Source organism: Thunnus thynnus, chromosome 22, assembly GCF_963924715.1.
Source record: "Thunnus thynnus chromosome 22, fThuThy2.1, whole genome shotgun sequence".
NCBI classification, from domain to species: Eukaryota; Metazoa; Chordata; class Actinopteri; order Scombriformes; family Scombridae; genus Thunnus; species Thunnus thynnus.
In genome coordinates this window covers 6,247,558-6,303,459 of record NC_089538.1, presented here as the reverse complement: position 1 = coordinate 6,303,459, position 55,902 = coordinate 6,247,558, and the positions used below count along the sequence as shown (strand labels likewise).

Sequence of the window (55,902 nt, the reverse complement as noted above, 5' to 3'; positions counted from 1 at the left end):
TTCCTAATTGAAATCTAAATTGATACAAACATAAAACTAGAGAGTTCTGTGTCCTGATGTGTGTCTCTCTGCAGATGAGGTGGGCTCTCTTGATTCTCTTGTGTATTTCTTGAGTGGAGCTTCGGCGTTCACTACCATCCTGGTTGTTTTACTGGCTTTCTCAGTGTGAATGATGAAGAAGAAAAACAGCTGCCAATGTGGAGGTAACTGGGACAGTTTCTATCTGGCAACTTGTTATCACTGATTATGGCTTTAAATAAAAAGCTTTTTCTTTGTTTCACAACAGAATCTGAAAGAATTTCAGCTTCCGCCCCAACAAATGGAGAGGTGAATACAACCTATTTAAATGAACTGTTGAATAGTATTAACATGCAATATTGTTAATGAAAAAAGACAAGACTAAAATGTAGTTTAAAAATAAAAACTTTACAAAATCTTTCTTCATTTTTGTTGACAAAAAAAGGAAACAAAATATTATAGACTTTTTTTTCTAAATTACAATCGAAATATCCAAATATGTGTGTGTGAGAGAGAGAGAGCATATGTGTGTCGGTAAATGCAAGTGTCGCAAGTGTTGGTTATATGCTGTGTGTGTGTGTATGCAGGGGGATGCTGATGTGAAACTGCAGCGGGTCAAATTAAATGATACAATCTTATGTGAAATAAGTTTGACTAAAATGATATTTTTTGGCTCAACTAGATTGACTGAAATGTTCAATAAAATCTGATGACTACAAAAGACTAAAACGTCAACAGCTTTCATTGCCTAAAACTACACTAAAATAGTTACGGCTATCTTTTACTAAGAAAAACAGGGTGAGGTTGAATAAATATGTTGAAAACTAACAAGGACTTTTGACACAGGACTAAGACTAAGACTAGATAAAAAAGTATTTAACAAAATTAACACTACGGTTGAATTACCACCTAGACTTATTTTATAGCACAGCAAAAGTTGATTTTGGACTTCTCATTTGTTTCATGTACTGTTTTGTCATTTGCTAATATTTTTGCTACCAAGCTTATCAAGATGCAGACAACCTCCATTATGCTGCTTTACGGGATCACAAGGTCAACCGACTGAGAAGGCAGAGGGACGACACCTCAAGTCAATGTGTGTACTCCAGTGTGAGGCAGTAGAACTGGACAGGTTTCAATACTCTGTTTTTCTGTAAGATGTCATTTTGTTAACATCTGCTTTAAGAAGTAATGTAGATTTTCTTAAAATAGGAAAAGTTTTGTCCACATAATTTCAAATGCTTGTAATTAGTGTGAAGATTTGGGTTACAGTAAACTACTTCCTGTCCTGTTTTTTAAGTGTTGTCAGAGGTTTAAGGCCATATTTCTACTATCACTTTGTATCTGAAAACATGATGCACCACTTAATTTTACCAAGCAAAACCTTCACCATGGACAATGTAAACAGGCCACATAATATTCTATTAAATTGACTGCACATAACATAGAATATTACATCTAGGAAATATCTGTTAGTCTTTACATGTTTTTTGTACATGTTGCTACAAACCCAGTGATTTAACAATCTTTTTATAGCTTCCCTTGTGGTCTGCAGTCAGAAGATGAGATCTATGTATGCTTTGCTAAGAGTCAGTCATGTGTATAATGAAGACTCTGCTCTGTATGGTTTCAAGCAGGATGTCTCCACAATCTTACTTTGTTTTCTTCCAAAGCAACTACCATGTGCATTTATAATCTTTAGATTGTTTAAAACATTATAAATTATTTTTCACAATGAAACCAGTATATTTAAGATGCGAGGTTCACGGATGTTGTACAAATGGAGGAACATAATGTAAATAAACTGTTACACTATTTTGTAATAAATGCAGTACTGTGTTTGTTTTTGTGTCATTAATGAGCTAATAATTTAATATAATAATGTTACACTTTGACATTGAGAAACTGTGTGTACAGTATATAGACTATAAATATCATTAATAAATATTGCACTGTCATGTCAGAAAGCTAAAATGGCAGGAAGATTACAACATTACCGATGTGGTAATATGATGCTCATGGTGTGGTTACCAAGACCCCACTAATTCCCATCAGATCAGATCACAATCAGGCAACCACCGTAGAGACATCTGGATTCAAAACTGGTAGCAGTGCCACCAGATTAGTTACTTCTTAGGTATTCCAGTGAAAACACAGAGTGGGTGGGCACAGAGAAAAATGGGTGGGCCTAGCCCTTCCAAGACCAATCATACTTCTGAAATGCATATATTAACCAAAATAGACCATTACAACTATACTTGCCTGAATGCATCTCAGTTTATTCATACCTTATACATCATCAGAGGTAATGTTACAGGCACCAAGACAAACTTTAACAGCATCATATATAACATATTCACACACACACACACACACACACACACACACACACACACACACACACACACACACACACAGCTGACAGATGCAAAAGCATCATTAATCATATGTATAGATAGAGGTATACCAGCACCACCATGAGCAGTGACGTTAAATATGACACTTGAACATGGACTGGCACGGCGCCAGGATGAAGTGACTTTGAATTTTTTGTTGTTCTTCATAAAATAAATTAATTGATTTAACCATACAGCAACTTTTTTATCATGTTGCATGCCTGACACAAAACAGCGCTGTCCATGGTTCTGAAACAACAGCTTAGCAAAGTCACATGTTTTTTGGCCAATAAATTTGCTGTTTTAGCTATTTTTCTATAGATACATAAAGCTTAAACAGAGGGGGCAAAAAACATAACTGAGGAGGCTAAGCCCCCTTAAGAGAGTGATGACACACAGACACACACACAGATGGTAGACGCAGCAACATCAGCATAAAATCCAGTTGTAAACGCAACAAAAACTATGCCCAATAAGCAATAATATTGAAACAGGCAACAGGCTACTACAGTCTGAAATTGTAAATTAGCTTACTTTGATGATTACAGCAGGAGATGACGGGGCTTGGTGCTGAACACTTAAATTATTTCATTATAGTCCAACGCTTAAGTCAGTTCTCTTTCAAAGGAGAGCAGGGGCAAAGAGTTCAGTCTGTATGTCATTACTGATGCCCTGATGCCAGTTTTCATCCGACTGACAGTTGAAAAGAGTCTTTCAACAGTAACGTTACAGCTTGTAGCTGCTGAATTAGCAGCCACATACGTGTCATTACTACTTTTAGTTGTGTAGTGGTTGTGTAGTCAAATTTGAAATAGTACTCATTGACTGCTATTCACTGGATGATGCAGCAAAAAAGGAAGCCTTCTGATTGGCCCACCCAGAGCTACACACTAGTCTGAGGGCCGAACACCCATTGGGATAGGTCGGGATGCCCAACATGGCATAATAACGCCTGTCACGTTTGTGACAGGCTAAAAACTGTTGTAACTTTTAGTGTAGGACTGTTAATATGTCATTTTATTAATTGTTAATATTTTTTCAGGCAATAAAGTAACCATTTAGATTCCCAATATAACAATGTTTATTATTGACATGGTTTAATATAAATCTAGTTATGACAAGAACAAAAACAAGGAATATGATACACTGATTGCATTAGACATTTTGACATGTCAGAATGCAAAGTGTTGTGACAATCAAATAACAGTAGACATTTAAAAAATTATAATTAAGCAAGATATGAGAGTTACTATAAACCCAGCTGACAGTTTTTACTGTTTTCCACCAAAGGAAGAAAAAATGAAAACTGAATCCCAGTGAAAACTGCTGCCATGTGAGTAAGAGAGTAAGAGTATGAGTAAGCAGCACATTGTGACTGTAAAAGACACTACAGTTAAGATTTCAAATGTAGTTTTTAAATGGCTTCATCATCATAAACTGAATGTTTCACCACCTCCAATGTATTAAGGTGGTGTCAGAAATATAAACAGTATTCACAGTATATAAAAATGTTTTTAATAAAACCAAAAATATGTATTTATAAACTATATCGATACCATTAAGGGTAAGTTTGAACACATTTTTCAATCCAATAGTGTTAACTGATCAATACAATAATAAGAATATGAAGCTTGTTCATTGAAGAACAGGAAAGCTGGTCTTTGCCAGAACTTGAAGCCAGACAGAAAAAAACATCCAGAGGAAGCAGATTTAAAAAAAAAAAAAAGTTTGTATCTTGGGAAGAGTCATAAAAGTCTCTCAAAAAAAGTCTGCTCAAAATCATAGGAATTAGTAGTATTTATGTTCTTTATAAAATGTTAACTATAAAACTAGCATAGTTATATACCCCAGATAATACAGTGACATGATCACTCCATTGCCAAAAGCAGAGGTAAAAACACTGTGAGGAGTGTCTTTGCTTCAGTTACTTCTCACCATGTGATTCTTCTTAAGGAACAAAAAAACACTGACACTATACATGGCAGTGAACATGTGATCAATATTGCCTGGTTGGCCAATCAAACACAATCTTGTCTCTGAGGAGTGGAAAATGTATCAAGGTGCTTTTCATTCAACACAGCAATTTCAACATGGTGACATCTCCAGCATTTGCTTTCTGCCTAACATGTTTGTTCTTGGGAAAAATGGGTGAGTTGTGTTTTTATAAAAACAGTTTTGTTTTAATGTGTTTTGTTCTGTTTGATGTCTGATTGTGTTTCAGTCCTAATGTAAGTACTTAGATTTTTTCTGACTATGATATAATTTCTGTGACATAAAATTAATTGTGTATTCACTTTTTCTCCAGTTTCACTTCAGCTCAGACGACTAATTTGATGCAGTCCACAACTGTGCATCAGGCAGTTGGTTTTGTATCAGCTACTGTTGGTGACAACCTGACTTTGCAATGTTTCTATGAAAGTGATGCTGCAAAGTATTATTGGTATAAGCAAACAAAGCTCGTCTCTATGACCTATAAGTTTGATAAACATGACACTTTTCATGAAAAAATAAACAAGTTGCACAGGGCATTTTGATTACAAAGTTATCTAACCCTAGACTGTAAAAAATAATGGACGTAGCCACCATGACGTCACCCATTGGTCTGTGGATTCCCGTTTTGAAGCCTTGAGTTTGCATTTTGACCACCGCCATCTTAGATTTTTGAAGCCAGAAGTGACCATATTTGGATGAGAGGGTGGAGCTGACCCTAATGCTAGCTGCCAGCTGCTAACTGCTAGGTGCCAGCTGCCAGCTTGGTTAGCATGGTGTATTTGCAGGTCTGTGGTTAACTGTGATAATGCTAATGCAAATTTTTGCTGGTGAAAAACCATTAAAACAAAATGTACTGACCAGAAAAAAAATTGAACATTCGACTCTTTAGAGGGTCTTTTAGTAAAAACAAACACTGAATAAGACTTTTTTAGGTAACAAAAATAGTGACGGTTATGGCTACGCCTATGCCTACACTCTGTGAATCTGGGGTTATGCCGTGGTTACGTTACGTAACCAAGGTTGTCGACATGGTAGCGACTTGCCTGTGAAGGCACCCACCAGTCACTAAATGCAGTCATGCCCTTAATTATGCATAACTTTAAGCCTAAGAAAAATTTAAATGAGTGAGCTCTATAAAAATGTAAATTTAAACAGGTGAGTTATAAAAAAATCACCCCCTGTGCAGTTGTCATGAACAAGGAAATTAGTTAAAAGCAAAACCGTGTTTTGTACCAGGCTGTAAACATGTTTATTTCTGCTGTGAAGTTGGGTATTTTAACATGGGGGTCCATTGGGATTGACTCGCTTTTGGAGCCAGCTTCAAGTGGCCAATCGAGGTACTGCAGTTTTTGGCACTTCCACCTTGGCTTCATTTTTCAACCTTTGGAGGTTACTGCTTGCAGAATACTTTTTATTTGGAATATAACTTAGAATAGTATTGACAACAGAAGTGATTGAATTTTGCTGGCCATTTTGTAACATCAGATTAAACTGCTGTAGCAGACAAATAGTAGTATAAGTACACATAAAATATAATACAAAAAATAATTTAAAAATATTTAATTGAAGTGTAGAATACAACAATGCCTTGACACACATACAGAAAGCTGGAAAAAATGATTCAACAATAAAAATTGTAATTAGTAAGTTTCTGCCTCGAGTAATGTTAAGTGACAGCAGGTAGCACAGCACGAAGGACAGTAGCATAAAGGCATTGAGAAGTAATTTTTTAGAAAATACTTTATTCATTTTTTGCCGCGTTGACCAGAATCATATCTTTAGCTCACATTAAGTAATAAGTCATAGCCTCTTTAGCCTTTTTAAGACCCCTGCTATGGCTGAGTGCTTGCTTAAAAAGAATTTTCAGCTAAATTTTGACCATGATGATCAAAGTATCATACCTTGTATGTATATTGTAGGTGCTTTTTACCGTCATCATCGTCTGTGAATCCAGTTCCACATAACAGACTGTAAAACTTTTTACACTACAAGCAAAGCATTTTTGTCACAACTATGGGGAACACATCTATTTGTCCTCCCTCATTATTTCTGGGTTTCATTGACTCTAACACATTTTTGTTGCTCTCTGCCTCTCTCATGATGCACTGGATCTCCCCACTAATGCAGACAGAGCCGAATCGTTGTCATAAAAATGAGATTGCATAGAGCCTGAATCAACAGCGTGATCTTATTTTGATTAATCGTGCAGTCCATCATATCTTGTATGTATATTGTAGAAAAATGTAACTTCAATACAGCACAGAGTGCAGTGTTGTTTCTCCAGATTACAGCTTTAAAAAAGTATCAAGTATGGATGACTTGCTCAAAATTATTCTTGTTTATTACCAATTATTGAGCATAAATGGACTCCACTGTGTCTTGTTACTGCTGTGTTTATATTGGATATAGTGGTTTATTTTTTAGTGATTTCAAATCAAATCAAAGATGAGGAGCCTTTATCTTCCTCGTATATCTCTCACCATTACAATCATAGGTGGCAGTGAACATGTGATCCTGTTTCCTATACAGTGTCACTTCAGGTTGGCCAATCAAACGCAGTCTTGTCTATGAGGAGTGGAGAAAAGTAAATGATCTTTTCATTTCACATGGCAAGTTGAACATGATGACATCTCCAGTGTTTGCTTTCTATCTCACATGTCTGTTCTTGGGGAAAATGGGTGAGTTACGTGTTTGTGATTCCAACTTTTATCTGTTAGAGTGGTTGGTTTTCAAATATTAACTGATTATGTTGAATTCTATAATTTTCAATACTTTTTGTCTCTTATTTCACCTCAGCTCAGATGACTGATCTGAAATTCTCCTCATCTGTTCGTCAAGACAGTGGTTTTATATCAGCTAATGTTGGTGATGAAACGACTTTGCCATGTCTGTATGAAGGTAATGTTCCTGCAAAGCTTTACTGGTATAAGCAGACTCTGGGACAGAAAATTAAGCTCATTTCTACCTTCCATAAATATGAAGTAATCAGCACATTTCATGATGAATTCAACAGCAATCCTCGCTTCACACTGGATACTGAAAATGGTAAAAATAACTTGAGGATCATAGATTTGCACATTTCAGACTCAGCTACTTACTACTGTGTTAGTTGCTATTTAAACATGTTAGAATTTTTGGAGGGCACTACTCTCAATGTAAAGAGTTCAGGTTTGAACATCCAAGCTTTAATCCATCAGTCGGCATCTGAGAGCATCCAGCCAGGAGGCTCTGTGACTCTGAACTGTACAGTACACACTGGGACCTGTGATGATGGAGAACACAGTGTTTACTGGTTCAAAAACTCTGAAGAATCTCATCCAGGAATCATTTACACACATGGAGGCAGGAATGATCAGTGTGAGAGGAACAGCAACACACAAACACACACCTGTGTCTACAACTTGCCAATGAAGAGTCTGAATGTTTCTCATGCTGGGACCTACTACTGTGCTGTCGCCTCATGTGGACAGATACTGTTTGGAGACAGGACCACATTGGACATTGAGCGTAAGTACCTTTTTAGGAGATGTTGTTCCATCTGATACAGTCTTACTCCCTCATCAAGCTTAGGATGAAAGCTGAAAACATGCTGAAAGCTCTGTTTCTGGTGTCTGACTCTCTGTAGATGAGGGGGACTCTCTTGTCTTGGTGTATTTCTTGAGTGGAGCTTTGGCGTTCACCACCATCCTCAGTGTTTTATTGGCTTTCTCAGTGTACAAGATGAAGAAGCGAAGCGGCTGCCAGTCAGGTACAGGCAAATGATACCACTTGTTTATGACAGTTTGTATTCACTGAATTTGGCTTTTGAATAAAAGAGCATTTTCTGTTTCACAATCAGAGCCTCAGCATGGATTTGCAGCTCCGTCCACAGCAGATGCAGAGGTGAATGCAGTTTCGATTAACTGTTGAATTGCCATTTAACCACCTTTTTATAGCACAACAATTAATTGTGTTGTGGACATTGTTTTAATTGCAGTGTGATTTATTTTCATATATTTTGTTAGCAGGGTTACCAAGACGCAGACAACCTCCATTATGCTGCTTTAAATGCAAATGTTGGAAACAGATCAAGAAGAGCGAGGAACAACTCCAAGAATGAATGTGTGTACTCCAGTGTAAAGCTGGAGAACTTATGAGGAAAGTTTCTTAGAATCTTATTTATTGTGTATTGTAGTCTTAGATAAAAGTCTAGATAGAGGAATGTGCCTTGTGATCTGCAGTCAAAAGATGAGATTCTCTGTGTTCTGGTAGGGTTTAGTAATTGAGAAATTCAGGACTCTCTACTCTCTTTGTTGCTTGTCAGTGTGCTTTAAAGTTTATCTACAGGATGTCTCTGCTGTTTTCTTAAAAAAACATGTATCTTAAATCATATTCATATGTTATATATATTATGAAAAATCATATTCTTTTTGCTATTACAGAAGTACATTTAGAAGGCCAGATTCATTTATGCTGTACAACAAGCTACTGTTTGGTTATGAGGAACATGACAGGAAAAAGTGGTATTCTTTGTCTTTTATCTTCAATGAGTTTTAACCTGATTAACTGCATTGTGCTGTTCCATGAACGTTTTGTGTCAGTAACGATGAAATAAATCTAACCATGGAACACTTGAGACAATGTCTGCATTATGTTTAAGCTCTGATAGTGCTACCTCTGGCTCATGATGCTCTGTGTACTGGGTAAAACATGTGGCTGGTCTCACTCGTCCCAGGCCAACAGTGTAAATAAATAATAATTTAATAATTGTTTGGACACACATTTTGTGCAGATACCGACACACATTCTCCCCACTGTGCTGGCCCGACAAAAAGAAAAAAAACAAAGTAGTCTTAATAATTGATGACAGCTCTCTTCTAATACAACTGCTGTTGTGTTTGCTGAAAATTATTTAGGATAAACTGAATGAATGTTTGTTAAACATAAAAGCTCAGTGGCTCAATGAAGGAAGAATCTAGTAAAAAAAAAAAAAATATGTATAGTATATAGTATACATTAAGGATATAGTATTTACTTAATGTCAGAACCCAAGTACAACTGAAACCATACATGAAACATTTACTGAGACGTGTAACACACAATAAAAGTTTGACTAAAGTGGATAAAGCATTCAAATTAAAGCATTAAAAGATTTTATTACTTGTGATTCCCTAAGAAGTAGAAAAAGGCTCTTACCACGCAATGACAAAGGTCAAAATCTCAACAAATTGGGAAAGATCTCACTTATTCTCATTTATTCTCATTCTCATGCTATTGTTTTTAATAGTAACATGAATTGGCCCCATTGACTGCAGTACAGTATATTACAGTCATCTGGCAGACACTTTTTTCAAGCACACCTTAGATTTTCCCATACATGTACATTGCAAGCAACTTGGATTTCAGTGTCTTAAGGAGCACCTGTCACCAGCTTCTACCAATTGAGATACAGGCGACACTAATATAATGTCACATCTTGCCTGGACTTAAGGTGTTTTTTTGGTCTTATGTTGTGTTCTGTGGGGTCTCCTGGTTTTGCACGTTTGTTTAGTCCCTCGGTTCATATTGCATCATTGGTTTGTTGGGTTGTGTGCTTGGGTTTGGGTTTGTGTTTGTGGTTGGTTTTGGATGGGTTAGTGTAGATGGCGTTGGGTTTGTTTTCTGGGTTTTTGTTCTGTTTCCCTTGTGTGTTCATGTACTCCTCCACACCTGCCCTGCATTTGGACTCGTTAGCCCTGCCCTGCTGTCTTCCCCACACCTGCCCTGTGTTAGCCTCGTCAGCCCTGCCCCGCTCCCTGTGTGTCCTCAGCCAATCAGCTACCTGGATGTTTATTCCCCTCTCGAGTTCTCCACCCATCTCCCCACCTGCACCTCATCTCCTTGTTAGTTCAGTTTCTTTAAGTTCTGGTTTTCTGTTCAGTCCTTGTTGGATCGTTTTGTGTTGTTCCTTCTGCTAGTTCTGTTCAGCCCTGTTTACCTGTCCGCAACCATCCACAATTAAAGAGTTTTTCATCATATCTGCATTCCAGCCTCTGCGTTTGGGTCCTCTCCTGAGCCCTGACATATAATGTTTTTGTCAAATACAACTTTAGTTGGTCACTTTGTCTTTCTGTTTTTGATCATATTTATTGCCAGCTGTTTGCACTCAACATTTTGGTTTCAAAGTAAAACGGTACAGGAAGATTTTCAACTGACTTTATGTCCAAGTTTTTTGATCTGACTGATGAGCTGAGACAGCACCTGGGAAAGGCCAAGATATCCCAACAATTGGTGTCCTTTCTGAAAACTTGAGGCCCTACAACTTCATTCTACTAATAATGTGGTTACAGTAAAGTCTGTCTGAATTCCAGTCACTCTGACACCTGTTGACCCTTAACTAATCTTTTTTGCTTTGTATCTCTTTTAGTGCAACATGCTTTGTGGTTTTCAGCAGGACGTAGAAGTCTTTGAACTCTCACATACATGCTCCTTAAGATAAAGACCACTTCAACATCCCATAATTGTGCAGTCCTTTTCGGGTAACATGTATGGAAACTGCGATACTGCTGTCCACTTGAAATACTACTTAAATATGATTGATAGCAAAAGACAGAATAACAGAGTAATGGCAAATAAAAGCAGACATTTAAAAGTATATTTCAACCAGAAAAAAAAAAAGAGATCCAATTTAAATTCAACTTAACACGAGTCAATGAAAATAAGATCTACAACAGATTCTACTCACAAGATTAAACTGTCCTGATGAGGGTGATTTATAAGACAAACGTCTGTTCAACCTCACCATCGTGGTATCTATTCATACAGATTGCTTTGGTTTCAGGTTGAACACATGCAACATGTGACAGTTTAACTGTGAGTGGTGTATGGTTTTGAGTCTCAATCAGTGGAGGTAGGAGATACTGGGCGCTGTGGTGTTGTGGAGTCTGATGGCTGATGGCACAAAGAGCCCTCTAAGCACTTAGAGGCACGTGGCTGGATGAGTCTGTGGCTGAACGTGCTCCTGAGCTGCCTCAGCTCAACATAGAGAGGATGAGAGTGGTGGTCCATGGTAGTTTTCAGCTTCCTTCTCATACTCTTCTCTGTTACTGCCTCCACACTGTCCAGTTCCATCCTCACCAGCTTGCCCAGTTTGTTGGCACCACAAGTCCCTTTGCCACCACCCCAGCACACCACAGCAAAGAAGATAACACTGGCCACTACAGACCAGTAGAACATCCGTAGCAGCCTAGTGCACACATTGAAGGACCTGAGCCTCCTCAGAAAGAACAGCCTGCTCTGTCAACACTGAGCCCTCTACAGGCCCTCTAGTTTGTTGGTGAGTTGCACCCCTAGGAACTTGTAGGTGTCCACCATCTCCATCCCCTACTTATGATGACAGGGGTGGGGGGCTTCTCTCTGTGCTGGAAGTCCACCACCAGCTCCTTGGTTTTCCCAGTGTTGAGCTGAGGGTGTCTGCTGTCACATCATCCTATGAAGTTCTCGACTAAGTCTCTGTACTCCTCCTCCTTGTCATGTGTGATACAGTCGACATTGGAGGAATCATCCGAGAACATCTGAGTCAAAGCATAAGTCAGAGGTGTAGAGGGTGAACAAAAATGGTGACAGTACAGTTCCTTGGGGTGCGCCAGTGTTGCTCGTCACCACGTCTGACAAGCAGCCTTGCAGCCTTTCATACTGCGGTCTGTTGGTGAGGTAGTCTGTAATCCAGGCCACAAGGTCCTGGTCTACCTGAACCACAGAGAGCTTCTCAGCCAGCTGGAGAGGTTGGATGGTGTTGAAAGCAGTGGAGAAGAACATGATCGTCACAGTGCTTTGTAGTTCTTCCACAGCGGGTCTGGGCAGTCGCATAGCAAGGGCCTGAGGTGCTGGAGAAACAGCCTCTCAAAGGTCTTCATGAGTAAAAGGTGTAGTAAAGTAGGTGTATTAATCATTGCCATGTAAGAAAATTTAACAGAATCTATAACACATGAGGCTGTAGTAAATAAATTACAGATAGAATTTTTTCACATGTTCACTGTTCCAAGAGCTGAGGATACTCAGAGAGATCACTCCAAAGGGAACAACTACAGCACATCAAACCCTCCATTTCCTCAAGCATCAGATAAACATTTCCAACAGTGAGATTGCATTCAGAATTCTTCTGACAATCCCGGCGAAGGTGGCATTGAGAGAATGCCACCTTCAAGAATAACAAGTTTTATATATAGAAACAACGTCTGACTTACTCAAGAGACAACGCACAGTGAGATCAATTTCTATTGAAGTTGCTAAAGTCTTCCTTTTTTGCAGTCAAAAAAATCATGTCCAAGAATAATTAGGGGGCAAATGTATTCAGTAATTTTCTGTGTATGTTTGACCTTTAATTTACTGTCCAAATCTGTCTTTTTGCAGCAGTACAGGTGACAGTCATGTGTTCCCTGGTCTACAGCGCGGCAAGAATATTGTCAAGTGTGAAGAAACTGCTCAAAATAATAGTGATAGGGTTTATTAATTACTTGTTTATTGATATGTACATCTGGCATCTTAAGGTAGTTATTAATTATCATGTCTGCCTAATAAAGATCAGTTCACTGCCAGAGGCTGAGCGTGGCTGAACTCCACTATATGTTTTTATTAGTATTACATTATCTTGAAACCTTACAATGGTTAATTAATCAATTATCTCCTTATGACTGAAACCAAGCACACCATGGATAATAAACTAATTTTACCAAACCAAATATTAAACAAACCTATAAAGTGAGTATGTCCTGTCAGTTAGATCAGTATGAACACGTGTACTATGTGGTCATAAATTTCAGTGATTTTAAAGCTAATGTAGAGATGAGGAATCTGTACTAATCTGTATGTAGATCATTTAACTCTCACCGTGTCTCAAGAAACAAACTTGAAACTAAAGGTGACAGTGAACATGTGATCATGTTTCCTAAATAGGACATACAGTCACTTCTGGTTGGCCAATCAAACGCAGTCTTGATTCTTAAGAGTGAAGAAAAGATCAAGATTCTTTTCATTTAGCCCGACAGTTTGAACACGATGAGATCTGCAGAGTTTGTTTTCTTTCTGACATGTCTGTTATTGGGACAGAAAATGGGTGAGTTGTGTTTTTATGAATCCAGTTTGTGTCTTTTAAAATGTACAGTCATTCCTCCTTTAATTATGTGTTTATAATGTGAATTTTCTTTGTCTTTCATTTTACTTCAGCTCAGATGACTGATGTGAAATTCTCCTCATCTGTTCGTCAAGACAGAGGTTTTGTATCTGTTAATACTGGGGACAACTTGACTTTGCAATGTTTCTATGAAGGTGATGCTGCAACAAAGTTTTACTGGTATAAGCAAACTCTGGGACAGAAACCAAGAATTATCTCTACCTACTACAAGTATGAAAGGAATGGCACTTTTCATGATGAATTGAAGAACAATCCACGTTTCGCACTGGATACTGAAACTGGTAAAAATCACTTGAAGATCACAAATTTGCGCATCTCAGACTCAGCTACTTACTACTGCGCAAGCAGCTACTCATCCAAGTTTGAATTTGCAGAAGGAACTATTGTCAATGTAAAGGGTTCATGTTTGAACATCCAAGCTTTGGTCCATCAGTCGGCATCTGAGAGCTCTGTGACTCTGAACTGTACAGTACACACTGGGACCTGTGATGATGGAGAACACAGTGTTTACTGGTTCAAAAACTCTGAAGAATCTCATCCAGGAATCATTTACACACATGGAGGCAGGAATGATCAGTGTGAGAGGAACAACAACACACAAACACACACCTGTGTCTACAACTTGCCAATGAAGAGTCTGAATCTTTCTCATGCTGGGACCTACTACTGTGCTGTCGCCTCATGTGGACAGATAGTGTTTGGAAACGGGACCAAGCTGGACGTTGGCAGTAAGTAACTTTTTCTAACACTGGTTGTCCTTTTTTATAAGTGTATAACTCGTATTTAAACTAAAAATAACACAGCTAAAAGCTTTCTACTGTCTTCTGGTGTCTGGCTCTCTGCAGATGAGGTGGATTCTCTTGTGTATTTGTTAAGTGGAGCTTTGACATTCACCACCATCCTGGTTGTTTTACTGGCTTTGTATGTGATCAACAAAAGAAACAGCTGCCAGTGTAAAGGTATGATAACTGCTATTCTTTGTAGTTGACAGTGTGTATTCATTGAACATGGCATTATAGTAAGCTCACTGTTTGATCTTTCTCAGAGTCTCAGGTGAGATTTTCAGCTCCCTCCACATCAAATGCAGAGGTATGTTCTTTTTCCTTTTTTAGATAAACTATTGTAATACCATTCAAACATTTTAAGCACAATTATTTTCTGGGATCTGTTTCTATTTTTATCAAATATTGTGATTTACAGTTTTATATTTTATGATCAGGGTCACCAAAATGAAGAAAACATCCATTACGCAGCTTTAAAGGAGCACAACATCAACAGATCTAGAAGACAGAGGAACAACACCGAGACTGAATGCGTGTACTCAAGTGTAAAGCAGTAGAACTGTTCATGTTTTATATTTGTTGCAGTGTAATAAGATATGCCTTTATTAGTGTTTCTAGCAAACTCATAAGAGATTGAGATCATGTTATCAGTATATTTTTCTTGTGACTATAGAATGGAGCAGCCATAATTCCCAGAGATGAGTTGATTCAACTAGTTATTTGAGAATGTATGTTGGTGTTGGATTGAAGTAATAATATATTTATGTCAAATTAAAAAGTTTTTAATGTTCCATCCACAACCCAAGTCAAATTTTAGTAAATCAGCAAGCTAAGGACATTTTTACAAGATGGGATTCGGAACAAGTGTATGTGAGACAGAAACAAATCAACACAGAATGGAAAAGACAGTAAAAGGGAAACATATGAGGCACAGAGAGCGGGTACAGTACTACAGAGCAGATATCTCATATGTAACTTTAAGGCAAACAAAGCTTTAACATCGTCTCACTCGTTCAACAAAGTTGGAAGGTTTTCGAATCATCTACTGGATTTTAGAAAAAAAAAATTCTCAAGGGATTATACATACAATAGCTTCAGCACTTCAAGGCCCTGAAAACATATTTTGTCAATCAGCTTCCCACTTTGAGCAATGGGACCCTTTATGAACATTCAAGAATGTTTTCTGCCAAAAGTTTTGCTTATTTCACTTGAGAGATATCTGTTTGAGCTGTTTTGTCTGCGCTCCGCTCAATAGTTTACTGTGGGCAGGGCTTGGTGGGAGTAAGGTGATGTCACTTATTTCTGCCCCAATCAGACTTTTGCTAAATTTGAATCAGAATCTGACGTCAGTTGTTGGGTTGTTGGGTTATTTTGCCAAGCCACTGTCAATCACATCTGTGCAAACCACACCCACACAGTCCTGATGAAGCAGATTAGCTGAGTTTTGAATGTTAAACTCTTAATAAAGAAAAACTAAGAATATTGTCTTTTTAACTTGAATGATTTTTTAAAGAAGTGTAATAACTTGCATGAATTCTGTGAAGTAGTAATAAATGTGGATGATATATAAGCAAAACATTCTGCCTTTGAGCCATGTACCATACTCACTATGTTTAATAGAGATATTCCTCTGGTGTTTCATGAGGTGGTGTCATGAGCTGAGAAGAGATGAGGCTCACCTCCCAGTTTCTGTACCTTATCAGAAAGACAAAATGAACCAAAAGAATGAGATGAGAATAGTGTTACACTAATGAGGAAGTGTGTGGTCATATACAGTATCAGTCAAAAATTTGGACACACCCTCCCATTTTAAAGCTAATGCCATTGCTGACAAAGTTGAAGAGTCATTAAGTTGCTCATATACTCCTGACCTTGTAAATCCTCTCTTAATACTATTACTGGCTCTGAACATGTGATCATGTTTCCAAAGTAAGACATTAGGCGTCACTTCTGATTGGCCAATCAAACACAGTGCTGTCTGTGAAGAAGAAGAAATTCAGTGATGCTATATGACAAGTTTCTGTGACACTTTGCACATCAGCATGTGCACGTACACGTACATGTGTATGAACCCACAAACCACAAATGTTATCTGCCAGTGTGATGACAAAATGTAAAGTGACAGAAAAGGATGAGTCATTCTTGTATGTTATGATAAAAAAAAACATAAACCAATCACAGGGGGTTAGTTTCAAACAATGGGCCTCATTCATAAGGAGTGCATATACACAAACTGTGCGTACAAATGTTTTAAACACAAATCCAGATTCATAAATATGTTCTTACCTGAATTTATTCTCACTCTGCAAACAAATTTAGAACTGCCTTAGACCATGCATACACACGGATCATAAACATCCCACAGTGTTAATAAATTATACGGTCAATATTTATTCAAAATAAACAATATATTAGAACCACAATTATTTAAAAAATGATTGGATCTCAATATACAACATTTAAAAGTGTGAAATTGCTAATATTACACAACTTGTTTACTGATTGTAAAATTAATAGCCAAGACATTGTAATCCATAAATCATCATCACAAATGTAATGAAATTATTAATAGATTAAAACTGTCCTGTTAGATGACAATATCTTATATATTGAATGTGACAGCGATTAATTTCCTCCATCAGATTTGGCCGTGATATATGCAGCTTGTTAACCAGCAGCCTGTTCAGTGTCCTCACAGCCTGACAGTTCAGTAGTGGCACAGGGAGGGATGCTCTGCATCTTCACTGCATCATGGCCTGTTGTGGTGAGAGACGAAATACAGTGCACACCTGGTGCAGCAGTAGAGATTTATTTAGATTAATTCCACAGATCTACACATTTACCAACTTTTTATTTTATTATTATTTGCATTTCACTAGCAGCAAAGTTTTTCTACATTTTTACTATCACGGCCCTCTTTGCAATGAGTGACAGCTCTCTGCACTGCTGCACCACTCCAACAGGGCTTTCCTTATATAAAGACATGGGGGCATGATAGTATGCAAATAATGGATAGCAGGCACGTGCCTGTCAATTTAGAATGATTCTGATTCACTAACATAAGCACAATAGTAAGAACAAAATAGGCTGGTGCAAATGTGTCATGAATCCTACAGTAATTTTGCATGCAAACTTGTTTTGTGCACAAGGAACATTTCTATGCACATATTAGTGAATGAGGCCAAATGTGTTGTATGAAAGAAGTAAAATTACAACAACAGTTTTAAGTTGATCTGTGGTTTCCAAGTAAGGGAGCCTCAGATCATTTTCAGAGAGGTCTAGCAGGACGACTTGACATTTGCTCCAGATAAGAGAAAACAAAGGTGCTAAGAAAGACATTGCAGAGGCCAGGAGGTCTGCTACAACATATTTGCCTTGAGATTGATACATTTTTTAAGTGAGTCAGGTTTTGATTACTCAGAACTTTAAAGTTATAATCCTTAAGATTTTAATTCTGGTTGATTTAGGAAAACCTATGCTTACTGGTAGAAAGAGCAAGTTCAGTTTAATACTACAGGTCCCAGAATTGTGAGCCAGAAAACATTCCTTCAGCTTCACCTTTGGGGGGGGGGGGGTTCACTTCAAAAAAGGAAATAGAATAGAGAAACACAAAGAAATAAAAAATAAAGTAGATGAGCAGAGCAGAAAATACAACTATATGACCTGGAATTGAGTGGCATTAAACTAATGGAACAATATTGAACACAAGGAATGTCAGTAGCAATGAAACTACTATATAATGAGGTAATTATGAAGAATGCAAATACATGACTATTGCAGCAAGAATGTTGACCATAATCAAAATGGGGGTTGTTTCATGAAAACATTAAGAATTATAACTTTAAGTGATTAAAGAGGAGGTTAATAAGTAGCCACTAGTAGCCCACTGCATCACTGAGCCACCTATTGGATGACGAGCATTTCCAAGCACCAAAAGCCTTTTATTCTTACCTTCATGCTTTTGTAAGCCTTTTCTGTATTTTTAAAGAAACATGAACAAAATATGTTGAGTAAATATGGTCCATTAGTGAGATCAGTATTATATGAGTGAGGATGTCTGTGGTAATTTATATTTTAGTGATTTTATATCTAATGGTAAGTTAAGGAGCCATTATGTTCTTCATATACCTCTTACCAAGTGACTCTTCTCAAGAACCAAATGTGACAGTACAGTTGACAGTGAACATGTGATCATGTTTCCTAAATAGGACATACAGTCACTTCTGGTTGGCCAATCAAACGCAGTCTTGTCTCTTAAGAGTGAAGAAAAGATCAAGATTCTTTTCATTTAGCCCGACTATATGAACACGATGAGATCTCCAGTGTTTGTTTTCTTTCTGACATGTCTGTTATTGGGACAGAAAATGGGTGAGTTGTGTTTTTATGAATCCAGTTTGTGTTTTTTAAAATGTATGGTCACTCCTCCTTTAATTATGTGTTTATAATGTGAATTTTCTTTGTCTTTCATTTTACTTCAGCTCAGATGACTGATGTGAAATTCTCCTCATCTGTTCGTCAAGACAGAGGTTTTGTATCTGTTAATACTGGGGACAACTTGACTTTGCAATGTTTCTATGAAGGTGATGTTGCAGCAAGGTTTTACTGGTATAAGCAAACTCTGGGACAGAAACCAAGAATTATCTCTACCTACTACAAGTATGAAAGGAATGGCACTTTTCATGATGAATTAAAGAACAATCCACGTTTCACACTGGATATTGAAACTGGTAAAAATCACTTGAAGATCACAGATTTGCGCATCTCGGACTCAGCGACTTACTACTGCATAAGTGGCTATTCACATGTGTATGAATTTTTAGAGAGCATTATTGTCAATGTAAAGGGTTCAGGTTTGAACATTCAAGCTTCGGTCCATCAGTCGGCATCTGAGAGCATCCAGCCAGGAGGCTCTGTGACTCTGAACTGTACAGTACACACTGGGACCTGTGATGATGAAGAACTCAGTGTTTACTGGTTCAAAAACTCTGAAGAATCTCAACCAGGAATCATTTACACACATGGAGGCAGGAATGATCAGTGTGAGAGGAACAACAACACACAAACACACACCTGTGTCTACAACTTGCCAATGACGAGTCTGAATCTTTCTCATGCTGGGATCTACTACTGTGCTGTCGCCTCATGTGGACAGATAGTGTTTGGAAACGGGACCAAGCTCGACTTTGAGCGTAAGTAACTTTTTCTAACAAAGGTTGTCCTTTTTCTAATAAGTGCATAACTCCGTATTTAAACTAAAAATAACACAGCTAAAAGCTTTCTACTGTCTTCTGGTGTCTGGCTCTCTGCAGATGAGGTGGATTCTCTTGTGTTGGTGTATTTCTTGTGTGGAGCTTTGACATTCACCACCATCCTGGTTGTTTTATTGGCTTTCTCGGTGTATGTGATCTACAAAAGAAGCAGCAGCCAGTGTAAAGGTATAACTGCTATTCTTTGGAGTTGACAGTGTGTATTCACTGAACATGGCATTATAGTAAGCTCACTATTTGATCTTTCTCAGAGTCTCAGGAGAGATTTTCCATGTCAGATACAGAGGTATGTTCTTTTTCTTTTTTTAGATAAACTATTTTATTACGACTCAACTCTTTTAAGTCCAATTATGTTTTGAGACCTAGCATTTCTTTTTATTTCTCTCAAGTGTTGTGGTTTTCTGTTTTATATTTTATGATCAGGGTCACCAAAATGAAGAAAACATCCATTATGCAGCTCTAGGGGAGCACAAGATCAACAGATCTAGAAGACAGAGGAACAACACCGAGACTGAATGCGTGTACTCAAGTGTAAAGCAGTAGAACTGTACAAGTTTTATATTTGTTGCAGTTTAACAAGAGATGCCTTTATTAGTGTTTTTAGCAAACCCCTAAGACAATGAGGTCATACTTCTAGTAACTATAGGATGAAGCAGTATGAAGTGTTACATTTCTAACTATTTTAACTACTTTCCATAATTCCCAGAGTTATACTGATTCAACCAGTTATTTTTGAGGATGTACACTCACTGAGCACTTTCTTAGAAACAACTGCGAAATCTAATGCAATCCAATACAAAAGCCCTGCCTACTTTCAAGAAGCTTATACATTTTCAGTTTTAGTTGACATTGTCAGAAAGGTGATAATTCTACTTTATGTTTATTATTGGGGTCATAGTGAGTGGTGGTGTACTGGAGTGTATTAAATTGAAATATGTTCCAAATATTTTGCTCCCCCCATGTATGCTAATGCGTGTCTACACTGGAGGCGTTCAGGCACAGTGTCACCCATGTATAAAATACACCCTAATGTATTAAGGGGGCGGACAAAATATTAGGAACACTTTTCAATATAATGCACTCCAGTACACCACCACCCACTACAACCTCAATAATAAACATAAAGTAGAATTATCATCTTTCTAACAGTGTCAACAAAAACTGTATAAAATATATATAAGCTGTTGTATTGGATTGCATTAGATTGCACAGGTGTTCTTGCTAAAGTGCTCAGTGAGTATACATGTAAAGTTACCACTGAAACAGACCAGAAGTCATAGTAAACGTGCTGATTTGTGCACCACGAACCCGCACTTGCAAACATCTTTTAATAGTTTCCTTTTGGTCAGCAGTGTTATGATAAAATCTCTCTTTAGCTTTGTAAGATGTGGTCATGTGCACATCACGGACCATCTGCACTTTTTGTCTCTTTGTATGAGTGGTTTCAATCAGGACGCCTCTACAGTGAGAGCCAACTGATTTTATAGTAGATCAGACTCAATTCTTTGTGACCTTTTGGGGATCAAATTTATATACTGTCAACTCAAATTTAATGCTTGAAAAAAAAGAAAATATATAAAGTAAACAACAGAAGACATAAAAATAGACAAAATCTCATTAAATGACACTAGACCTGGCTAGTGATTACCATGTTGTATTCTTAGTGTATCTGACAGGTAGTCAATCATTTATTATGCCTGCATGTTATTTGTTTGACATAATGATGATCGATTCATTAACTAAGGTTGAGCAAAACTGAACTCCACTGTATTGTATGTTGCTGTTAATGTCATCTCTAAACTGTAAATGTTGGACTAAACACATCGAATAGACACAAAAAATAACCACGTCTTGAAAGTGAGTGCAGCCCATCAGTGACAGTACAGGCTGTTACATAAGTGAGGATGTTGGTTGTGGTTATTCATTTTTACTCAACGTGATTTTTTTCAAGAGCCGGCCTTGGCAGAATAAGTGCGAGTGAGCATGTGATCATGTTTCCTTAATAAGACTTTTGATGACACCTCCAGTTTGGCCAGTAAAATACAGGCTTGTCTCTGAAGACAGGAGAAATACTCCTCATTACTTTCAACGAAGAAATTTGAAACGATGACATCTCCAAAGGTTGTTTTTTGTTTAACATGTTTGTTCTTTGGGAAAATAGGTGAGTGGTGTTTTTTGTGTATTTTTTAGTCACTCCTCATGTCATTCCTCAATCATTCTTGTCTTCATTGTGATAAACTCTCTATAAATTTAAACTAATTGTGCATTTGCTTTGTCTCTCATTTTGCTTCAGTTCAGATGACTGATATGAAATTATCCTCATCTGTTCAGCAGAAAAGTGGTCTGCTGTCAGTTAATGTTGGTGATGAGGTGACTTTGCAATGTTTCTATGAAGGCGATGTTGCAGCAAGGCTTTACTGGTATAAACAAACTCTAGGACAGAAACCAAGGCTCATCTCCATCTTCTATAAATACGAAACAAGTGGCACTTTTCATGATGAATTCAAGGACAATCCATGTTTCACGTTGGAAAAAATCACTTAAAGATTTCCAATTTACACCTCTCAGACTCAGCTACTTACTACTGCGCAAGTGGTTATTCATTTATGTTAGAATTTGCAGAGGGAACTATTGTCAATGTAAAGGATTCAGGTTTGAACATGCTGGGACCTACTACTGTGCTGTCACCTCATGTGGACAGATAGTGTTTGGACACAGGACCAAGCTGGACTTTGCCTGTAAGTAACTTTCTAGCCAGAGATTTGTGATGGTTATCTTCTAATCAAACTTAAGAAAAAAAAAAAGCTAAAAGCTGTAATGTATCTTGACGTCTGGCTCTCTACAGATGAGGTGGACTGTCTTGTCTCAGTGAATTTCTGGCGTGGGGCTGCAGCGTTCACCACCATCCTGAATGTTTTACTGGCTTTCTTAATGTGTGTGATGAACAAGAGAAACCGCAGGTGCAGGTAACTGGTGCTGTTTTTATCTTTAATGTATGTTCACTGAACATGACACGATATTAAGAAGGTTTAAATTCTGTTTTTTCAGATTCTCATACAAGAATTTCAGCAGCCTCAAAAAGAAATGCAAAGGTATTCTCTTTTTAGACTATTGAATTACTATTCAAATATACAGCTGTTGCACAGCACTTTTTTGTGTGTATAAATGGTCATGCACCACATTGTGATATACTGTTTCTCATGTCCAGGGTTACCAAGATGGAGATAACCTCTATTACATTGCTTTGATGGAGATCAAGATCAACAGATCAAGAAGCCAGATGGATGATACCTGGAGTGAATGTGTGTACTTTAGTGTAAAGCAGTAGAGCTGGACATGTTTTATCTTTGTCTTACAGACAAACTTTAAAAGGGTCATTTTACTTTCCCTAAAACAGCAGTTTTGTAAATATGACTTTACTTCATTGTGATCAATGTACAGTTTTATCTTACCAATAAACTCTTTAACCCTTTCATGTATGAATTATGATAACCTCAGTCAGGTGTTTTTAGGACACTCTGTGACTCTCAGCTGTTCTATTCACACCAACTGGTGTGCAGCAGAACACACTTGCGTCCTGTGGCTGAAAAACTCTGATTATTCTGCTCCTGAGATGATTTACCCCTCTGGAAATAAAAAATGACACCTGCCAGTTTACTGAGACTGGCTCTGGAGAAGCTACCTGTGTGTACAACCTTCTCATGAGGAACTTCAGGTCTGATGATGCAGGAACCTACTCCTGTGCTGTGACTTCATGTGGAGAAGTACTGTTTGGAAATGGGACCAGGATTGATATTAACAGTAAGAGAACAGTTATATAAGAGTAGAGTCATTGTTCAAAATGTAAAATAGTAAATAACTTGTATAAGTGTTTTTCAGTTCACATTTGTGGAGTTGACAGTGCTTTGAGCCCCACAAACAAATTTACTTACACTGTATTCAACCCTACAGCCAGATGAGAAACTCAATACCAACATTTTTTCAATGTCCAACTCCAAATTTTCTACAATATCTGTGCATGGCAACTACAGTATAGTTAACATTAGGGAAAGATCGTGGTTATGGTTTGGTTAGGGTTATGCAACTAAAACATGTGGTTACAGTTAAGAAAAGATTGTGGTTTCAGTTCATAAAAAAGAAAAATGTTAAATGTAGGTGTGTGACAGGATGCGAACGATGGTCTCCTGCAGTCAGACCACCAAATCTTTACTTTCCTCCTCACTACATAAGGGCACACTACATCCTGCACTGACAATGACAGTTGGCACTGAACATTAATCATGAGCTGCAGAATCATCTAATATGAATATTACTGGGACTTTTTGTGTGTAATTTGGTTGAACTGACCATTTGAATATCATATTCTGCCCAATCCAGTAACTGGCCAACACTGGAATATTTTCTATATTCTAATTTTGTTCAATCAGTTGTGATGTCCAAGTAAGGGAATACATATGTTTCTTTGTCAAATAGTGGATATTGCACTGGCAGTTATTTGTATATACAAATCTAAATTAATTACTGTTTGTTTATCATCCTCTGTTAAAAGGAAACACGGCCGTCACCAAACCAGCTGAACTGAGTCCAACTGTTATTGTGCTGTTGCTGTCAAACGTCAGTCTTGGGATTGTGACTTTTATTCTTATATGGGCACTTTGCAGAAGTGTCACAAGTATTTAAGATGATGCATTGTATTGATCAGCTGTATATCTGCAGCGGAATCAGATCCACATTGTGTTACATTCGGCAGTAACTGGAATCAACAGTAGTTGTCTTTGTTTCTTTAGAGGCTAATGATGGATCTTCTGACAGCGATCAGGTAAGAGCACTAACAGAGTAATATGTTAGCTACATATAATCTTTATGTCTGATTTGCATGACGTCTTTCTGAGTGTTAATTATTAGAAATTTCAATTCAAACAGATTAGTCGAGCAGTTATATACGCATCTGTGAGTGCGGCACCCAGACGCCTCTCCTCCAGGCGAGCTACAGTGAAACACAGTGGACACTCTATAGTTTATTCTGACATCAGGTACTGACAACAGAACCAAGAAGTTTCATCTGGAGAAGGTGGACAAACCAGAGAGAATGAAGACTAAAGAGATTCTTGCTATCATATAACATGTCATCCCCCTTGTGCCTTTTTATTAAAAAAAAAGTTTAAAATGTGACCAAAGAGCTCTTTATTGTGTTATTGTGAAATATGAACAGGTCAGTACTTCGTCATGACTGTGATTAAAGCAGCACTGAGAAACGTCAGGGCAAATGGTGTTTAAATAAAGAGGACTTTAATATGCAGTATCCAATAGAAAAGTGCCAGTGATGGTCATATTTACCAACCCAGCTGACCTGTGATGGATTGGAAACATCTAGCATTGATTCATACAGTTTACCCAAGACAAAGCAATACTGATGTTTAGGGCTGCAGCTGACGATTATTTAAATTAAAGATTGATCTGCCGATTATTTTCTCTATTAATTGATTGTTAGGTCAAAAAAAAAAAAAAAATGTTGAAAAGTCCCAATGGCCAAGGTGACATCTTCAAATTATCAAGGTCCAAATCCCCAAAATATTAAATTTTGTAACACATAAGACAAAGAAAATCAAAACATGAGAAAAACAATTAATACATTATCAAAACATTTGCTAATTAATTATCTATCCATCAACTAATAAATTTATCAACTAATCATTTCAAGGCCAGTTAGTTGGCTGTTACACTTTGCTAAAGATGTTAAGACTGTTCTCTCTAAATGACAATAATGTGATATGTGATTACTTATTTGTCTTTGACTGTCCCATTTTTCTGTGACCCTTCCAATGAGTAAACCATGGTGACAGACTAGAAGTCAAACAATGCCAGGCTGCCAGCTCAGTGGGGTTGATTATTGCTGAGTGTTGGTGCCAGCTGTGCTCTGGTAGTGCTGTAGAATTCAATGTGGCCCAACATGGCTGCCAGATTTGGCTCAGTTTGACAGTGTGGATATTTCAAATGTGTTGGACCATTGATTGGACAAAACAAAACATTTAAAGATGTCACTTGGGGCTCTAAGAAATTATAACAGGCATTTTTCACTATTTTCTGACATTTTATAGACTAAACAATTAATCGAGAAAATAATTGTCAGATTAATAAATAATGAAATTAAGCAATATAATATTGCGATTAAACAACATTGCTAACAAAATAAAAGATATAAACAAAATTTAGTCATATTGTGAGGCAGTTCGCTGTAAGAATAAAAAACCTTTTGCTTGTGTTATCTCCGTTTCCATGGAAATACATGGGGTATGACTAATACCTGGAAAACAATCACTCACGTCAGTAGAATCCTACATAATAAAACCTAGTTTACTACACAGTAGAGTAATTCTTTTAGTGATGAGGCTTTCTTCATTTGAGCACGGCTAAGTGTGCTGTCATGCTGATTTGAGCATGTTCTAAATGTCTAGTTGACCAATCAGATTGCTTGGTTGGACCTACCTGTTGTATAATAACCATTAATTGCAGCCCTGGCTCAGTTATCAGCACTGGGGTCTTGCATGAATCCAGTAGACCATCCTGGCCCAGCAGCCACAAACGTGCAACTCTGGTGAACATACTCTAGGTGCAGGAGGTAATCCATCTCATTTCTTAAGGAGGCAATATAGGCTGCTTAAAGCTAATCAGAGCGTTTCCGTGACCACAGCAGTAAACAAAAAAACACTGAAGAAAGAAAAAGCACAGAAAATGCAATGTGCTAACTTTGAATAGCTCACAGAGGAAGGACAGAGAATTCCTGTCTGAAAGAATAGGTGTAAAAGTTCAAATAAAGCTTTGTCGAACTGGTCAACAAGATTGTTTTGAGTGGGAGAGGTCTGCTTTCTCTTGTTGTTTCATGATAAAGTGACTCTAGCCACATCACTCAGAATGCAGCTTGTGCAAGCTCTTTGTTAAGAATTTTCAGGTCCATAATGCATCAACGTATGAAATCAATCTTGTGTAGTTCAAAACTTGACTCGGTGAATGTAACTACAAAAGTCAAAAGTCAGTGAAAGACAATTTTGAAGAGCTCAACATCAAAAACAGTGTTGTTGTCACTCAGAATAATCCATGGACCTCACTGTGAGCACTTTTCATGGGGACTATTTCTTTGGTATAAAGTCCTTCCAATAAAAAGGTCAGCGAGTTATATGGATTATCAGAAGTCATTCTGGCCCTTTAATATGCAGCAGTAGGCAAAACAAAATAAAAGCTAATGATTATGACAGCAGGAAAAGTTTGTGGTGATGCATGATTAACATTAGTTAGTTACAACGTTACAATGCTCATCCACAAATAAGTAAAAGAATAATATTCAGCATTTTGCATAGCAGAGGGAAAGAAGAGAGCACAGCTTTGTCATTTCCGCTAGAAGCTGTAAGCCTCACAAAATACATGAAACAGAAAAGGCAAAATGTACAACACAAACTAGTCTATGGAAAACTACCCCCTGTTAAAGTAAGCTGTGATGTGCAGCATTAGATACAGACACAGTACACAAAGCATGCTAAAAAATCCCCTCTGACCTATTAATAGATTCTTCTGACCAGAAACATAAGCGCAGGTAGTACCTTTCAAACTAGCCAGCTCTCAGCATTTCACTCTTGTGACTAAGGTGTGAACGACTGTGAAGACGTTTCCACCGGTGGAAACATAACCCCTCGCTTGAACACAGGAAGACTGGCCTGTCGTCTCCAAACCACAGCGTATACAAGCTGAGACAAATGGCAAAAGTAAAAAACCATTTTGAAAGGCAACTGGCTGAAATGAGGGTCATGTTTCAAATGCAGATAACATGCTGCAACACAAAAGGACCAAATGATTAACATTTTAAAAGTGAGAGTAGAGTATCATCTTATGTTAACTTAAGTTCTTCTCAGAGTGAAGCTTTCTCTAATTGACCATGACAACACCTAACACTTATTGTTTTAGTTCCTAGTATGTATTATAAAGTGTGGAACAACTCAGCTATTATATTGTCTCCAGGTTCAGTAAGTGGTAGGAAATAGAGCAGCACCTTCAGAGAGTTCACACAGAAAAAACACTCAAGTGTTAAATCAACAGTCATCTGTCAACAAATCAGCATGGTCTCTTTGCAGGGTTTTCTAATCATTAGGTCAAAACAGTTTGGGTTGAACATCATGTGGCTTTATGTACTGTTGACAGTTCTGTTATTGATCACAAATTGCACACATTGATTTTTGTGTATTTTTTTAATCTTAGTAGTTGTTTTTCATTTGACTGAGTCATGTGTACATATACAGTAAACCCTGGTGTGTAACATAGCTTGAGGATGGAGTTCTTATAGCAGTCAGCAGAGTTAAGATGTTGAATGTGACCTTGAAGTCTTTCATTTGTTGCCAAAATGTACAACACTTAAGTTTACTTTATTAATATCTTGGACTATTTGGAACAGTGATGTTGGTGATTAATTGGTTATTGATTAATTACCATTAATTAATTAATGGAAATTAAAAATATATTCCCCAACAATGCAGAAGACTACTTACGTGCAGTGTAACTGTCAGAAAAGATACTGTGGATTTGTTGTAGTTGCGCCACTCTGTGGTGCCTCTTACTGTTGAATAAGATGGAGTTACAGGTGTGTTTTCTGACCGCTTGTAAGGACCCCACAAATTTTAAAAATCCCCATATTATTATATATAAAACCAGTAAGACTGAAGTCAGTTGTGGATAACCTGTTTTATATTCATTCAATATTGTTACAGACTATTTACTGTTGAAGGCCCTTTTGATAGGGGAAAAATGGGTTATATTTTTTTTTGTTTGATGTGTCCAACAGATCTGGTCTTATTTAATCTATGTCCTCTAATGAAACCTGGAAGTACTGCGAATAGCAACAGACGGAGGTCAGCGCTCCACATTTTAAATGAGAAAAATATTTATGTAATTTAATTTTTAATTCTGTTCTTCATTCCTAATTCACTACTGATTTTGCAGTGATTATAGGCCACAACAGTGGTTTAAAATGATTTTATTGCGGAAAAATGTACACTGTATTTCATAAATTGTTAACGATTAACCAACTATGGATTGTTAATGTGGCTGACTAACAATTAAGGAAATTGCTTCCCGATTTGGAAGAAAATCCTTCATGTTATCTTGAAAATTATCCCCAATATGCTTGTATGTCAGGTAGTCATTTAACATCAATGCTAAGCAGTTACAACTAGCTTGTGTTGCCCACCAGCCAGTCAGTCAGTCAATGTATTTCTGCAAGCTGTAAATCCTGATTCACCTTGTTCACTGACTTCACTGTATGATGTTTTGTATAAACTACACAAGTCATTTCTTTATCAGTGATTCTTTGTAAATCTTTAGATTTACAGAGGCTGAAGAGTCATGTTGTTGCTGATAAAGCTCTTCTCAAGGACCAACATTGTGAGGGCAAGGGGCACTGAGCACTCTTTCCAAATTAGGACTTCTGATTGGCCAATCAAACACAGTCTTCTCTCTGAGGAGCAGAGAACGTACAGAGATTCAATTCATTCATCACAGCATTTGAGGCACGATGACACCTCCATACTTTGCTTTGTTTTTCACATATCTGTTTGTGGCGAATACAGGTAAGTTGTGATTTGCCTTTTTGCTTTAAAGTGTAACCATATGATTGTAACATGTTTTTATGCATTCTGCAATACAGTTCACTACAACATACTGGCATTAAATGACTTGTGCATTTCCTTTGTCTCTTCACTTTCTCCTCAGCTCATATGACATCTTTAAAACAAACATCTATACGTTTTGACTCAGCTAATGTTGAGGAACGTGTGACTTTGCAATGCTTTTGTCGAGATAACATTGCAGTGATGCTTTACTGGTATAAGCAAACTCCGGGACAGAAACCAAAGCCGGTGACTACATTCTACAGGCATAACAAAATTAACACTTTTCATGATGAATTCAAGGACAGTCCACGTTTCTGGGTGCTGACGACACCCAGCTCTTCCTGTCATTCCCACCAGAAGACCACACAGTCTCGGCTAGGATCTCTTCATGCCTTGCCGACATATCAGCATGGATGAAAGAACCTTAAGCTTAACCTCTCTAAGACCGAGCTCCTTGTCATGCCAGCCAGTCCTTCCATACAACAAAACATCAGCATCCAGCTCGAATCAACCCAACTCATGCCCACAAAATCTGCCCGGAACTTAGGTGTCATGATTGATTACCAACTAACCTTTAAGGGTCACGTAGCCTCAGTTGCTCGATCGCATCAATTCGCCCTGTACAACATCAGGGAGATCAGACCCTACCTGTCTGAGCTTGCAGCACAACTCCTAGTACAGGCTCTCGTAATATCACGCATCAACTACTGCAACTCCTTATTGGCAGGCCTCCCTGCATGTACACTTAAACCTCTGCAGATGATCCAGAATGCGGCAGCACGTCTGGTCTTCAGTCAGCCCAAAACAGCACATGTCACCTCGCTGTTGATATCCCTCCACTGGCTCCCAGTTGCTGCCCGCATCAAATTCAAAACCCTGACACTTGCTTACAGAACAGCAACTAAAATGGCTCCTGCCTACCTGAACTCCCTCATTCAGGTCTACATTCCCTCCCGCCCACTACGCTCTGCCAATGAAAGGTGCCTGGTATCACCACCACAACAGGGCCCTAAGTCACTAGCTAGACTCTTCTCCTCTGTAGTTCCCGGTGGTGGAATGAGTTACCAAAGTCTGTTCGATCTGCAGAGTCCCTCTCAATCTTTAAGAAAAGACTAAAGACCCAGCTCTTTCGCAAACACCTCTGCACTTGATGGACTGTAGGTAGAGAAAAAACAAGAAAAACAAAAACAAACAAAGAAAACAAAAAAACAAACAAACATGCTTCTATTCACTCTAATCATTGCCTTGTTGCACTGCCTGTTGGCATCTACGTCCTATCGGGCCCAAACTTAAGCTTTATGGCACGTACTCGTGTTGTTGTCTCCTGACTAGATCCCTGCTTGTGTTGTATCAATCTCATATGTACATCGCTTTGGATAAAAGCGTCTGCTAAATAAAATGTAAATGTAAAAAAAAAAGTAAAACAATCCATCCAAAGCACTACTCTCAATGTAAAGGGTTCAGGTTTGAACATCCAAGCTTTGGTCCATCAGTCGGCATCTGAGAGCTCTGTGACTCTGAACTGTACAGTACACACTGGGACCTGTGATGATGGAGAACACAGTGTTTACTGGTTCAAAAACTCTGAAGAATCTCATCCAGGAGTCATTTACACACATGGAGGCAGGAATGATCAGTGTGAGAGGAACAACAACACACAAACACACACCTGTGTCTACAACTCACCAATGAAGAGTCTGAATGTTTCTCATGCTGGGACCTACTACTGTGCTGTCGCCTCATGTGGACAGAGGCCATCTCATTTGTTAAATGGAGAGAACTCTTTAAAGAATAGGTGCAGATTTTCTATCTTAATACAATACTCACATGCCAGTAAGAATGAATGGTTGCTGTAATTATTCCTTCTGTTTTTACCAACCATGGAGCAACTGCTTCCTAAAGCAACACCACTGTAAGAGATGGAGAATAATTCAACAGTTTTTGTTGTGGCAAATATGCTTTTCAAAGTTCAGCTGAAACTAATATCCCTTCACCACAGCTAAGCAAGGGATGCTTTTTGTGGTGACTCAATCACAAAAAAAGACTAATGCTGGAAGATAAATGGGTTGAGGATCAACAACTCTTTAAACTGGCATGTGAGTATTGCATATGGAAGATAAACACTTGTTTTGACTAAGTCAGACTGCTTAGAGCCTCAAATTAGCTTCACCTGAACTTAAGGATGAATTTTTACACAGGTCAAAGAACTGTGGATTTGGCCCCCTTTACTTACACTGAAATCTTTTTGTGGCCTGTATGGAGAGGTGGACTATTTACAACCCTTTTATTGTACATACTATATGGGCATGTCAGTTCTGTTTTAAGGTAGACTTGACCATTATGATATACATGAGAAAAAAGCTAAAAGCTCTGTAATGTCTACAGATGAGGTGGACCTTCTTCCCTTGGTGTATTTCTTGAGCGGAGTTTTGGCGTTCACCACCGTCCTGGTTGTTTTACTGGCTCTCACAGTGTGCATAATGAAGAGAAACTGCCAATGTACAGGTACTTGTAATATTAATGAAGTACTGAGGACACATTTCATTTGAATAAAACTGACTTTTTATTTTGTTTGTCACAACCAGACTCAACATTTTCAGCGACCTCTACTCCTAATGCAGAGGTAAGCACCATGTTCTATTGAAGACTTCAGAATTTTTAACAGCACAGCAACATCTTTATTTTTCTTTCTCTGCTAGCCTTTGTTGCAGCTGTTGGTCAGCTTTGGTTGTTAGTAGTTTTAATTGATTGTTTAATGTTATGTTCTGTTAATTAGTGCACACAAGTTATTTATTTGAGTGCATGATGTAGTCTGTTTCACCATGACAGGTCCTTCCACAAGCCTTGTGCTGTATCTTACATTATAGTGGTTAACCATATATTTTGTTAACAGTTAGGTCAAGATGCAGAAAACCTTCATCATGCTGCTTTAAGGTATCACAAGGCCAAAACATCAAGAAGACAGCAGGACGACCGCTGGAGTGAATGTGTGTACTCCACTGTAAAGCAGAGCAAACATGTTTCATTTGTACTTTGATTCTGTGTACAAAGACAACTGTTTATCAGGGTAATGTGAGTTCTCCTGAAACACAAACACTTCTGTCAAAATGATTTCATTTACATTTGATCAAATACTTTGAAAGCTTGCCTTGCAATGACTTCTGTCAGAAGGTTTCTTTGAAGTGATGAGTGGCGAAACTTACATCTTGCCTTACAACTTGCTGATTTCCACTGTTACTGTACTCTTCGTTGCCAAATTTAAAAGTGCACTCACACCTCTGAGGTGTTCGTGGGTTAGCTACTCGAAGAGTTTCCGCACTTCTAACCAGCCCTGCATCTTTGACATCACATGTAAAATACGCAAGTCTAAAGGCATCACAGAACATTCTTTGAAGGTTGTTTGTTGTACATGTTGCCACAGAGACAGAGGTGTAAGAGGCTTTTTGTAACTTCTTTGCAGTTGATAGTAAAGAGAAGAGATCTCAGACTCTCTCGTGTCTTCTTTGTCTCTGTGGTTTCAAGTTGGATGTCTCTGAAGTTGGTTTGTTACCTGTGCTGCCAGTCAGGTGACTATTATATTTAGTCACGTAATCAAGAAATAACATCAGGGCTCATGAGAACCAGGAGTGAAAAGTACTGATTTATAATGTTACTACATCTTCTGTATCTCTGACATGCAGATTGAAAAATAAATCTTCATCTTTAAATTGTTTGCTTTGTCCAACCAATGGTCCAAAACCCCAAAATATTAGCAAAAGGATCAAAAAATGGTATTTTATGTTAATCACCTAATCTACTAATCAGTTTTTTAACAGACAGTTACAACTGGTTGCATGGAGTTTAAAGGCTGTAGGTGTTTACCAGGAAGGGACGGTCTAAACAAAAGATGCTATTGAGTTGCATTATGAGAAGTGTTGGATCAAGTGTTTTTGAAGCTTGACCATAGTTGGGACTAAAAGACCATTGTTCCCAGTCCCTTCTTTACATAGATATCAGTATGAACAGGACACGGTTTCTTGCCACCTCTTCCCCTTCCTGTTAAACTGTATATTTACAAGAAGAGAAAGAGCTGAGCCCACAGCCAGTACACCTTCTGTGTTTCTGTCATAAAGGCATCCAGCAGAGTTCCTGTAGCATTCAGTGTCAAATGCAGTGAAGAGGTCGACCGAGGCTGCCAGTTTTTAATCATTTAATATAGCGCTGGGCCGACTTGATATCATTAGGAAGCTATCATTTACTAAATGTAACTTGATTTTCACAATTTAGACATTTTACACATCGTACAAAAACAAAAAATTGATTAATTTGATATATTGCCCCGCCCTATTTAACTTAATTTCCAGTGCGCTTGAGAACCTTTTGATCATTTTGATGTAAACTTTCAGGACCACACAGCAGCAAAAGCTAATTCAAGGTCCTCTTACTAGCTTTTTCTTCTCAATAAAATGTTTAGTTACATTTTTTGTTTTTGTTCTTGTCAAAGGATCAATCTGATTTGTCAAAATATTGTTTTCTGCTATTTTCACATTATTGTATTTCCTGTTTTGTTTTTTTTCACTCACACTGTATATGCTTTGCTACTATCCATCATCTTTTATTAAGTAGAGCATCAATAATTCTTAAAACAGAAACAATTTTCCAGAAAAGCTACATTGCTGATATAGCTGCTGGTAGAACTACGACATGTTAACCACAAAGACTGTGATTGAAGTTTGTTTTTTTGTTGCTACATTTGCAACAAACCTACATATTGGATTTACTAAGCAGCCAATCAGGTAAACCAAGATGAATACAATGAACCAATCAGAAACCTGACAGATGTGACATGGATGTGTCCTGCATGGTGAATCTGTTTAGACTGCTGCCACTGTCACAAGTCAGAACTGCTGTGGAGAAGATGGAGCCACCAGCAGAGAAGTTGTTGCTGAGCCTGCTAAATGTTTTACTGCTCTGGTCTGTGTGTAAGTAACAGAAAAATCCACTTGTGAGATTGTTTTATGTGCACACAAAAGTGACTGTTATTTAGACACATTCATGTTTGTTTGATTTGTTTTAGGTGAGGCACAGCTAAGTGACGTCTTTCAACCTGTTCCTTTCCAATCAGCAGCACTTGGAGAAGCAGTTTCTATTACATGTCGCATTCATAGTTCTGTAAGAACTAGAGTATGGTACAAACTGACAACTAGCAGGAGACTACAGCTAGTGGCCTCAACAGATACTTTTTATAATCTGACAACATTTGGCGACCAATTTCATCACTATTATTCTGTAAAATCTGACAGCATCAGCAGTCATCTGATCATATCTGCAACAAAGTGGGAAGATGTTGGCACATACTACTGTGGAGTGATCAATTTAAACAAGGTTCAGTTTGGACAAGGAACCTTTTTGAGGCTGAAAGGTATTTATTCTATGTACTTTATCACAAAGCAGCGATAAATTCAGCTGAATGTGAACATAATGTAAATGATCACAGTTGATTTGGTTTCTTTCTTAAGGTGCAAAGATGATCAGTGACTCTGTCGTCCAGCAACCAGAGTCTCAGTCAGTGCAGCCAGGACACTCTGTGACTCTCAGCTGTTCTGTCCACACTGACCGCTGTGCAGCAGAACACACTCGCGTCTTGTGGCTGAAAAACTCTGATTATTCTGCTCCTGAGATGATTTACTCCTCTGGAAATAAAAATGACACCTGCCAGAGTACTGATACTGGCTCTGGAGAAGCTACCTGTGTGAACAACCTTCTCATGAGGAACCTTAGCTCTGATGATGCTGGAACCTACTACTGTGCTGTGACTTCATGTGGAGAAGTACTGTTTGGAAATGGGACCAGGATTAATGTTAACAGTAAGACAACAATAGTGACAAATGTATGTTCTCAGTCCAAGATGGTGCATTTCAATTTGAAAAGAAGTGGTGCTTTGATAATTAACAAAACTAAACATCTCAGTGAGTCTCTGTGAGTCTCTGTGAGACTGTGCTTGGGCTGAATGCTTATGTCAGAATGCTAATATGCTCACAGTGACAATGCTGACATGTTGATGTTTAGCAGGTATAATGCTTACCATGTTAGTTTAGCATGGAAGCATGCTAACATTTTCTAATTAGCACAAAACACAAAGAACAGCTGATGGGGATGTCATTTGTTTTGCAGGTATTTGGCCATAAATCAAAGTTTTGTTGTCATATGTGGGGGCGTATGAAAGACTCATCAGCTACACACTTCTCCGTTCTCTGCTAAAGAGCGGCTGAGATTGACACTAAAATGAGAATTGCTGGTCCACCTTAAAAGTCTGTCCACCTTAAGTGAGCCTGGTCAAGTTAAGCTAACGCGTTGTTGCTAACTTCGGGGCTAACCCCCTTCGATAGATGAGTATTTTCTTGAGGAGCTACAGCATTTACTAACTGACACACAGTCTGTACTGTACATTTACTGCCAGATTGACAACTTACTGCTAAACTTTTCCTCTGCTCCGCTCGCATTCACGTCACGTTTCTACCACTTGCTGTCTGCGATCGTGCAACTACACACGCACATTTACACACACATACACACACACACGGACTGCCTTATTCCTTAACGGAGCAACGCTACTCTTTCAAAAACACGTAGATGTCCTTTGAAGAACGAAGAGAGTGAGGATGACTAAAAAAATCCACAATAACGTAGGGTGTTGCACAGTGTGCGAGAGAAAATCATTAATGATCGTCTGAAATTTTAGCAGCGGTGCTCATAATTTTGCAGTGGTGGTGCGCCGCTGCTGAATGAATATAGGGGAAACACTGCTATGAAAACTTTGATGTGCTGGTGGCTCTAAAAAGTCAGGGGACTTCTGGAGACCAGAAATGACAATAAAAATGTAATGGCCAATTACTGTTGAGATATTTCAGCCTGAGCCAAAGCGATGGACTGACCAACAAACAGATCGACATTGCCACCCCTAGAGCCACGCTCAGTGATTCCATTTTCTGAGCACAAGTTTGGTGTAAACTTAAGACACCTGGGTGTGATAACTCAGATGGGTGTTGGTTGATAAAAACCTTGCAATGGCATTGTGTTACATTAACGCTGAAAATTGTCGTGTAACAATATGTCTTATACTAAGTAAGATTCCTGTTCATATTTGCTGTCATTTACAGAGAATATACAAAAGTTTGTATTTTCTTCTGTTAAGGAGATGATGCCAAACCAGCTGATCTGAGTCCAACCATTATTGCACTGATGGTGTCAAACATCATTCTTGGGATGGTGACACTTCTATTTGTATGGACACATTGCAGGAGTTGGAGAAAAGATCCCACAGGTATTTAAGACTGCATTGCATTAACTGTCTGTATATCTGCAGCAGAAGTAGAGTGATATCTGTTGTTATATGCTGCAGTAACTAGCAATGATAATAGCTGTCCCTTTTTTCAGCACTATCCAGATCCCACGATGGATCCCTTGAAGGCAATCAGGTGATACATTTTCTTTAATATAATTTATAGTGTGTGCCTCAGTCACCAGCACCCAGTGACAGATATTAACTTAATAGATATATTTGTCTCTGTGTCCAAACTGTCTGAACAAGTCTACAATATTTGCATTTCCATGTCTTTCAGACTGGAGGTGCAGTCATCTATGCAGCTGTGCGTTCAGCTCCCAGAAGCTCCTCCTGCAGGCCAACTGCAGTTAAACACAGTAGAGACTCTGTACTTTATACTGATGTCTCATACTGTCAACAGCAAGTATAGACAAGGGGTGAAAGAATGGAGAATGAAGAATGAAAACTGGATTTCCTGTTATTGTTGTCTGTCAAGGCTGTATAACACATTCACAGGACATCATTTTAAAGAACAGAGTGTGTCAAGTATTCTCCCTCACTGAGGCACCAATATAAACCTTTCCTACATCTGATTGGATGAACACTGCAATCACTTTGCTAGAAGTAGTGCTTGCTTCCAGCTTTCAAACAGAAAATGTATGGTGTTTTTTCTGTATTATTTTCATTAATTTAAATTTATTTTTCAGAAATTGCTTTTTGACCAAAAAATTGGTTGAAAATAAACCATGCAACTGCAGAATCAGATTAGTTTAGAGACTGCATTTTTGTATTCTTGAGTTTAAATTCTTAAATTTAACTTAAAGGAAACCTGTGTGATTTGACAGAAGTTGACATTTAATGTGTTTTTTGTGTCTTTACATGTAAATTTAAAATAAATCATTTATTTTTCAAACACAACTGAGCTTGGTCTTTTAACATATTTTTGCATGATAAATAAAAAGTAACTAGTTACCATATTTGAAAATATTTTCAATACAATTAAAAACAAAAAAATTACAGTTAGAAAAATATAAAGAGACTATTTTAAAGTCAGTGACTTATACAGTAACACAAACTGTCACTTAGGGTCTCAGCATACAGTCCAGTGCCAAATGAGTAAAAGATGCTGCACAGGGATGAACAACATGAGGAGTAAAGCACAGTCATTACTGGGTTGGTTAAATTTAATAGTGATGAGACGAGTACTACATTTGTCATCAGAGAAATACTAAAAATCTTTGTCTCTCTTTTTTTATTAATACAGAGAACTGTCAGCTGACACAGCATGCAAGGGCTCGACCAAACTATTGTGTCCCTCGCAGGTTTAGCATTAGTAATATTGTTGCATGTAAGCAAAGTTATATTCAATCGATGAAACCTTCATCAATAAAACTAAAGACAACCTGCAAAACATTGGGACACATTTTGTTTAATTAAATTTTTTGTTAATTTATTATACTGCACAGCAGTGTTATTCATAACCACATATAGCTACACCAGCCCCAAAGTGACACCTAACACAGCCACTGATGATGCACTGTAGATTGCTCACCTCGAACCACAAAAATACCAGGAAAATACTAAAGGTGTGATACTATACCCCACTCCACATCCATGTTATCTATTAAAGCTTAAAGACACAGTAAAATGGCAGTTAGAGTGTCTTTAGGTTCCTTTCTATGACCTACATCTGAGGCTGTAGAGGACTGCTGGACTCCGCCACTTCCTTCACCCCTGTACTTAAATCAGGAGATGTAGAATACGGGAGAAATAAATAAATTAGACCACAAACACATGTTTGCAAATGTTGCTTTTAAGTAGAATCAGGTAGAGTGATTTTATTGTAGACTATATACTGATTAGCATATTACCAACAACCCTATTTATATCATTTAAAGTACAATAGCAATTTAACTTTATAGACATAGTGTGTTTGATATGGATAAGAAGGTCATACATTCATCCACTCCGACAAGCAAGTTTTACAGCTGCATCTACTGCAGAAGCTCTCTGACCCAGTGTGATCTGCTCCAAGTAGACCCACACAGAACTCTCTTGAACAAGCAGCGACGCGAGAGCCTGCTTAGAATTCAGCAACAAAGGAAAGTTAGCATCAAGCTGCTAAGCTGCTAAGTTAAGGTTAGCATGCTTAACACACATTACATCCAGTAACTAGGCCTTGCATGCAACTAACCTCTTCCTAACCTGACACCTTTATCTTACACCAACTGGCCTCAAACAGAGACCCACACAGTTAAGAGATTTAAAACCCAGCTTTGCACTCTTCGGGCAGCACATGTGGTTCAAGACACCACATGGTCTGGCCTTTTGTCTCTGTGGTTCTCTTTCCCAGCCAGGAAGAAAGAGGTGAGAGGATCTAAAACAAAAAAAGAAACCAACAGAAAAGTAAGGAGAGAAAAAGGAGGTGGTTTGATAAAAAAAAAGCACATCACCACCATCATTAGCCTCTCTTATAATTTTTTTCAAAATCTAATGAATGTTATTGGTAGAATGATCATCTTATTCAATCATTTCAACACTGAAATTACTTGAGATTGTATTTTTTGTTGACTGAAGGCATTTTAAATTTAATGTTGTTGTTGGAGTTTTGAGTTGGATATCATTACAAAAAAGAAGTTATATGGAGAATTAAACAAATTGACTAATGAATAATAATATTCAATGCAACTGTATTGAAAAGTCACTAGGAGGTACAGTGTTTTGCAATATTTTTGTCAGCCAACTCAAGTGTGTTATATAATTGTTTAAAATGTTTTGTTTGTGTAGTTGCTTTTCTTTTCTAAAGATTAAATTCATTGTAAATTCAAGCGACACAGCAAAAACAATGACACTGTATGAAGAGGCAAACGATTAAAGAGCTTCGTCAAAGTTACTTTTATTTAAAATTGTAACACAGTCAAACAAAAAATTATGTGTATCTACTTTTGGTATTCATTTTGTGTAATTTGTGATAATTTCTCATGATACATTTTAACTGAACGTTTTGAACTAAGATAGCTAAAGTCTGTATTCTCTACATTAAGGACTTCACCAGGACTTCATCAAGGACTTACTGATATAAGCCAAGAGACACAAAGTTAGAAAGAGCAGGAGGACCCCAGTTCTAATGATGGACAGCCAGACTAAGATTCTTATCTGTGTCATTGGGTCTTCAACATCGTCTTTGATGAGCAGCTTGCTTCCACTTCCAAACAGAATCTCACCACAGGAGGCCACAGCACAGTAGTAAGTTCCAGCATCAGAGGAGCTCAGGTTCGTTTTCTGAAAATGATAGACACAGCTCTGTGATATAGACTGTGCTGTGGAGACATGTTTAGACTGATCCACATGGGTGTGAAGGATTCCTTGGCGAGATCCGTGTCTGAACCAGTAAACTCTGCGCTCCCCATCACAGGTTCCAGTTTGTACTGTGCAGTTGAAGGTCACAGAGTCGCCTGGCTGGACGGTCTCAGATGATGGTCCCTGGACAATTTCCTTGAGGTTGGCTTCTAAATCCACAGAGAATTAACTGTCAGAGAATTACTTGGAAAAAAAGGTACTTTCCTGTATCTGGGTTTTGGAGATATACAGTATATTCATGACCCTTTAATTGTTTTTCTTTTTTTGAAAATCTGGGAATTTGTACACTTTTATTTTGGGCATTAAAAAGTAGGTTTCTGATTGTTTGTTTTTTAATCCAGTTATTTTTCTGTGAAAATTTTGTAAAAACTGAAAACAAGACAGCTGTTGACATGTGTTACATAAACACATCTGCATCATATGTTTAGTTTCACACTTTAAGTCAAATGAACACCAGTGATTTTGCTAAAGCTTTGGGTGATTATATGAAAACTTTCTATTGTTTGGGATGCAAATCCTCAGCAACCTTTGCATGTCACCTACAGTTAATCAAACCCAATAAAAAACATAAGCACAATACCTTTGACACTTAGAAAGACCCCTTCTCCAAATTCAATCATGTTGGAGTGTGAGCTTCCACAGAAGTAGGAAGCTGAATCTGAAAACTGGATGTTGGAGATGTGTAAATGGTTTGTCCCTTCCTTCCTCTCGACAGAGAAACGAGGGTTCTTCTCCGACCAGTGGAAGTCTTTGGATGATTTATCATACTTGTAAATAGTAGACAGGCGCTGAGGTCCTTTTCCCAAAGTTTGTTGGTACCAGGAGAAGTGCATTGCCACTTGGCTGTCATAGAAGCAGTGTAAAGTCACATTGTCCCCAACACTGGCAGACAGAACCCCAGTGTCCTGTGTGAGTGCCGACGACTGGGTCACTGCTGACAGATGAACTGGGTCAAAAAGGTATAATGTTATAGAAACATGAGCTGCCATTCAAGTTTTAGTCTTAATTAAAATCAAATACTGAACACTTACATAATCCACAGAGAATCATATACAGATGCATCGTCTCAAAGGTCCGGATGGAAAGCTTTGAGCAAAAGAGCAGACAACAGCTAAAAAATGAGGTTGCATTTGATTGGTTGTTAAGAGGGTCAAAATGTGTGACACACAACATTCATCCTGTAGGAAGTGAATTCATTAACATAACAGTAATACAGATTATGTAATATATTATTACATAATATGTTATTCTAAGTTTCTCATATTGAAAACTGTAAGGCAGACAAAAAAAACATTTGTTACAAAAATATAGCACAAAGACACACAACTTTCTTTTTGGACATGTGGTATGAAAAAGCTTCATTATGGACTTGTTCACCTTCCTTGAGAACAGTAAAACCATAAACACTAGATATAATGAAGGCTTAAGGACCTAGTGGAAATGAAAAAAAGCATTTAACTTAGCACTTATGTTTGGCCTTTAACTACCTCTGAAGCTTTATAGCTGATATTAAGAGCTGTTAGGTCATATAGTCACAGTGCTGCTTGAAAGTTTGTGAAACCTTAAGAATTTGATCTATTTCTGCATAGATATGACCTAAAACATGATCAGATTTCTATCGAAGTCCTAAAACTAAATAAAGAGACATCAATTAAACAAATAATAATAATGATAATAATAATAAACTTTATTTATAGAGCACCTTTCATAACAGAAAATGCAGCTCAAAGTGCTTTACAGAAAGAGGTACAAACAAACAAACAAAAAACAGATATTTAAAAATATTAAAAGAAAGGAGAAAAAAGAAATACAATAAACAATAAAAAAATACAGTGATTAAAAGAGGTAAAATTATGAGATAAGAAAGATACAACACGTAGTAAAAAAACAGCAGATAACAGTAAAAGGCAAATAAAAGGTTGAGTTAATTAAAAGCAAAACCATAAAAATAAATTTTGAGCTGCCTCTTGAAAATATCAACAGAGGATGCTTGTCTAATATGTGGTGGGAGTTTGTTCCAGATCTTTGGTGTGTAGCTGCAAAAAGCTCCCTCACCATACTTTTTGCATTTTGTTTGTGGGACATTTAACAAGCCAGCATTAAGCGACCTAAGCGAATGGTTTGGCACATATTCTGACAAGCAATCTGAGAGATATGAAGGTGCTCGACCTTTTTGGGCTTTAAAAACAAGTAAAACAGTAAAATTTTAAAATCTATCCTCAACGTTACCGGTAGCCAGTGCAATGATGCTAATACTGGTGTAATATGTTCCCTTTTCCTAATTTTGGTTAAAATTCATGCTGAGACATATTTATTCATTTATTGAGGAAAATGATCCAAAGTTACATATTTGTGCTTGGCAAAATATGTGAACCTCTAGGATTGTCAATTCATTTGAAGGGGAAATTAGAGTCAGATGTTTCAATCAATGGGACGACAATCACGTGAGTCTGGGAAGCCTTGCCTTATTTAAAGAAGAGAATTCTTGGTCTTCACTATCAAAGTCTGAGCTTCACAACACAGATTTGCTGAAGTGTGTCATGGCTTGAACAAAGGAGATTTCTGAGGACCTTAGAAGGAGAGTTGTTGATACTCACCAGTCTGGAAAAGGTTACAAAACCATTTCTAAAGAGTTTGGACTACACCAGTAGACTGTCAGGCAGATGGTGTATAAATGGAAGATATCCAACACCAGTGTTAACTTCCTCAGGAGTGGTCGAACAACAGAGATCAAGAGCAAGGCATGTAATAGTCCAAGAGGCCATAAAGGACTCCAGGGTAATGTCTAGGAAACTAAAGCCCTCTCTTGCAGTGGCTACAATCTATGTTCATGAGTCCACCATCAGGAGAACATTGAACATCAATTGTGTGCATGGCAGAGTTGCAAACCCACTCATCTCCAAAAAGAACACTGATGCCGTCTATGGTTTGCTCAAGACCACATGGATAAGCCAGAAGGTGATTGGAAAAATTTTCTGTGGATGGATGAGACCAAAATCGACATTTTTGGCTTGAATGAGAAGCATTATGTTCCAGCATAAGAACCTTATCCTATCTGTGAAACATTGTCATGGTAGTATCATGGTTTGGGCCTGCTTCGCTGCCTCTGAACCAGGATGGGTTGCAATCACTGATGGAGCTATGAGTTCTGAGTTGTACCAGCACATTCTATAGGAAAATGTCAAAGTATCCGTCTGTGAACTGAAGCTCAACAGAAAGAAATATCTGATCATGTTTTAGGTCATATTTATGCAGACACAGAGACCATCCTAAAGGGTTCACAAACTGTCAAACAGCACTGCATATAGTTGTACACAATGTACAATTCAAAAGATTCTCCCAAATTCAGATTCACTTGTTATATTTCATTTTGAACTAGCCATAAAAAGCATGTTTTAAAGTTCACAGTGTCAGTAAAATCATATAAAGTGAGTAACACATACTCAATCCACAAGAAGAAGGAAGTAACACACTGCATAATGCAGGGGTCTATTGCAGGATCTAAGATGTAGGGTTCAGGATGATTGCTGCAGCCATAAAGAAACTGTTCTTAGAGCAGGATATTTTGGTAGACAGAGACCTGTAATGCCTCCTAGAGGGGACAAGCAGAAATATATAGTGAGTGGGATTCAGATGTGATTTTATTTCATCATCCAATACAGTATTTATTATGTGCTGCTGTACATTTGTTTTTTGTTTTGCTTATTTGGTAATTGTTTGGTCTGTATTATTGTGTTGTCCAGGTTTTGCTGTCTGTACTGCCATACCAGACTGATACAGATAAGGTAAGGATTCCTTCCATGATGGCTGTACAAAACTAGGGGAGGGTTCACTGGCAAAAAATAAAATGTTCATAATGTTACTGTACTCAAGCTGTGGTTGTGTTTTCCTGCTCATGTTTCTTCTTTTCTGTGTCTCTTGGTCAAAGTCTTTTTTATTTTTTCTGCCCTTTGTCTAAAAAGAAAAAGAGCATGTATGATGTGTGATGGAGGAGGAGTCAGAAAGAACATTTATTACTGTCAAACTTGCACAAGGAAGTCACATCGGGGGTCTGTCAGGGGGAGGAGTGAGGGAGGTACACAGCGGCGTCACTAGAGATTTATGGTTAGGGGGGCTAAGCCTTAACTAGGGGGGGCTGGGAGGAGGATTTTTTTTTTAAATGGTCCCAAAATATCAGTTTGTCATGAATTCTTAGAGTAGTAATAGGTGTAAAATCAACACAATAGATCTGTCTCTTTATAGTTTGTAATAGGTACGGATCTAATATGACTTAAATGCTTTCCATCCACTTACAACTGGCACAGATCAAGCAAAGGTACTGAAGTCAAGGAATGCTATCTCCTCTGTCTTAGATATGTTGCAGGTCCTTAGTATGTTATTCATAAACAGACTGATGTTTGATGTGTGATCCTCTAAAAGTAAAAATGTCATAAAATCATTTAGGTTAGTTTATCCTAGTATGAGTAATAGGTCTATGTCATAAAGTTTAGTATTAATTTTAACTGAAAGCTTCAACAACTTCTGCTCGCTTTCTTCTTGATCACTAACCTCCATCAGACCTGCTCCTTCAGCCCTTTCAGTCTCCTCCATCTTCCTCTTCTCCCTCTCCTCACCTGTTTTCAATAACACATTATTTTATTAAACTCAGATTTACAAGAACCAGTTTAAATTTGTATTTGTCTGAACTGGCAAAATCTTCTCACCTGACCAGCCTTCGGCGGAGCTGCCGCCTTTTTGAAGAAATGTCGTATATGTCTCCTCGGCCTGCTGCTGGGTGTGCAGCGTTATCTTCTTTTTTCCATTTTATGGTGGGTGACAACCAGCGTTAACGTGCATCACCGCCACCCACTATGCTGGAGTGGGAATCAGTTATCTACCCCCACAAATAAATACAGTGAACCAGCAGCTTTCTCCAGCGTGTGTAGGAAATTCATTTTGTCCACTGGCCAGAGGGGCAAGTGGTCTCCATAATTTATTCGCCAAAGACTAAATTTACCGACGTTTGGCGAGTGGCGTGTGTTAATTTTGGACCCTGCTCTGGAGGTAAGAAAGTAAAGTGTATTAAACTAGCTAGATAGCTAACTTACATTAACTTAGAGCGTCTCCATTGGCTTGCATGACACATGCAAGCATAGACTTTAATGAGGATGCGAGCCACTGCAATGATGGGAGTGAGGCAGGCAGACAAGATGTTTAACTAACCTCAAGGTTAAAAAATGGTGTGGTCCACTTTTGGGGTATCTGAAATCACATTCCAAGATAAGGATATATATTGTAATATTTACAATTACAGGTAAGGATGTATATACCTGTTGTTTTTACCTGTGTCAGCGCAGATGATCACACATCACTTCTAACTATACAGCAAGGACTCTTTGTCTGTCTGTATGTATATATATATGTCCTTGCATATCTCGAGAACCATTCATCCAATCTATTCAACACTTGGCGTCTGTATTGCTGGGGACCCAAGGAAGTGCAGTGTCAAATTTGGTGCAATTTGGACACGTGTCATGTTTAATATTAACAAACTTTGAATAAACAAGCCATCAGCCCTCTGTGCAGCAGCGGGGGTGGGGCTTCAGGGCCGACAAGACAAGAGAAATACAGTCAGAGAAATCACATGGCGTGCTCTAAAAAGAGAACAGATTGAAAGCTTTCTGTTAAATGCAGCCCTTATTTTACTTGAAATGACAAAAGAACATTTGTATACTAAAAGTATATAAATGTTCTTTTGTCATTTCAAGTACCTATTATTTACAACATCTGTGTATAACAGAATTATAATTTACTTAACAACAGGTTTAATTTACATTTAATTCACACCTCACATCAACAGTATTCTTTTTTCTATGCCTTGAAGCAGCACTAAAGGAGGCCAAGCAATCAGCCCATTCTGAACAGGCACATTTTGAACAGGCACTGCACTAGTTAACAGAAATTAGAGCACAGTGTGGTCTAAGCACGATGAGGTGAAAATCATGGGTCATGAAATTAAATTTGTTTAAGCTCTACACCTCTCAACCTCTACTAATGTAGAAACTATCTCAACAAGACTGTATTTTCTCTAATTTTAGAAATGTTTCATGGTGAATATGTAGAAAAATACAACGGGGTAGCTGTTTTCGTCTGCTGTGTTTGGACACAGCCTAGCCTTTAGCTCTCTGCTACAAAACCACATGCAGCAAAAGCTGTGCTACTTTGACAGAGTTTTGTTAAAATGTGACAATATTGTTGTGCTGTATCTGTGGAGATGTAATTAGTTTAAATCCCATCGGCAATAAATCCATCTCTTTTGAAACCGTCACATTCTTTACAAACCACACCAACCAATTTCCTCAAACTCATTTCACTCTTTTATCGTCATACACCAGCACCCTGATAGAAGCCTCAGACTTGCAAAGACAAGAGTCTACCTCATAAAACTGAATAAAAGTACAGTACAGCTCAAAATATACAGATTATACAGAGTAATTAAAGACATGACAGATTTGATCTGAACAAATTAGTATAACATGTTGAGAGCTGGAATTAAATATCGTTGTTACTGAGAAAAACTCAGGAACAGAGTACGGCATGACTTTTTAAATTTTTTGTTATATTGATGGAAATCCTCCCACATTCACACCATGTGCACTACAACAAGCACTTAAATACCAGTATACCTCAGTGTCAGCTAGGTTGTCGTGTTGCTCTGTGTGCTGATCTTTGTGCTGCCACAAAAGTAGAGCAGTGAGTGGTTATTATGTGGTCAGTGACCTACAGGATGAAAATAGAAAAACCCACCTACCTCTTTAATAAAACCTCCTTCCTGGAGCTCAGTGATCTTAAGTTGCATTGTTGTGTAGACGGTCAAACACACACTGATGAGCTTTACTATGATTACGGCTTTACTTCTCGGCAGCCTCAGTAAGTACTGACATTGAATTACTCTCAAAATGTACTCCATGGCTAACTTATGTTTCCTTTAATAACCAGCAGGAAGAATGAATTTACTCATTAATACAGTTGATTAGAGGAACTGTTGTTTGTCTGTTGCTTAACAGCCGAGGATTAAATCTCATTTTGTCTCTGCTGTGTGTTTCAGGCTGGATCTCGGTCTCAGCCTCTGAGTTTCAGACTGTGGAGGTCCAGCTTGGTGAAGAAGACACTCTGCTGTGCTCCAACTTTTCCACTTCTCCCTCTCAGATAGTCTGGTTTAGACTGGTCAACAGAACCAAGCCCCGTTGTATTTCCTCTCTGTACAATTATATTGAGCCTGCTTCTTTCTGTAATGGGGTTCAAAATGGAAAATTTGAAATGACATCCAACAGCTCCACTTTGTTCCTCAAAATCAAGCATGTTGATTTATCTGACGCTGGGTTGTATTTTTGTGGATTTTACATAAACAAATACCCAGTAATAGTCAGTGCAACATATATAAAGGTTCAAGGTAAGAATGTTTAAGTATCATTTAGCTGCTCACACCAAGAAAACAGATATGTGTTCTCTTTAATTATAGTTTAATTATATTATTATGATGAAATACTGTCTGAATAATATGAACAACATCTGAAGGATTTTGCCTGATCTTTGAAGGCAGTGGTTAACCTCATGACAACATGAAAGATAAGCTAAAACTTTCTCCCTAGCCCCCATCAAGATATATTTTGCAGAATAAAATTTATCAACTAAATATTACTCAGTTGACTTAAGTCAGTAAAGGAAAATATTCATCTTAAAAATGTGTGAAAATGTAGAGATTTGATCCTTGTTCAACAGAAAAGTAGAGTCTAATCTATTGATTTTTCTTGTAGTTGAGCCTGGTGAAATGACAAACCTGATGAGTGTGATCGTGAGCAGCGTGACTCTTGTTCTCACTAAGGTCATCATTGGACTTGTCATCAAAATGAGTCAACTTCAGACAGGTACTGTTTGAAGGCTGTCCTTTATTTTGTTCAGACATAAGACTGAAAGCAGCTGGAGTTTGGCCCAAAGCAGTCCAAAACAACTCACACACACTCTGCTAAGGTTGTCATAATTTTACCTCACAACAGGCTTTTTTCACAGCAGACATTTTTTCTTGTAGTAGGAAAAACACAGGTGTTACTAATAATATTTAATGATGGCTCTGCTATATTTGACTGAACCATACCAAGACCCTGAAACTGAAGCAACTAAATAGAAATTGGCCATCATTATTTTTATAACTTACATCTGTTTAAAGTGAAATAATGGGTTAAATAAAGAGGAGGTATTTAAGTCATACAATCAATCACCAATCTCACACAGCAGAATAAGCCACTTGATAATTACAAACAGTTACACAAAATAATGTCAAAGGTTATCCAAAGCCCTGGTGAGCGCTGTTCATGGTGATTTTTCATTTATAATAACAGAGGCAGCAAGTCCTGACATACTTTGTGCAAAGACATAACCAGTGAATGTTATTTATTTCTGCTTGAAAAACTGGCAAATGAAGGATTTATCCAAAATCACATACCAGTGAAGTTTTTGCCATTGCTAATTGTCTATGGATCAACCAACTGATTAACTGACTAATTACTTCAGCTGACTGTACGACTCCATGAAGGTTAAAGTTTAGTTGGGTGAAAACATTAGAAATGACTAAATATTAAATATTCATGCCTTGTTATGTTTTTGCAGATTTATATACAATTGTGGGAACATGAGATGCTGTAAACTTCATAAATGATTCCTTGAGACTGGGTTTTTTTCAGAAGGCATTTATGTGGTCAGTCAGTGTAAACGACAAAATAAATGTAAAAAAAAAAACACACAAAAAAACACCTGCCTCTTACCAATGAAACCCACCTTACAGAGGCTTAGTTGTGCAAAGTGCTGTTGTAGTGACACAGTCATATGCACAATGATGAACTTGATAACATCTCTACTACTCTGCAGTCTCAGTAAGTACTGGCATTGAATTACTCCACAGGACTGACTGTAATGCTTATCATTAACAAATTCATTTAAAGGCATTGTTTAGTTTCCTGTTGCAAGTGATTAATATCTCTGTGGTCTGTTTCAGGCTGGATCTCTGTCTCAGCATCTGTCTCACACTGTGGAGGTCCAGCTTGGTGAAAACGCCACACTGTTGTGCTCTCTACTTTTCTGCCACACAGATAATCTGGTTCAGACTGGTCAACAGAACCACACTCCGCTGCATCTCCTCTATGTTCAGTCCTATTGAGCCTGCTTCCTTCTGTGATGGACTTCAAGAAGAAGATATGACATCCAGCATCACTGCCCTCTTTCTCAAGATCAAACAAGTGGATTTATCTGACTCTGGACTGTATTTCTGTGGATTTTACATGAACAGACATTATTGTCAGTGCAACATTTTTAAATATTCAAGGTAAGAATGTTGTCAAATTTTATACATGGTGGAATGTAGTCGAATAGAGTTCAGAAACTAAGTTTGAATTTCCTGACACCTGTGTGGATTTTACATAGTCAGAAAGCCATATTGTAATGTGATAAGTTTAAATGTTGAAGGTAAACTTATTACAGTGTCCTGTTTTTCTTTCAGTTCCCATTCTTGGTTTACTTCTTTCTTTATATTGCACGTACATCACATTTCTTTCATTGCGCAGACTGTCAGTCATCTGAAGCTAAAACAGTTCATCTAGATCCACTTTGTCCATGTTAAGGTTAGTAAGGTCTCAAAGTCATTCACAGGAAAACAAAGTGATCTTACTGTCCAAGAGCAAGAAGTGAAAACATGCAACATGAATTTATATTCTTCACCTGTGGTAACAAACATCACTGTCTGTATCAACTTACAGTAAAGTCTCAACCACAAGAAGACTGGTCTTCAGTTGTACACTATTTTTTCCAGCATGTAACTCACAATTAAAGCAACAGCCACAAAACAATGAAACGGTTTTGTTGTTGCTGACAGAATGTATGTAGCACTTGAAGACACCGTGCTGCAGCACAGTTGAAGACTATGTTTCTGTACCATCTTTGGTCATTACATGTCTCTAGTGGTATGCTTAATATCTGAATTGATCATTTGCAATAAAGCATACAAATATATATGACTCCCACTTGCTCATTGTTGTACTTTGCAACAATGAGCAAGTGGGCAAGTGCGCAGAGTTGACAGCAGGTTGAGTGGACGTAAACAGACATGCAGTTCGTAAAACGGATATATGTCACACTACATTGTGCAAGTGGAAAATAGCCCTTTTGTTGAGGGTTAAGGTTAATTTTTCATATAGAACAAGCGGGAAGACAAGACAGCAGGATGACATATGGTGGCTGACCAGTTTTGAATTTGTGGTACATTTCCAAGTCATCTTTGTTGTGCCGAGGAGGATGGCACACATACACAAACCCCCAACTCCCCACTCTCATCATGCCCCCATCCCATGATGTTCCACTTTCAAATAACAAGGGTTTCACTCCTTGAGGCTTTGATTGTGTGTGTGTGTGTGTGTGTGTGTGGGAGGGGGGGGCGATTTTTCAAACGTGCTCCGCCTCTTCAAACCCTCTAATAGGAGCTGCTACGTGCAATTGCAGTGACACAATCATTTGCAAAATGAGGAACTTAACTACAGCTTTATTGTTCTGCAGCCTGAGTAAGTACTGGCACTGAATTACTCAACAACATCAACTGCAATGTCAACTGTAAGTAGATTTGTATAAAAGTATTGATTAGGTTCCTGTAGATTTATCAGCTGTGCGTTTGTTTCAGGCTGGATCTCTGTCTCAGTTTCTGAGTTTTACACTGTGGATGTTCAGCCTGGTGAAGACGTCACACTGCTGTGCTCCAACTTTTCCAGTGCTCCCTCTCAGATATTCTGGTTCAGAGTGGTCAAGAGATCCAAGCCTCACTGTATCTCATCTATGTTCAAGCCTCTCGAGCCTGCTTCATTCTGTGAGGGATCTCAAAATGACAAATTTGAAATGAGATCCAACATTTCTACATTTTTTCTCAAAATCAAGCAATTGGATTTAACAGACTCTGGACTGTATTTTTGTGGATATTATGTGAGCAAAAACCCAATTATTGTCAGTGCAACATATTTAGAGGTTCAAGGTAAGATTGTCGTAAAGTATTTGGGACCACTGTCAAAATAACATTAGGAGAATTTTATCAATTTTAGATTCCTTGCATAACCTAAAATTTTAATTCTTCCTGCCTCCAATTAAAAATCTGTCATTGTGCATTGATCTTTGTTAATTATTAGTCAGTTCTGTCCCGTTAAATCTGAATTAGAAGGCAAGTCACTAGAGGTAAAATGTACGGATTCTAATTTAATGATCTTTCTTGTAAAAGGTCACGATGAATTCAGTAATGACATGGACAGCAAGTATAAAAGTAAGCTTCTCCTAAAGTTTTCTTTCATTGCACAAACTGTCAGTCAACTGAAGGTGAAACTAGATTCAGTTTCAATGTTAGCAGGGTGCCAAAACACTAAAGCTAAAGTAGAATCTGATCTTTCATTTTTTCTTGTAGAAGAGTCTGATGGAATAACAAAGCTGATGAGTGTGATCCTGGGTGGTTTGACTGTTTTCCTCGTAATGGTCATCATTGGTCTGGTTGTCAAAATCAAGAAGCTTCAGACAGGTATTTGTTAGAGCTACTGTATCTTTTTATATTTGGTTTTATTGCTCGTTCACATCCTTGTATTGTTATGTCAAAGTGCATTAACAACAATGTTTTTGGATAATGATTAATGTTGATGAGCTGATCAAACTTATTTTCTCTGTCATTTAGCCATTAATGAAGAACAGCATCCACAAAAAATATCCCTTATATCTCACTTAAAATATCCCAGAATCACTTTAACTCATGATTATTTCTTTATTGTATATTTAAGATGATTTTATAATTTGTCATCATCTGACATTGTTTTTGAAGTCCTATATGTTGTATGAGAGTTCTCTGACTCTTATTTGCAGAATCTGGACTTTGAGGACCTCAGTGATGCAGCACTGAGTTTATATTCAGCAACAATAAGAAGCAGGAGGCATGCATCAGAGAGAGAAGTGGAGACTCAGGTTATTTATGCTGCCAGCAGATAGACTCAGGAAGCAACTGGAACTGCAACTCAGAGTGAAACTTTTTTTTTTTTTCTATTAATCTGTTAATGTGTGTTTATTTGATTTATCATCACTCTGTCAAAAAAACTGTGTTTTGCAATAAAGAGCTCATATTCATGCTATTTTTGATGGTGCTCTGTTTTAATTCTCATCGGCTCCTTCATTTTTTCCTCTCTATCTCTTTCTCTCATCTGAAGTCTCTCATATTTTGTTTGAAGAATGTGATTGGTGTTTGAAGGAGGAATATGTCTGTCCAGATTCTCTTATAGAAAGAGTTATATGGAAGTCTGTAACAGTGGATGAATGAGTGAGGTACACATCACTTGTTTGACGTCATTTTTAGGAGACAGGGTTGTAAAATCATGAGGTCTGTTAACTCAAAGCTTTGTGGGAGTCTCAAAGGAAGCAGTGAATACTGGCAGACTTTCTTTAAAATTATTCTCTATATTTAATCGATGTTCTTGAAAATATTGAGTTCACATTACAGAAACAGGATTTTGCGCACATCACAGCTAGGCAGCATGTAGTCAGGTGCTACATATCCAACTGAAAAATACAAAGATACAGTAGCTACTCAGTTTCGGCCCTGAGTGTGTTTGCATTACTGTATGCCCCACATCTGCCCATTCTGACACTTTCCACTGTGGTAACAAATGGTTCTGTCTCTATCAGCCTGAAGTGAAGTCTCAACCACAGGAAGACTGGCTTTCAGCTGAGTGCTATTCTCCAGTCTGTAACGTTCACAATATCAGCTGCAACAGGCGCGAAACAACAATGTTACTCACTTGTAACACAGAGACCCTTTTCACTTCAGACATTTTGACATGTTGCAGCAGGAAAAGGTGTAAATAATAAAATGAATGATGTCTGGATTCCATTTAGGTGCTTCAGTTTCAGGGTCCTGCTATCATGCATGCTGGCTCACTGTCACACTGTCATGACTTTACTGGGACAACTGAATAAAGTGGAGGCATGGTTATTGTTATTAGAGACACCTGTGCTTTTCCTACAGTGACAAATGTCTGCTGTGAAAAGGGCCTGTGGCTAAAGGCAAATATCCTCAAAAAGAAGATGGGACGAAAACAGCAAATATCTCTTTGCAACACTGACGTGTGTGTATGGATTATCTAAATTATGTAACTTTATTAAAGCTGCATTAACACATTTTTGGCCACTTGGAGGCAGCGGAGAACAAACCGTTATGACAATATCTGACATATTATTGCCTTCGCATATTATTGCCTTTCACTCTTCTTTTTCAGCAGGTACACACATATGGATGCAAAGTAGTCTGCAGTCTCTGCACTCTTATGAATCTGTAGTTTGTTGTGTGTTGTGTTGAGCACATAATTTACATACTCTGCTCCGACTGGACAGTTGTGCATGTAGCCTCCGTATTAATGAAGCATCAGTGTCGGCAATTTGTTTCCACACATTGTTGTTTTTTTTAAAGGTCCCGGCAGCTTGTTAAATACACATTGTAGAGAAACCAGAGACTGTGACAATCAGCTTTTCCTCTATTTTGTTTAAAGTTAGTTTACGTAGTGACCAACTCTGTTATTCCGTTTACACAGAAATCAAAATGAGTGAATTTGGCTTTGTTGTCTTTGTATGTCCTGTTTAAAGTTGTGTAAACATGATTTGGAATATGATAAATGTGATTAATTAATTGATAACATGTGTTGTCTCTCTTGTATAGCTCCTAATGAAGAACAAAATACACCACAGAGTGAGGTGAATCTAACTTGAAAACTTTCTTTTATGTATTAAAATGTAGGAAGTGCTACAATCACTTCAAGTCATTCATCAGTTATTTCTTTTAGTTTTTCCTCACAAAGTCAGCTGTCAGATGAGTGATTGTAAATACTTTAATTTGCAGAATCTGGGCTCTGATAACCTGAACTACACAGCATTGAGTTTCAATCCAAAGCCCAAAAGAATCCAAAGGCCTGCATCAGGGAGAGAAGTGGAGCCAAATGTGATTTATGCTGCCACCAGATAGACTCAGGAAGCACCTGGAACTGCAGTTTAGAGGTTAACCGATAACTTGTTCCAGTATATCACTCTGCTGTTGTATTTTTGTACGGCTGGCAGGTGGGAGAAGCAACTATTACCATGTCAAAAAAATCCAATTTGTAATAAAGATGTATTTGTGACAAATTTGCAGTCTTTGCACTGAGTTTTAATTCTCACATAATTCTTTATTTTCCTTTATTTATTTAATCTGCCTTCAATCTCAATGTAAAGTTTAGAGTTTAGAGTTTAGATGGAGTTCTTCAATGTTACTGAGGTCACGTTGGTTGTTTGACAGGAAGAGAGAGTGCAGTATGGTCTCAAGTACTGCGTGTTTGCATACAAATATAGACATGTATTGATGCCCTGCTTGTTATTTTCCATTGTGGTGGTAAACAGGAAGACTGGTCCTCAGGTCTCTGTATTATAACCACAACCAACAAAGGTCTACTGATTTTTATGAAGAAATAATATTTCATCAAAATAACTTATTAAAGTTATATTTTTAAAGATCTTATTGGTTCATTTAACTTCACATCATGTATCAGCTTGTGTTTTACCATGCTGGAAAGATGTGAGATAAAAAAAAGGCCCAGCATTTGCAAAACCACACACAAGTGTTAACTTTGTTAAACCGTGACCGAACTCAACAGATGAAACTGGAAAATTGTGCATTGTGGTTGAAACACACTATGAAAGTATAAGTACAATACATTCAGAAATCAACCCTGTTCCTTGCTGCAGTTTGAACATTTGAAATTTTAGGGCAGGAAAATATCTTCAATGACAGCTTTATGTTTGTAGTATCAAACTGCTGTACAGTGATGAGGAACAATAGACTAATGACAATTCACTACTCTGCGATGTATATTACTCACACTGTTAATCAGGTGTGAGTCAGATGATTATCAAGTGATTACATCCTGTGTAAAATTGTGGTTATGAACAGTGAACACACCTTACCCTCCTAATAAACTGACATCTATTTCTGAACCTCATCAAATGTTGACCAAACCACACAACCCTACATCAGTCTGTAAGTTTCATATACTACAGCTTGGGTGGAGCCGAATAGTCATACTATAGGCCTACATTACACCACCTGACCGAGTGCTCATGACAAGCCAGGATAAAGTTTTGTATTGTGAGCATGCTCCCTCCTCCAGGATGCCGCCATGCATATGTCCTTGACACTTACCCAACAACAAGGCTGTAGACGCTGCCACGCCATGCGTGGCACTCGGACCACAGTTGGGGGGTCCTTATCCGCCTGCCTGTAGGCTTTGGAGATGCACTCACAAAGCCAACTAGCTAGGCACTTCTTGGATAGGGCTTTACCAGCCATTCTCTCTCTATCTGAATTCTTCTCAACCTAAATGAGCTCCTAATGTTCTTAGGAACAAAGGAGGAGTTCGGTCTGAGAGTAGAACCACTGTGGTCACCAGCAAACAGCTGGGGTGAACCGACAGGGCGCCCAACTTGCTCACTCTCTTAGCTGAGGTTAGCGCAAGCAGCAAGGCTGTTTTGAATGACAATGCCTTCAGAGAGGAGTGATCCAGAGGCTCATAGGGATCACTCACTAGGGCCTCGAGGACAACTTGTAGTTCCAACTGGGGGGCGGAGACACGCATCACTGGCCGTTGTCTCCTAACCCCCTACAAGAAATGTTTCACGAGGGGGTGGGCAAAGACAGGTCTGTTGACAAAACCCTCATGACAGGAGGAAACAGCTGCTGCATACATTTTAACAGAGGCATGAGACAGCCTCTTTACCACCAGATATTGTTGAAAGGAGAGGACTTCTCCTACTGCACATCTCAGGGGGTCCAATCCTCTCCTTGCATCAGCATTGCAATCCTGACCATTTTGCCTCGTAGCAAGCAAAGGCAGATCCTGCTCTCACTGCCTGGATAG

At 38.0% G+C, this 55,902-nt stretch overlaps 6 protein-coding genes and 1 long non-coding RNA gene across 8 annotated transcripts; 6 read left to right on the top strand and 1 right to left on the bottom strand.

Annotated features, from left to right (window-relative positions):
• Positions 1-6,813: 6,813 nt before the first annotated feature.
• LOC137174235 (immunoglobulin kappa light chain-like) lies at positions 6,814-9,392 on the top strand. The gene is made up of 5 exons (XM_067579413.1): positions 6,814-7,084; positions 7,203-7,913; positions 8,032-8,154; positions 8,245-8,288; positions 8,414-9,392. The coding sequence occupies exons 1-5, from the start codon at positions 7,027-7,029 to the stop codon at positions 8,540-8,542; spliced, it is 1,065 nt and encodes a 354-aa protein (XP_067435514.1). The 5' UTR covers positions 6,814-7,026; the 3' UTR covers positions 8,543-9,392.
• A 3,873-nt stretch (positions 9,393-13,265) lies between these two features.
• Positions 13,266-15,807, top strand: LOC137174232 (uncharacterized). Its single transcript, XM_067579410.1, has 5 exons — positions 13,266-13,479; positions 13,590-14,285; positions 14,403-14,516; positions 14,603-14,646; positions 14,777-15,807. Exons 1-5 carry the CDS (start codon positions 13,422-13,424, stop codon positions 14,894-14,896), a joined length of 1,032 nt encoding a protein of 343 aa, XP_067435511.1. The 5' UTR covers positions 13,266-13,421; the 3' UTR covers positions 14,897-15,807.
• A 2,768-nt stretch (positions 15,808-18,575) lies between these two features.
• On the top strand, positions 18,576-20,733 carry LOC137174234 (uncharacterized). The gene is made up of 5 exons (XM_067579412.1): positions 18,576-18,707; positions 18,818-19,528; positions 19,649-19,774; positions 19,858-19,892; positions 20,030-20,733. The coding sequence occupies exons 1-5, from the start codon at positions 18,641-18,643 to the stop codon at positions 20,147-20,149; spliced, it is 1,059 nt and encodes a 352-aa protein (XP_067435513.1). The 5' UTR covers positions 18,576-18,640; the 3' UTR covers positions 20,150-20,733.
• Positions 20,734-20,784: 51 nt separating this feature from the next.
• Positions 20,785-31,875, top strand: LOC137175160 (T cell receptor alpha chain MC.7.G5-like). Its single transcript, XM_067580869.1, is given in 4 exon segments — positions 20,785-22,136; positions 22,139-22,258; positions 30,724-31,054; positions 31,845-31,875. Coding segments are annotated over 4 exon segments (714 nt in total). The 5' UTR covers positions 20,785-21,904.
• Positions 31,876-33,854: 1,979 nt separating this feature from the next.
• On the top strand, positions 33,855-37,461 carry LOC137174229 (immunoglobulin kappa light chain-like). Its single transcript, XM_067579405.1, has 6 exons — positions 33,855-34,220; positions 34,316-34,660; positions 34,758-35,105; positions 36,434-36,562; positions 36,676-36,716; positions 36,861-37,461. The coding sequence occupies exons 1-6, from the start codon at positions 34,085-34,087 to the stop codon at positions 36,990-36,992; spliced, it is 1,131 nt and encodes a 376-aa protein (XP_067435506.1). The 5' UTR covers positions 33,855-34,084; the 3' UTR covers positions 36,993-37,461.
• Positions 37,462-39,425: 1,964 nt separating this feature from the next.
• On the bottom strand, positions 39,426-41,333 carry LOC137174236 (uncharacterized). The gene is made up of 2 exons (XM_067579414.1): positions 40,503-41,333; positions 39,426-40,071 (listed from the first exon to the last, which is right to left on the bottom strand). The coding sequence occupies exons 1-2, from the start codon at positions 40,909-40,911 to the stop codon at positions 39,611-39,613; spliced, it is 870 nt and encodes a 289-aa protein (XP_067435515.1). The 5' UTR covers positions 40,912-41,333; the 3' UTR covers positions 39,426-39,610.
• A 9,105-nt stretch (positions 41,334-50,438) lies between these two features.
• On the top strand, positions 50,439-52,121 carry LOC137174237 (uncharacterized). Of its 2 annotated transcripts, XR_010925322.1 has the most exons (4): positions 50,439-50,508; positions 50,625-51,251; positions 51,390-51,500; positions 51,836-52,121. It is a non-coding gene; the product is annotated as an uncharacterized lncRNA (long non-coding RNA). The 2 variants fall into 2 exon arrangements; XR_010925321.1 differs by having other exon boundaries at positions 50,625-51,500.
• The last annotated feature ends 3,781 nt before the right edge of the window (positions 52,122-55,902 follow it).

What these genes read in the sequence shown, in the direction of transcription:
- LOC137174232 (XM_067579410.1), top strand. Translation starts at nt 13,422, where the DNA reads ATGAGATCTGCAGAGTTTGTTTTCTTTCTGACATGTCTGTTATTGGGA. An exon ending in GACCAAGCTGGACGTTGGCA is followed by an intron (nt 14,286 to 14,402) that starts GTAAGTAACTTT and finishes GGCTCTCTGCAG; the next exon opens with ATGAGGTGGATTCTCTTGTG. An exon ending in CCTCCACATCAAATGCAGAG is followed by an intron (nt 14,647 to 14,776) that starts GTATGTTCTTTT and finishes TTTTATGATCAG; the next exon opens with GGTCACCAAAATGAAGAAAA.
- LOC137174235 (XM_067579413.1), top strand. Translation starts at nt 7,027, where the DNA reads ATGATGACATCTCCAGTGTTTGCTTTCTATCTCACATGTCTGTTCTTG. An exon ending in TCTGTTCTTGGGGAAAATGG is followed by an intron (nt 7,085 to 7,202) that starts GTGAGTTACGTG and finishes ATTTCACCTCAG; the next exon opens with CTCAGATGACTGATCTGAAA. An exon ending in GCGAAGCGGCTGCCAGTCAG is followed by an intron (nt 8,155 to 8,244) that starts GTACAGGCAAAT and finishes TTTCACAATCAG; the next exon opens with AGCCTCAGCATGGATTTGCA.
- LOC137174234 (XM_067579412.1), top strand. Translation starts at nt 18,641, where the DNA reads ATGAACACGATGAGATCTCCAGTGTTTGTTTTCTTTCTGACATGTCTG. An exon ending in AAGCAGCAGCCAGTGTAAAG is followed by an intron (nt 19,775 to 19,857) that starts GTATAACTGCTA and finishes GATCTTTCTCAG; the next exon opens with AGTCTCAGGAGAGATTTTCC. An exon ending in TTTCCATGTCAGATACAGAG is followed by an intron (nt 19,893 to 20,029) that starts GTATGTTCTTTT and finishes TTTTATGATCAG; the next exon opens with GGTCACCAAAATGAAGAAAA.
- LOC137174229 (XM_067579405.1), top strand. Translation starts at nt 34,085, where the DNA reads ATGGATGTGTCCTGCATGGTGAATCTGTTTAGACTGCTGCCACTGTCA. An exon ending in TTTACTGCTCTGGTCTGTGT is followed by an intron (nt 34,221 to 34,315) that starts GTAAGTAACAGA and finishes GATTTGTTTTAG; the next exon opens with GTGAGGCACAGCTAAGTGAC. An exon ending in AACCTTTTTGAGGCTGAAAG is followed by an intron (nt 34,661 to 34,757) that starts GTATTTATTCTA and finishes TTCTTTCTTAAG; the next exon opens with GTGCAAAGATGATCAGTGAC.
- LOC137174236 (XM_067579414.1), bottom strand. Translation starts at nt 40,911, where the DNA reads ATGGCAGCTCATGTTTCTATAACATTATACCTTTTTGACCCAGTTCAT. An exon ending in GGTCTTTCTAAGTGTCAAAG is followed by an intron (nt 40,072 to 40,502) that starts GTATTGTGCTTA and finishes CTGTGGATTTAG; the next exon opens with AAGCCAACCTCAAGGAAATT.